Below are 69,113 nucleotides of genomic sequence, written 5' to 3'. Positions count from 1 at the left end.
TAATAGTATTCGTTGTGATTTAGATGATATTAGAAGACCGCTTCTCATTTTGTCTTTCATTAAACTGTTGTTGTGAGTGTTTTATCGACAAAAGAGCTGATAAGATATCTTTTTTTGAAAGCTCGTTTTGAAAATTTTAAAATGTGGTAGGAAATGGTGAGACATATATCCTGTAGCATAACAAAAAGTCAATAATATTCAACTCAAAAAAACTACTTTATGAAGTGTTATACTTAATTTTAAAAGATATTGTATAAAACTTTATTTTTTTTTCTTCATTATAATCCTTGAGAGGGTATAATCCTTTAACCCTTTCTTAAACTTTCAAATTGTAGGTTTTTTAGTCTTCATCAGGTTTTTTTTAGTCATATTTTTAGGTTTTTTTTTCTTTTTAAAAAAGTATAAAAATTAGCATTAAAAAATGGAAAAAAAAATGGTTATGTTGGTTTTCTAGGTAGGCAATGAATTATAATTTTTTTTAAATATGCAAACTTGCCATAATAGTACAAAGGAATAACTACTTTCGTGCTGCCACATCTGTTTTAATTTTATTATAAACATATAATATCTTCGTTTCATATTTAACTATCAAAATTGGATATATACGAAAACATTCAGCATATCATTTTCCGAACCCAATACTTAATTGCGGATGCAGTAGAACCTTGTTAGTGTAGAAAGCAATCAATTGTTTATTGATTCTTTTAAAAATCTATTGAACTTAAATGCGTGTTTGAAATAGATTTTCAAATAAAATCAATAAACATATTTCTTTTCAGATTCTGCACGATACTGATAAGAAAAGGTGCTAAGAAAGGAAAGAAAAATGGTGATATTCTTTTCCTACTTTGTAAGAAAAGTAAAAAAAAATAGTGATTCACTTTTTTTTGCACCATTTTGTAGGTAAGATGAATCACTATTTTTTTATTTTCTCGTATACATGGTACAGAGAAAGTATTGTAATCTTCAACGAATTCGATTTCGAGATTTTGACGAATCTCCACGTTTTAGATCTCCCTGAGTTCGTAAAACACATTTTTAAAAACTGCATGTATATCTGTGATAAAGACAACTCAAAATCGCTTTAAGCTAGATGGATGAAATTTGGCATTCGATCTTTACATTATATAATTTGTATATTTTAATCAAATTTTAAGTAAAATCCGTTCAGACGAAATCTCTCCATCCGACTGTTCGAGTATAAGCTATCTCGATGAGTACGATTGAATCTATAGTGTAGATATCTTTCAAATTTTGAGTCGAATCCATGCAGGTGGTTGACCATCTGTCGGTCTGTACTTCCAGAAACATGTGACGCGATCATTCATAAATGCAGTCACCTAAATTTATGAAATTTGACATGCGCTTTTGTGACTACAAGTATAGTTCTGCATCCATTTTGTTTCAATAAGATGGTAAAAAAAAATGCCTAGAATAGAAATTCGATTTTTGAATATTATTAGACGCATGTCAGGGATAAATCGCCAAAAAAATTCTTCAAGAATCACAAGATAGATTCAGTAAAAATGCCAAATTCATGCCAAAAATATTTCCTAACTATTACTATTATACGCCAATGCCATTCAAGGCATTCTCTTGGATTCATTTTTATTAAAGAGTATGCGAGAAAGTTTTGGGGAGACCAGTCCCGCTGATTTATTTTTAAATTTATATATAATGTTATTTTGGTTGCAACAGAAGGCAGGTTTAAAGACAAAGATGAGACTTAGTATTTTTAATTTCGTTTTATTCTCTTACGGGAGACAGGCAAGATTTAATTACAAGAAGGCAAAAGGGCAGAAACAAATGATCACTAGTCTTATATAACATGGCATTTCCGGCCACGCGCCAAAGGAATACATATGTTGACCTTTTACACCTTTTCAAGGGCACCGAAGGGTACACTTTCTCTTGAGACGTAGACTGATTGCGCAGTAATTTTTACACAACTTCATACATGGAATAATATCAGGAAATAAGAGAATATTTTACTATGGGCTAAATTAAGATAAAGATTTGGAAATTAATTTGGACTAAATTAAGAGTTTAAAATATCATTACACATATATATAAGATAGAAAAATTAAAATCTATTGTTGTGTAATTAAAGTTATCGGCTACTTATCAAACGAATCTGGAAATTCTATTAAGTTTAAATTTTAATTTAAAATGGATTGTCTAGTAAAACCGGATGGATGAAAATGGATTGAATAGTAAAAATCTTTTCAGATTCTACGCAATTCTGATAAGGAAGTATACAAATAATTTGAAGCAGAGTCATATCTGTATTTATCAGTCAAAGTCTCTACTGTTATCATACATTCATTGTGTTCCGAAAGTAGAAATTGGATAGATATTACAAATGTAGATCTACTTGAAAATGGGCGAAAGGTTCGATAATGCGAAGTGATCGGGCGTATGCGAATTTTAAAAAGTAACAACAATACTAGGGTGAAACATTTTATGTTGTCGGTATTACAGATGTAAAACCATTTCTAAATTATTTTTAAAGAAAACAAATCGTGCTTGCTCTACCGCAGAAATTTATTCTGAAAAAGATTCAGTTATTTTTATTTCTTGTGTTAAAAATGCTGTAATCGTCAAAGATTTTAAATTGTTCATTAATCTTCCCGTATTAGATCCCTAAGATTAAAAAAAAAGTTTTTTGGCATTACGTTTGTTGGCCTGCGAAAACGACAATCAATAAAAGAAACAAATAGATAGCTGAAACTTGATATTTGCTTTTATTAACCAGCGGTACTTGTCCCCCAAAAACTTTCTCGCTTACACTTTAGTAAACTTTTCATGTCCGAGAACACCTTACATGGCATTGGTCTATAATAGTTATAAAATATCATCTTTTGGCGTGAATTTAGCATTTTTTCAAATTTATCATCACATCCTTGGTGAATTATTTGGCGATTAATCCCTAGCATGCGGTTAATAGTAACCAAAAATCGAATTTGGGCTTTAAACACCTTTTTTCTCAACCGATTGAAACAAAAATTTGACACAAACTACACTTGTTATCACAAAATCCTTTACCAAATTTGATATATTTAAGTAATTACGTTTTTGAGTTATCTCAGTTACATGTATCTGTAAGTACAGATAGTCAGACGGTCAGCCCTTTGTTAGCTCAAAATATGACAGTTTTCTCGTTATAGATGTCCACTCTTTGTACCGAATTTTATCTATCTAGCTCTCTTCGCTTTGGAATTATCGTGTTAAATTATATCCGAATAGCTGGACAATCAAGCTTTCTCAGAACAGATTTTATTCAAAATTTGATAGAAATCTGCATATTTGGTGCAAAGACCGTATGCCAAATTTCAATCGTCTAGCTCAAAGCGGTTTTGAGTTACTTTTTTCACAGGCAGACAAATAGCAGACGGAAATTTTCCAAAAATGCGCTTTTCGAACTTAAGGAAGTCTAAAACATGGAGATTCGACCAAAATCTCGAGTTCGAATTTTTTGACGATTACTATAATTTATCTAGACTACGTATACAAGAAAATAAAAATGTTATAAACCTGTATCGAAATTGGAATCAAATCCACCTACCAGTTGTCTGCTGGTTTGTTTATTCATGTGTTAGTGAAAACTACAACATAAATATAACAAGGTATAGAAATAAAATTGTGTACATGATATTTGCAATGAATTTATTTGTTTTAAAATATGTGCCCATGTATTTAGTTTTAAATTAAATTCAATAAACTTTATTTTTCGTACGAGTTTATCACATGAAATCATGCTGGGAAGATAAATAAATTTTGCATGTGGGTTTGACCTGGTGAGATTTTTATCAATATCTTATTCATTTGTTAAGCAGAAACTAACATACACATTCGATGCTTTTTTCTATCAGTTGTAACTGAACACAAAATATGCTGTACTACGAAAATATATAAAAAATAAAATAAAAAACATTACCATTAGTTTTTAAAGATATTTATATAGATTTCAAACGAGTTGAAAACATTTCATAATATTTGAATTTATTCATTCAATTAATTCGTATTTTAGCACAGGAAATAATCGTTTGGTTGTTCTTTCATATTATCACTCGGTTTTGAATCAAGAAAAAATTGTGAAGAATATTTATCACAACACATGATTAAAGTGAATCATGCGTAAGAAATTCCAAGATTTTCCTTTCATTTTGGTACATATTGAATCATAAGATGGCATTTGTGAATTGGAAATTAAATCGTATTTTGTAAAATTATCCTTTATTTTAAATAGTCTGCTTACGATTTTCACATTAATCTATAGTTTTTCTATTCTAGAAAAGCATTTGGAACTTTCTTTAAAATAAATTTCGCTTTGACGATTTTTTATCTTCAATTACCTTTAAGAAATTTCAAAACTTGCATTTCAGAATTCACCGAATAAACTAAACTCACCCAGTCTCAAGGGGATAAAAATAGCTCTGAAAACAAATTTTGAAAATTTTTTCTCGCTTCTTATTTGCCTTGCTTTTAGACTTTATTCATTTTCCGATGCTAGAAAATTGTATTGTACTTTCTTGGGAAAAAAATGTAATCTTGACAGTTTTTCATTTTCAAAATGTCAATTTTCGTTGCTATTTAATTTCCTACTACTTCTTGATTTTTCCCTTCAAGTTCCAACACTTTGAAAATTGCCTTATTTGTAGAAAAGTTGCAATAATGTGTTATTAATTTCCTGTGCTTTCGTGAACATCAAATGAAGTTAAAAACTCATTTAAATAGGAACTCTTACCCATAAAATACTTTTTGTGAGAATAAAAAAAAAAGTCATTTTTTTAAAATCTATTTTGAAATTTTTCCAACTAGTTGTACGATGAATTATATTAACCAAAAATTGAATTGAATATTTTTAGCCAACTTGTAATTTTCTTTACCATTAATTGATTAAAATATTTATAATTTTTTAATAATTATTTTGAGACGAAAGTATAATGTTTGAAACTTGAAGATATCCAAAAAAATTCTATTGACAGGCATAAAAATATTTTCCAGGAATAATTGCAAGATTATTTCATAAATCCAGAAAATTACAATGGAATAAAATTCCATTATGGCTTCAAATAAATTAGAAAATTATTTTTTATATTTATGCATGCGTATGCAAAGAAAATATTTGCTGCTGAAATATATAGCTTCTGTTTTATTCGCAAACAATTAAATGATACTTCAGTATATCATTTCAAATATCAGTATATCATTTATTTGCCTTTTTGATTTATTATTTTAAATATCATTGTGAAATGAACGTTGCTTTTTTTGAAGAATGAGAATTTAAGTTCTAAAAATTGTTGAATTTATATTTTTCTTTAATAATATTTGATAATAAAATGAAATTTGAGAAATAGGATTACTTTTATTTAAATTCAGAGTTAATAATTGGAAACATTTTTTTAAGGAAGTTTGAACTTTTAATTCGAATGATCGTAATATAATAACGTTTTTTAAACTTCATTCGCCTATCTTTATTTTTTATTTTTTTAAGAATTTTCTCTTAATTATGAAATTGTGCTAAATTGTATATTACAAAAAATATATTTAATGTTGCTGTAATTCATATGAATATAAATTCAGGAATCAAACAATGAAAAAAATATTGTTATAAAATAAATTTAAAAAAAAAGCTTTAAAAGTTGTACAAAAAATATAATAAAATGCCCTTGGTATACTTACTTTGTTTATTTTTTGAAACACAGATTTCTATAGTGCTTAAAAACTTATTTTTTTAAATTTTGAAACAGTAAATATTTTTTTTGTTTCTGTTTTATTATCAAGTTACCGAAGGTTTATTGACGTTTAAAGGCAAACGTTTAAAATATCGATTTTTTTTAAAAAAATCTAATTAAAATTTCAAAAAATTTATTTTTTAAGTCACATACGACCCAAGAAATAAGCATATGTTATAATTGGTAACTCTAAATTCTGCATTGTAAAACCTTTTGAACAATTTTTTTCATGCAAGCCAAGACAGATGACAAACCTGTAAACTATGTTTTAAAAAACACTAGTTTCCTATTACATAATTACTCTTGGTTATTCACTTTCACTAATCTTTTCACTAATCTTAATTTTTCTGATGTTTATAAAGATGGATTTTGTAACTGATATTTAATTCGCTTCCTGATGTGCAAATATTCTGAGATTTAAACAATAATTTCAATTTCAGATCTTAAATATCAGTTAATCGATTTAACTTAATTAGATTTTGCTTACATGCTATTAATTTTAAGAAAAAAATTTGAATTTCATAATACAAAGAGTGTCATAAATTCGTGCACGTTTCAAAAATTCACAATAAAAGAAATAATTCTCGGTTTGAGAGAATATAACAAAGAGACGTATTTTTTTTTCATGTATGAAAAAGATGGATTCTAAAAGTTGATGAAAAATATTCGCTCATATGTTATAGCGAGATGACTTGATGCAAACCAGTCTAGCAATAAAGCACTTGTTTAGAAATGGATTCGTCAGTTGATGCCGACAATATGCTATTGTTACCAAATTGAATGTTTGCAATTAAACTCTTCAAAAATGGTCACTCCACAATTATTGCATTGTGAAAGGTTCGCACGGAGAAAGAACTGGAGGCGCAAGAAAGCATTATTGTAAAAATTGTCATGGAAGAATTGGTAGCCAAGAGCTCAAAGAAAAGGAGCAGTACTTGCTTGAATTCTAGATTCGACGCATACTGTATGGAATGTTGATCTGCATCATACAAGATACAGGCACTTCATCCGTCATTTCTGGCAGATACAGATAGTCAGTTTGACATATTTTGTAGATGATATATGATTTGTATCTGTACAAGATACAGTTGCGTTTCCAGTTATTACTGGCTCCAGAAGAAAAACTGAACTTTGCAACATGGCGTGGCACAAATATAGCATGATCTACTGCGGTTACTAAACGTTATCTGCACGGATGAAGCCCACTTTTCACTGAACGGTGGCGTCACCACGCAGAGGAGTCGTATTTACACGACGTCAAACTCTCTTAAGTGCTTCACTAAGCACTACATTCTTCTCATGCGACTGATCGATGTGGCTTCACCACGTCTTTCATTTTATGCCCTTCATTTTTTGAATGTATTTTCCTGTTGTATCGGTTGAGGAACCTGTTATTCACTACAAGAGGTTGTATCCCGCTTCTGCTTACAACACTGTACCTACAATGCAGAAAAGACGTGTTACCTATCATCACCTTCGTGCAGGATGGTTTTCTATCCCAGTCAAGACACTCGTGCTGCATATTGTCACTGAAAATCGTCTAGATTGTAAATCTAAGTGGCCCTCATGATCACTAGACTCGATACCGACAGTTGGGTTTGGTTGTATCTAAAGTCTCATGTGTAGCGAAGCGGCCCAGCCACTGGTGGAACTGAAAGATGTCATTGGATGGGCCGTTGGAGGCATCGATGCCGACATGTGACACTCAGCTGTAATAGGCATGGTGAAGCCCTCCATTTACGAAACACCTTGTGGTGGTAATCATGCTGAATATCTTTTATTTAAAAATAAATGCGCCGTTTTTCAGATATTGTGATATATTTAATGGTCTATTTGTGTTTGTCTGATTTACGTAAACGAGCACAGTATGCCGCGAGTGACCTCTTTCGGTTATTATTGGAATGTTTTTTATTCATGGGGGGATCCAATGTCCTTCTGATTTGCTAAGCATTTATTATAAATTTTTGGAGTTTAAGTGAATTTGTTAGCCACCCTGTCTTCATATGCTTGAAATACAAAATAATAATAAAAAAAACATTCCAAAAAAAATGAGAAATAGTAATTTTTTTTTAAAAAGGCATTTTTATTCATATGTTGAACTGTAAGGAGAAAAAGATCTTTTTTTAAACAACATAACAGTCAAAACCATATCGAGGAATAGTTAAATGATGAAATTAATTCTATAAAGAAATTCCTAATGATTTAAAATTTAATATTTTTACAAATGTAAATAATTTTCAATCTGTGTTTTTGTCCGTGGCTTTTTCGATTTGGTTATACTTTCATATTTTGGGATGTGAAAATATTTTCATCTTTTAGAACACTTATAACAGTACTACGTTTTTTGATTTTTTTAAATTTTGATTATCTTTATTTTTGTTTCGATTATCTTTATTATCTTTTGATCATCGTTATTTTGTTTTTAAATTCTAGCAACTTTTAACCATTCTAAGACTCTAAAAACAGCATTTTAATGTGCATAGACATCTACAGCAGAAATGAGACGTCGTGTTGGAAATTTGCATATGATGAGACTTGATACTAATGTGCAAATGGACACCGTTTGCACAGCCCTGTCCTTGAATTCATTACCTGTTGAATCAAATAACAACTTACACTGTTTCGTCGAAGGTTCTTTTACATTTCAAACGACCTTTAGTGTACCTTTTCTACGCTTGTGCAAAATTATAAGGAAGTTGAATTTTGAATATTATTTTAAGCAATAAGAATGCAAAAAATGGCAACTTTGTTGCTTAAAACGATATTCAAATAACGATACGTTTTTAGAAATCTGTATAACTAAAACTGAAATTTCATAAATAGTTTTTGTACTACAGAAAATCTGAACAACTCAACAGATTTTCATCAAATATTGCTCACAAATGCTATGAATTACAAGAAAAATTTTAATATAGATTCCGTGGCTATTTATTACATTCTTTTTTAATTAATAAAAAATTATATTCTCATATGAAGAAAAGAATATTTTAATCTTTAGTGTCACTATTCCAAATATATGAAAACGTTGCAGATATTTGAAATCATTTATTTTCCTCTATGTTGCCACTCCAAATGTTTAATTTCATATCATTCTTGAACATTTATTAATAACTTACAAAAAATCAGTATTCAAACGATTCCAAAAAAATATTTATTTTTATCGTCTGTAATATTTTGCGAAATTTATATTCTCGTTTAAATTAAATACAAAATTGCGTGCGGTTAGAAATACATTAAAAGGAATTTGTGCATTATTATATTATTTTAAATAAAAATATTTGTTGTATTAACTATGGGTATACGAGGGCTTAGGACACAATGCAGCTTTGAAAGAATGGTGTATGGAAAACAAAAGATCATTTATATATCTTCAGCTCCTATATAACATTTCTTTCAGATATTTCTTTTCAGTGAGCTATTACTATTTTATTACCTTTTAAATTATGTAAATTTTTTAATTTTTGTTTGTAAATGCAGTTTTAAAAAGAAGTTGTCAGGTTATATGAAAGTAACTCACTTTAATTCAGGTTTATAGAGATGAATATTTTGGTTATATCCGTAAAATATTAATGTTTATACTGAATTTAAATAAAAGTTGAAAAAAAAATAATTACGGAAAAATGATGAAAACTAATTCGATCAAAGGAAAGATTATTATTTTGTAGCAGTCAGGGTGATGTTCTTTTTTTTACAGTGATTCGTTTTATTATTTGATCATTCGTTTTTTTTTTTTTTTTTTTTTTTTTTTAATTTCTGTGTTTGAAAAGAATATAAATATCAGAGAAACTGTACATTTTCTGACCATTTTAAATTGTTCTAGATGTGTGTTTTAAATTGTTTAAATATCTATAACAATTTATCTTTAAAGAAATTTCTGTAGAAAGTGTTCTGGTAAATAAAAATAAGCTTAAATATTTTTTTTCCTGCATTCGAAATAAAAATTTTTATGAGTTCTAATAATAAGTGACATAAACATGCAAACTACATAAATAATGGATTGAATAAAAAATTTCTTTTTGAAATAAATAAAAGGTATCTGCTAATATCTTTTTTTTTTATAGTTTTTGTGGTAGTTAAAAGAAAAAAAATGTCGTTTGAGCGTTTCTTGTGATAATTATCTTTAAAATTAGATTAGATGAAAAATGTTAATGTTCCCTTTATTTACATTTTCAAAAAAATTACAATAAATGACAGTCTTTCACTGTATTTTTAAATAAATTTAGGAAGGAAGTTTGTAATAAAAAGATTTCTTTTTAATTCGGATGGCAGCTGTTCAAAAACATTCTTTCAATACACCGGAAGTCATTACGCTGTTGTTTCAAATATGTTCTTCTGGTTGGAATTACATTCTTTGTTATTAATTATTCAGAACAAATCGTTTTCTTTCACTTTTTATTTTAATGGGAAAAACCATAATTTCAAAAGACTTTTAAAATGATTATACAAACGAATCCAAGATATTCTTTTTTGCGCAATTTAGTTTATATTAATTTATGCAATTGTAGATGTAGAAATTTAAATTTTTCTAAAATTATTTGTGGTTAAGTAATGATATATAATATACTTGATTTGATTTCCTTCAGTATTTGAGTATTCTTGATAGAATATTTAATGATAGTTGTAGTCTAGTGATTTCTTCATTTTTTCGTTAGTAAAATATAATTTGAATTTTATAAAGAACAAGAGAAAATCAGTGCATTGAATAGAGAAAATAATAATAATAAAAAAAACTAAAGTTTTTGAAATTTCCAGGTGGCTTTTTCGATATCTATAAAATCACGGGTTTTTTCTAAAATAAAAAAAAAATCCAACTACAAAAAAAAAAAACATTTTTTTGTGTCTCCATTAAAAGATTAATTTTATTTCTATATTCATTAACTAAATAAAATAGTGCGATTTTACTAATAAAATAGCTTATTACCTCTATATCTTAATGGATCCTTATTCTGAGTTATTATTTCGATTTTTGTCTTCAATCATTCATTAGACAATATCATTGTCATTGAGAAAAATCAATTTTTTTTCATCAAGTAAGAACATGATGTTATTTTGGTTTAGGTTGAATTTCTGCCATGTACCCGATTCTGCTGTCAGGCCAATAAAGAGCAGGGTCGTAAGAAGTTATTGCTCTAAGAAGCACAGAGAGGAAAATGGTATGAACGCTGAACAGCGAGGAGATATATATATATTCATCTGGCTAATTATATATATATGTAAGCTTATTTTGGTTGAAACAGAATGCAGGTTCGAAGACATAAAAAACATTTTACATTTTTAAATTAATTTTAATATCCATTCTGGGAAAGCATAATTATTTACAAACAGAGACGCGGACAAGGCACGTCCGCCACAGCGCGAAACAAATGATCACTAGTCTTATATAACATGGGATTTCCGGCCACGTGTCAATTCAATACATGTGTTGACCGTTTCAAGGGCAACTGATGGTGCAGTAATTTTTACATAGCTTCAGTTGAATTAAAAGTGAAATGAGATCAGAAAATAAGAGAATATTTTAGACTTACTTTGACATGGGCTGAATTAGGCAAAAATTTAGGAAATTAATTTGGATTAAATTAGATATTATTACATATATATGGGCACGAGAAAAAAAATTTTTAGAACTCGTTTGTTTTGAGATGATCAAAAGCCATCGCTTTTCTAAAAGTTCACAATTGCGAAATATGAGAGATGTGAGAACATGTTTTTCTGCCGGATTGATACCACGTGACTTAACAAAAAATAATGTTCTCGCATGATAATTTGAAATTTACGATACCAAATTCCAAGTGTGTTTTTTTGTTTGTTTTTTACTTTGTTTAAATAATCTTATTTTATGTTATTGCAGATTTGATTTCTTTGGCATTCATCTTGCGATGGGCAATGCAGTGCGAGTTAAAATTATAATTGACAAAGACAAATAATGCAACCCACGAGTGAATGGCAAAGGTAAAAACTTTAATGACAAAATATACACGAGGTGAAGGTCATGTGGTAGGATAATATAAAATAAATAAGCTCTGGAAGCGGTGATGGCCATGGCGTGTTCTTCAGGGGATCAGGTAGTAGAAGATGGTGAGGGCGCAGGCGAAGACGACGGTGGTCAGGAACAATCCGGAATTCTGCAGGGTCGGCGTCTTCTTGAAGCGCGTCAGCAGAGCACCCTGGAACGGAAAGATCAAAGATAAGTGACACTCGGAAATTTAGAGTATTTTATAGTGAGAGAATGTCTTGACAGTCTTTGAAACGAAATTCTAAAATGAAGAATGGAACAATAAAGGTTAGTAAAAGGGATCCATGGTTCGAGAAGAGGCTGTGACAAGGATGAAACGCTCGAAGAAGTATAAAGCAACAAAAGTATGAGGTACTGATTATTTATTTCAGTTCATTTTGTTTAATAGTCTCTTAACTGTTATTGAGAAAGCTAAAGGGGCAACATAAGATATGAAAGTGTTAATTTTAACTAAGAAATAATTTAGCGTGTAGCGTGCATGTTAAGAAATATGTGGTTAATATCATCTGAATGCATGTATGGATAAATCTAGTCTCTAAAACGATTAAAAATATTGTTGCAAAATATATTAAAAAATATATTTTTTATTTTAATTAAAGAAAAAATTATATAAAAACTGATTTTATTAAAAATCTTTTTTTTTTTCGTTTAAACCAAAGTAAAAACGAGTTCTTTAATAGTATGCCTCGAAGCTAATGCTGGAAAAATATTAAAATTTTAATTAATTACCCTTCATAAATGAAATTAAAACTTTGAAAACCTCTTTCATACTGAGTACCTGATATTAATCAGTGGGAGTGTCTCTCCAAAATCCCCTCCCCCCCCCCGTTTTTTCCAGTAAAGGTCTTGCATCTCTTTCTCCACATAAAATTGTGAATTTTGAGTAACACCGTGAATTACTTGCTTGGCACTAGTGAACGATAGTTGCGAAACACAGATCTCTGGTGGGAATCTAGTAATTTTAAAGAATCTATTAAGAAAATAAGTATTTTATACGCCTTTTTTTATCGGCAATTGGACTATAAAATGTGATAAAAATAGAGGTGCAAACTCTAGATAGCATGTCGAATTTCATTAAGTCATTGCATTTATGAGTTATTGCATCTATATACATACGAAAGTACAGACCGACAAACGGTCAACCCTTGGACAGATTTAGTTCAAAATATTATAACATTTTACATTTTAGATGCTTAACTTGGGTACCAAATGTTATCTATCTAGCTCCTTGCATTTTGCAGTTATCGAGTTCACTTGTACTCGATTAGTCAGTCAGACAAATTTTCTGTGAATAGATTTTTTTATCAAAATTAGAGAAAAATCTACAAACCTGGTAGTAATTCCAAATACCAAATTTCATGCATCCAGCTAAAAGCGTTTTTAAAGCATCTTGTTTGCATATAGATAGAAATAATTCCAATCATGTGTTTTTCAGATTCTGGTAGGTTTTAAAATGTAGAGATTCTTCACAAACTCGAGTTCGAATATTTTTAACGACTACAATACTTCCACCAAACTTCGTATACGACAAAGTAAAAGGCAACTACCTGCCAAATTTCATAACTCTAAATTAAACAAATTCCCCTGTAGAATTTTTGTATGATTTTTAATCATGCAAGTTGCATCATACATGTGACAGCATACGAATAATATACCATTTTATAAATATCAGCATGTTAAAAAGTTTTATTTATATAATAAAAATTTTAAATTTTAATTAGATTCGATCCCTACTAAAGTAGATAGGGCCGCGGTGGCCTGGTGGTAAGGTCTCGGCTTCGGAACCGGAGGGTTTCAGGTTCGTGACCCGATTACACCGAAGAACCGTCGTGTAAGGAGGTCTGTTGCACGTTAAATCCGTCATGACCAAACCTCCTCCCGCTGGTGTGGAGAGGGGGATGTCAGTTCAGGTGTCGTCCTCGTCATCTGACCGTGGTTCAAAATGACGAGGTCCATCCCAAAATAGCCCTAGTGTTGCTTCAAACGGGACGTTAATATAACCAAACTAAACCCTACTAAAGTAGAGTGTCAAGATTCAATGTGCTATTAAGCGTACTTCGAGTGATTAAGATGATTTTATTTACTGGAATTGCTTTTATTGCTTTACTTTTATTTCACTTTGATTTATTAAGATGCCTTTTTTCTTCCGGTAATTAATCTGCTATTTGTATTTCATTTAAAAGGACTTTGTTGGTTATTAGATTTGCATTTTGATTAAATTGATTTTGTTCAATGCAAAATTCATTTAAGAAACCCATTTTTTTTAGGGGAAGAGACACAATCATTTGCTTCATAATCTAGTCGATGTCCCATTTTTAGCAGGAAATGAATGTCTTTCCATTTCCGCATCCAAAATGGACGAAATTTTACCGAATTTCATTATTTCGTGGTTTTTAAAAGAAGAGGGAAATGAGTGGAGAACTCCAAATCTCAAATGACCCAAAACCTGATGAAGAAAGATGCTGCTCTTCCCACAAAATTATTTTTAGTGTTCTCGCTCGGCAATTATTTTTGTGCTTTTGGAGTTCGAAAATAGATTAATAGAAGTCATTTCTGCCGCGAAAACCCATTAAAGAATGGCAATTTGTTTAAAAATGGGTAGACAGCTGGGGAGATTGGAGATTTTTCTTTTCCGTATTGGCATTTTCTTGTTATACTTGGTTAAGTGAATAAATCCCTCAAAACAAGATTCTTCGTGGCTGGTTATCTCTACTAATAATAAAGATGAATGTGCATCTATTTATTATTGTGTGTCTTGGCGTTTCTACAGGACTAATCGTCCGACGTTGTATTGCGAAATTTAATACAGATATTTTGAAAAATTTGGGTAGAACACTGCTTTAAAAAAAAGAAATTTGATGATAATTTTAATCACTTAAAGTTTAAACGAAATTTTGAACTTTTTATGTAATATTCTCGGAAATTTTATTGCACAAAACTAATTTTAAAACTATTTTAAAATTCGAAAATCGAATTAAGAATGCTGCAATCGAAATCGATTTTCAATCGAACTGCAATGCTGAATCGATTCGAAAATCAAAATTTAAAATCGAACGTAGATTATACAGACAGTTAAACTTTTAACTGTACTATGAAGTCACCGAATTTTGACTCTAATAGGAGGGTTCATCTTACACAATGAAAAGAGCAGGTTGAGACTATTAAATATATATCTTAATATCTTTGATACCTAACTTTGACTTTGATATCTAACACAATTTGATTATTAAATATATTTTCTTAGAGAATCATTATTATGTTACGCATAAGAGATTTAATAGAAAGTAAACACGATTAATATTCCTGGCGATCCAGCTGGTCGCCAAAGGCGGCTAATATGGTATACAAAATTAAGCTTCAGTGTATATCATTTTTACATCCTTTCTTCTACAACTGCTAATTGCATATCCATATCCTTACACAGAGATATTATTCCCAGAAAGCTAGAATTATGCAAAATAATATCAGATTGAAGCAAAATGATCATGCAATATCATCTAAAAGTGATTGCAGCATTCCTAGTGCCAAATCTTAAAATTTAATGATTGGTCTTGAAAAAGTGTCATGGCATTGCTAAAGCATACCAATCTAGTAAAATGTCATTAATGTAAAACTGACTTATATATACAGCGATAACTTAAAACCGCAATGACAATTATAAATGATATTTGATACAAAATTTTAAGATTTAAGTTATAAATTTTTAATGAAATTTTAAATCGGATTCATCAAAGGATGGGCGGTGTGTACGTTTGTGCATTCTTAATGCATGGCAATACTATAACTAAAAAAAACAACGTTTTAGATTAATAAAATTTGGTGTGTTTGTTGATATAATCTTCGTTCTGTGTCAAATTTTGGTATCGCTTGTTCGAAATTAAGGCATATTCGGTTTTGTGGCTCGAAAAGTTTTCGTTATTTGGGTTCAAATTGCACATTCAGTTTTTTTACTATAAGATGTAGCACAAAGCTATCATGTGCAGGACTTTGAAAATAAAAATATGAATATTCGTGCGTTTATCGCCTTGTCAAAGGTATGCAATTTCATGCGAGAGGATACTTTTATTAAGAGAAAAGTTCCGACGATACCATTTCTATACTTTCCCTCATAATATTGTTACAAAAAATTTTCTACAACAAATATCGCAAATTAATCGTAATAGCGCAGCACATTTAATTGCTATAGTTCAGCAGCTTGCTTGCTGTCTCATCCTCTAATTTCTCTTATTTGTCGGCGACTCCGACTCCTCTCTCACACACACAACTTCTGACCATCCACATAACTTCACTGCAGCTTCAGAGTGCCCGTTTTTTATAGTTCCGGGAGGCGGGGCTGGAATCTTCAGACCAATCAGGGCGTACCTCGGTGTATCTTGGTTATTGCTGGATGGATCGTGAAACTTCTCGAACTTTCCGGTATTATCCATTTAGTCGCCAAACTCGCCAAATGCATCGCCAAGTCGCCAAATGGTCGCCAAGATCAGCACGCACAGTACAGATCTTACAAAGGTTTTAACGGTTTTTCCAGGATAACACTATTCGTGCCGGATAGCAAAATTACAGATTTGTAACAATATAAAGCTGTTGTACGAATTCTTAGTGAAATGTTATTTTTATTTATTAATTTTTCATTTGTCTTAACATATTCTTTTTTATTCGTATTGTTTTTAATGGTAATTATATGTCATTTTTTATTTTACTTCATTTTTCCTATCATTTTTTTAAAAATGAGTGGTACATGGATTTCCGAATTTTGTGATGGATTTCCGAATTTTGAAATTTGGTGAAATAATGAGGGTGACACTTAGGGTAGACCAACCTGTTCGAAATTCTACGCCACCGCATCAGCAAAAGGGCATTTGTTTCTAGATAAAATTAATGCACCAATAATGTTCCTAACAAAAATAAAATCTTAATTTTTGAGAAAAAACAAATTTACCAAAAAAAATTATTTTAATGAAATAATGGTGGTAAAATTGTAGATATAACACATTACTCTAGGTAGTAGTCTCCCGAAAACTTTCTCGTTTACTATCTAATAAAGATGTTATCAAAGCGAACGTCTTGCCTGGCATTGGCGTACAATAGTTATGAAACATTAACCTTCGGTGAGATTTGAGCATTTTTGCGGAACCTATCTTGGCGAGTGTTTTGGGATACTGATCCCTGTATGGGTTAATAGCATCTAAAACTCAAATTTGCATTTTAGACACGTTTTTTCCAACCTTTTGAAGCAAAAATTTGGCACAAAACTGCATTTGTAGTCACAAAATACCATAAAAATCACTGCAATTTTGAATTATCGAGTTTACATGTTCCTGAAAGTATAGACGGACAGGCAATCAACCTGTTGTTGGATTTAACCGGATATGTGTTTACACAATAATTGTTAAATCTGTGTGCCGAATCTTATTTATCTAGCCCTCTTAGTTTCGTAGTTATCGTGTTAACTTATATTCGAACAGCCGGACAGACAGACTTCCTCAAAGCGGAATTTGCTGAGAATTTGATAGAAATCTACAAATTTGGTTTTAAGCCCGCATTCCAAATTTCATCTGTCTGACTCAAAGCGTTTCTGAATTATCTTTGTCGCAGATAATCAGACAGACAGACGGATATCCCAAAAATGTGTTTTTAAACTCAGGTAGGTCTAAATCGTGTAGATTCGTCAAAATCTTGAGTTCGAATTTTTTTGACGATTACAAAATTTTCTCTCTATTTTGTATACGAAAACGTAAAAATTTCCGTATTCGTGGGACATACTCGAAAAAGTGGTTTTAAAAACGCAAAATTAGAAATAAAACCTATTTAAAACAAGTGTTGGAAGAAGAATGGGGTAAAATATCTTCAGATACCACCAAAAATGGGTCGAATCGGTACCATGACGTTTAGAGGTCATTATAAGACCCAAAAGACATGCAAATTAATAATGATGCTTTGTTTCTATGCGTAATATTGCAACAATTTCATTGGTGTATTCTCAATTTTTTTGAGGCAAAATTATGCGTATGTTTATTTAAAATGCTTCTGAAACTTTTCAATTTAGAAGTGTTTCGTTGATTTTTCTTTATTTCTACTCTAAATTAAACCATTTGTTATGGGTAAAAATAAAAACATGTTTGCACTTCCCGGCAATGCGTTATTTACATTGAAAGCTGTATTTTTCAAGTAAAAGTAAGGTGTACTCTCAATTTTTTTGAGCCACTGTATATGTTCCTTTCTTTCAACATATCTAAAAAGTTTAGTTTGGTGTTGAATTAATTTTATTTTATTCTGGCATCAAAGAAATTATTCCCACGCGTGAAAAACTATTAAAAGTTCTCCAATGCTGAAACATCATTCTTACACAGAGAAAAGAAATTTCCCGCCTCATTCCTCTATGATGCGGAGGTCAGAAGAGTTAAACGATCAGGAAGTGACTTCGATATTTTCTTGTCCCAGGTTCTTAAGAGCATGATTTATTACAGTGTGAACGATTCATTCACGAGTCGGAAGATACAGATTTCGCAAATCAAGGCTTATTCAGTTCATTCGATTTAGCACGTTCTTGAGCCCGTATTGATTTTGATTTGTCAGGCGCAGCATCTTTTGTATGGAAGTAAAGTTTAGGTTTAAGTTAAAGAGGTTTAGTTTAATACTATTAATGCCCCATTTTGAAACAATGTGAGACTTCCTTAAGAAAAGATATCATCATTTTGTATCGTGATCAGATGACAAAGATGACACTTGGGCCGCTATGTTTTTTATTGAAATTTTTGAAATTTTTTTGTACATACAATTAATGTTTAACTTTAGAATGAAACAATGTTGAGAATTTTTTTAATTACTTCCTTTTTCACTTTCTCGCATGCGAAGTACCAACAAATATAATATCGAACTCGAGATTTTGACGAATCTCCACACTTTAGATTTTCCTGAGTTCAAAAAACACATTTTTGGAACATGTACATCCATCTGTTTGTGACAAAGAACACTCAAAAACGATTTGATCTAGACGGTTGAATTTTGGTACACGATCATCACACAAATTTGCGAATTTATATCAAATTTCGAGTAAAATCTGTTCAGAGAAAGTCCGACTGTTCGATAACTAAGAGAGCTAGATAGATAAGATTCGGTATATAGATTTATCATCTATTGTGTAGACACCTGTCAAATTTTGTGACAAATCCAACTACGGTTTGATTGTCTGTTGGTCTTAAGAATAATTAAACGCGATAATTCAAAAACGCATTGACTTAGTTAGATATATCACATTTGGTTGCGGACTTTTGACTGCAAGAGAAGTTCTTTGTCAATTTTTTTTTCAATGGGTTGAGGAAAAACATATCTAAAACACAAATTTGATTTTCGTACTATTAACCGTATGCCAGGGATTAATCGCCAAATAACTCGCCAAGATGATAGGATAGATTCAGTAAAAATGCTAAATTGAAACCAAAAGTTAATATTTCGTAACTATTGTACACCAAAGCCATGCAAGGCGTTCTCTGGCATGACAAGTTTATTAGAGAGTACACGAGAAGGTAGATAAAATTTCTTCCCTGTGGCTTAATCTCTTGTACACGAAGCATACAAAGACAATGCATTTTAATCGTTAAGAAATTCGAACTAGATTTCAACGAATCTCCATCATTCAGATTTTTCTATGGGGCCGCGGTGGCCTGGTGGTAAGGCCTCGGCTTTGGAACCGGAGGGTTTCAGGTTCGAGACCCGATTCCACCGAAGAACCGTGGTGTAAGAGGGTCTGTTGCACGTTAAATCCGTCATGACCAAACGTCCTCCCGCTGGTGTGGTGCGGTGTGGAGAGGGGGGTGCCAGCTCAGGTGTCGTCCTCGTCATCTGACCGTTGTTCAAAATGACGAGGTCCGTCCCAAAATAGCCCTGGTGTTACTTCAAACGGGACGTTAATATAACTAAACCAAATCAGGTCTTTCTATTTATCTTAAATAACTCACCAATGATAGATTCGTTTAAAATGCTAAATTCTAGCCAAAAGATGATATTTAGTAACATGTAAGGGGTTCTCTAGCATGACAAATTTCTTAGAGAATATGCGAGAAAGTGTTTTGGAGACCACTTCCGCTGCTTTGATTATTGCAATTCTTTTCTGTGATATAATTAAATATATAAAAATAACAGAAATTTAGGGAAATGAGTAGCAAATTGAACGGATTGGTATGATGCTTCTAAAACTGTTTTAGTCATATTCAAGATTAAAAAATGCGACCAATTCAAAATGGATATGCGGGTAGTATATGAGTCATATGTCAATTAAAATTTGAAATTTTAAAATATTTTGCAGAAGAAGCTATTAAAATCAAATTAAACAAAATACTTAATTGAAATTCTTAGTAGCCCGGCTAAAACGGGTCACCAAAGACAGCTAGTTTGAAATAAATCTGGCTTGCAAGTAGATTTGTCATATGAAAAATGGAGTTTTTCCGATATATTTATATAAATTGAAGAATAATTTGATCTATATTTCAGGAGCAACCAATCAAGTCAGTTAATTATTGAAATAAATTTTTATTACCAAAATTACTACACCAAATACAAGCAATCTACTACAATTGCTATGTCAAAATTTGATTAATGAAATAAACTTTTATTACCAAAATTTCTATACCAAATACAAGCAATCTACTACAATTGCTACACCAAAATTTGATTCTCTCTCAAAATATTTCTTCTAACACCAATAAATACGCAGCCCGCAAATCCCTTCAATAGATCTTTTTTAGAAAAATAACTCTCCTCGAAACCAATTAAACGGAGCTCTTCTCCAATGTTCCTCAAAGGTTTAATTTGTAGTTTTTAATTTAAATAACTAGTGCCCTCATCGAGTACATTCACCCTATTCATGTAGAGATACTATAATTACGAAGTATGAATGTGTAGAAACCTTAATGATTACTTTTGAGTGCAACTGATTGGAATTTTGTTTCCATGGCGACAGGGCATTCGAAGGATTTCATTTTTCGTTTTCGAGATACTAATCTATTTCAAAAGAAATTGAAAAATAAAAAAATCAATTTCTCAGAGCTTTCAGGCGAACACAGAAATTGCAAAACCGACAGAGCATGTCTATTTCCTAATGTTGTAATTTTATTTATTTATATTTTTTTTATTGAAAAGGACGATTTAGCTATGTAAAAAAATTATTTAAAAAGGCAATGATTCTTTTCGTTTAATAACTATGCAAAATAATTTTTTTTTAAATCTAGGGTTAAGAGATGTGAAAGATATTTTTAAAAAGCATTCGAACACATATCTGATATTTCGAATATTTTCCAACAAAGCTTTATGATCCAGATATAGCCAATAGTCTAAAGCAATCATTTAAAAAGTAATGTTTCTTTTCTTTTAATAACTATGCAAAAAAAAATCCTTTGGAATTAGGGGATTTGAAAGATATTCTCAAAAAACATTCGAACAAATATCTGGAATTTTGAACACTTTCCAACAAAGATTTAAGATCCAGAAATTGCCAAGAAAATTTTATTCTAAAATTATTTAACTTGAAATAAACTGGTTAATAAATGTTTATTTTTAATATTTCTCGATTTCATAAATCTACATTACACGAACAACTTATTTTTAATTGCTTGATTCTTTAAAATGACCAATTGCTTGAAATTACTAATTACCAATTATCTTTTCTACTAAAGAATAAGTGAAATTATTTGATAGGTTGGTTGTAAACTTAACTCACGTTTACATTAGTATAAGCATGTTCACATTCCTGTACTTTTTACATTCCAGTTATAATATCGCTACTAGTTTTAAGAATCTTGTATCCTGTTTTGAATTTAAGGAGTTGGAGTGGTCTCTCCGAAATTTTCTTGCATTGTCTGTTTTAAAGATGGTATTCCCTTCCCTTTCCCACCTAAACTGAAGACCCAGAGCAAGGTCAGGAATACCACCAGTACTCAGATTTTTATTTCTCGAGTCTCTACTTAAGAGTTTTGTGCTTTGTAATATAATATAATAAAATATAATATACATTTCGGATGTCTTTTTTAATCGACTGAAATCGAAATTTGACAGAGGGCTGAAATTTTAATAAAACGATCACATGTCGAATTTCATTTATTTAAATCTCTGTGTTTTTTTAGCAATCGCGTTGTATACGAAAGTGCAGACTGACAACCGACCAGTTCTTTGATAGATTTCATTCAAAATTTTGATTCGAATCTATAGTTTTGATGCTATAACTGTGGGCTAAATTTTATCAATTTCTCTCTTTGCATTCTCTATTCATCGTGTTCACTTGTTCATATCGTGTTAACAAATCTATAAATGTTTCGTATTCATTCTTTTACGTGTTGCCTTAATGCCAGGAATGTTAGTTGTATTTGTTTTCAGATAAATCGTTTAGGTATAAAATCATGTCCCTGATTCTGCAAATTTATTTCACATTAAAATCGAATTATTGGAATAGTCTTACTTTGTGTGTCGTGTAAATAAGCCTTTCTAATGCAGACTGCTATCCGAATGTTGTTAAAATTCGCGATACTGTAGCGTCACTTTTTTTATTTGTTTTGATAATGGATAAAAAAGATAATGGAAGAAAAAAATTACGGGATGGTTCATTTCATGAAACAATAAAAACAAAATCGAATTTCATTGCTACAATGTAATTTGTATTAAATCAGGCAAAAAAAAATATTTTTGAAAATTGCTAAAAATTAGCAAAAAATCACAATTAAATCGGTATTAAGAGAAAGATAATATTTCGAAAGTGAATCATGAGAAATCATTGGTATCAAGATAAAGATAACATTCGATAAATTCGAAACATTGTAAAACTTAATTTTAATAAAAGTTCAAAAATGTCATTCCGAGGTGCACATTTCCGACTTCCAAGATATACATATGCCTACAGGTCAAACGATTTTCCCTGTAAAGCTCCAACACACACACACACACACGCGCGCGCCCATACAAACACCGATTCATCTTTATTATGTGTAATATAAATCAATAAATCTTAAATATGAAGCTCGATGCTAATTATACTGCCTATTTGATTGCTTTATGGTACATTTATTACATTTAATATAAAGTACATAGTTTGTTTAATAAAAACTCGGTTTCTTGAAAAAAAATTGTGGAAGTTTTATATTTTAATTATTAGTATTCCCATTATTAATTTTTTTTATTTGGACATTATACGTTATTTGTTAAATCTGTTGAATATTAAAAATAATTTTTACCGCGGTGTTCAATTTAAAAATTATCACTTTTTCTTATAGTATAAGAACCTTCATTCATAATCGAAGTTTTTCTTAATATGAATTTTCACATAAATCGAAATATTTTTCCGATCCCTTAACGTTTCTACGTCCATTTGCGTTTTAAGATCCTGAGACCAGCATTTTTCGACGATTGTACTTCGCTAAGGGGTGATACGCAGAAAAATCAGCTGCTGTTACACCTTCTGATTCCGCGAATAATCGGAGTTAACCTTATTGAAAAACGTATACATTTCCTCCTTCCATCTTTCTTCTTGCTTTTTTTTCAATTCCTACTATTAGTTCACACTCTCCCTGTATATATTTATATATCTTGTTCAAATTTCTATCTTTAATAAAACACTTTTTATTCATCCACTCAAGTTCAAACACATTTTTTTAAACTTGTAGTGGATGACGCGATGTTAATGCAGTTTTTTTAAATATTAATTCATTAATTATTAAATTTAATTCATTTTTAATACTTTAAATAGAGTTTTGGCATGTTGCAATGAAGATTGAAATCAACAGGCAGTAGCTCAATCGGTAAAATGCAAGGATTTCAGTATTTTTCACGTGAAGGTGAAGAATGCGAGTTCAATTCTTGGGAAAGTGGGAATTAACTTAATTTTTTATATATATATAATACTTTTTTTGACGAAATAAACGTCTCCTGGCGCATGCTCAAAAATGCGGAAGATTTCCGAATACGAGAATTAATAATATATGTTTTCATTTTACAAATAAAATAAATAAGTTAATCATTATATCATCATATATAATACAATCTTAGCTACGCATTATAACTTCGGCAACAGTTCAATTGATTTTTACGCTCACAGTTTGTAGTTTCATCAACTACCAACAAACACAACATCTTCTTGAGATTTAATCTTTTAGTAGCTTGAAGATTTTTTTTTTTTTTTTTTTTTTTTGTATATATAGATTCGGATGTGTGAAGTTTCTCAAGATCCTTTCTTTTCGCTAGTGTCATGCCTTTCTTATTTTTCTTCCTTCTTATTTTCCCGCTCCTATTTCCGACACGAGTCTTTGACATCCGGGAAGCTTCTTTCTTCAAAAATAATGACAAAAATCACTCTAAGAAATCAGATTTATTCTTAAAGTGTGTCCTTCATCTCATACGTGATTCCTTATTTACATTCAAGAAAAGTAGATACCTTTTTCGAAAGAATTGCTTGCTTAACTATTTCTTAATAGTATTTTTACTTTCAATTAATTAATTAATTAAGTTTCTATTACTTTTAAATGATAGTGGGTTATTTTGAATTAAATAAGATGATTTGACGTCTTTTTTTATTGGGAAAATTTTAAACAAAGGGTATGAATTATCGGTTATCGTTTAACCGACGTTAACCATGGATTATCGGATAATGAAAATAATTCGTCCAAAGACCATCCTGATTAACCCCTTAACTGCCATGTCCGTACATCAAATGGACATTGAATTACAGCTTTTCAAATTTATAAACTGAAAATAAATTATTCAATGACGCAATAACGCGATAAAAAATTTAACAATAATGTACAAACAACTAATATTCTATAGATTTTTAATTAAATCAGTGGGACAGCACACTCTTAAAATGAAAGGTATCATTTAATAAATATTATAAAACACAAAACATCAAGAGTTAATCATCATCTAATGAATGGAGGTTATTTTTGGAGCTAAATTTGACCAATAAAGCCGAAAATTAAGCAATTACATAATTTCATATAACATTAATTTGCAAATCTCAACTCCCACTTGGTTTAAATAGAGAGATCGAGTTTTTATTCTTCCAGTTTTCTTTAAAATCCCCAATGCTATCAATTTTTTTTTCATTAAAAATAAAAAACACACACACAACAAAAATTTATAAAACAAAACTCAACTTTGTAACGTACAAAAGTGTCATACAGGAAATGAATAAAATTTCTTCCTAGAAATTATTCATGTACGAAAATCTAAACTTTTCATTTTTGATGTTGCCTTTAGTTTCGACTAAAAAGTGAGAACCTTGTTAATAAATTAACAAATACTTAATTAATTTATTACAACAATAATATTTACTTGAATTCTGTGATGTCTTATTATTTACGATGCCATGAAAATACTTGACACTTAACTCATTTTAAACCCATTTTATATTATAAGAAAAATTTCTATGTAGCTTCACAAAAATTAAGGAAGCATAAAGTCATGTTTTTTAAGCTTAAAAAAGATGAAATATGAACAAAGTGCGCTTTTCTAAGCAGTTATAAGATAATTTTTTTTCTTCTACGAAAGTGGATTCTAAAACTAACTTGATACAAGAAATTTGGCACTTATTATATGAATGCAAATGAACGCAACTGTTCATTGTCAATTACTTTAACTTCATTCCAATAAATTTAAGTCCAGAACAAACAATCCTATTATTTTGACAGATTTTAGAAGTTCTTGGATAAACTTTATAAAAATTTATCTGGATTTAGTATGTGGTATTTTTACGAAATAAAATGATGATTAAACAAACCAATTTATTACTTTAATTCTGCATTTAAAAAATTAATGAATCATATTAATATAATTACTTTTAAGATTTAGTGTATCATATAATACAATTCGCAAATCTTCCAGTATACGGAAAATTCACCAAATTAGTTATTTCTTTAAAAAGGAAACAGGTCTGTTTTCGACTACTGCAAAAAATATTTGTGAAAAATTTATACAATAAAATCGAACGATTTGCAAGAAATATTAGTTTATCCTTAGAAATACGAAAAAAAGATATCATAGAAAAAAAAGATAATAAATGTCATTTTCGTTACAATATTTTCCGTTTTAACACTTAGAGGATGGATAATATAATAGAAAATCGCAAGAAATCACTTAAATTCATAATCATTTAATCTAAAGGGATAAAGTAAAGAATGTTGTAAAAATTGCGAGAGCATTTCAGAATGGAAAATGTAAATCCCTAAGTAATATTTTATTTATTCATTTAAACAATTACTAATAAAAAAGATAAGTGTGTGTGTGTGTGTGTGTGTGTGTGTGTGTGTGTGTGTGTGTGTGTGTGTGTGTGTGTGTGTGTGTGTGTATGTGTGTGCGCGTGCGTGCGCGCGCGTGTGCGCATGCGCATTGGTATTCTGCACATCAGATCGTTTGACTTAGTTACCGCACTTGATACATATATAATTTGAAAGGTGGAAATGTGCACTTGGGAGCGAGCTTTCGGAAATCCTAAAATATTCATAATGAAGCAAAATTTTGACGTTTTTTTATCAGCTGGTACCCAAGGCGGCTAACAGCAAAATAAATTATAAATAATAGCGAATAATGTGTTGTTTTAAATAAAAATGTCCGGTTGAATAGATGGATAAGGTAAAAAAAATGTGTGTCCAATATGTATTGTTCTAGCAACTTTAAGCAAAATTGAAGGAAAAAAAATTCTCATGCTGGAAATTTTAAGAATCTCTTCTTCTTGTGGAATAAAAAGATGACGATAACTGATTTTTCTTATAAGATGCTTGTGTTTCAACTGGTGCAATTCTCACGCACACAATCCTGTCACACCCAGGAGTAATCCACCGCATTTTTCCTCGAAAAGAATGAATTTCTCCCCTACCATTCCGTGCGAAAGCCAGCGCCACGGCATGTGACTTGGCACGGAGGCTTACAGTTTAAGTGTTTGCAAACCACAAAATCGATTTTTCTCTTCCAGCGAAGATTACTTTTTCTTATTCTACGGGAGATGCGAAAGGGGGAAACGAGAGACGACTTGATAAATTTTAAATGGCTTTTCTTGCGAGCGGAGAGCAGTGCACTTAACTAAATAATGTCAAGGAAAAATGGCAATAAAAACCTGGTAATCTAGCGAAGCCGGCTTTATTATCAAATATTATCTTATGAATTCAATTACTACCTGAGCAGATGGCGAACCATTTAACTAATTAATCTCGTTTCAACTGCAATTAAACCTCTGTAGAAAGTCTTAATCAAGACAGAAAGGGTGGGTGTGTCGGGTGCGTAGGGGGAGAATTTGTTCTGATTATATGAACAAAATGAAAAACTTAATTGGAGCTACTTTCGCTTTAAAATGATAATCATAACTAAGTGGTTTTAACTCTTGTATCAAGGTTTGAATTAAAAGAGATCAGTTCAAGGCTTTGCTCTTTTTATATATCTATTGGGTTGGCAACTAAGTAATTGCGGATTTCACTCATAGATGGCTTCAGTTGAATTTTTAGGTTTGCAGACGTAGTACAAATGTAAAACACATTTTGTTATTTGATAGTTGGCAATTCAGCTGCCAATCAGTAAAAAAAGTTTTTTGATCGGTTGCGTAGTTTTCATTTGGCGTTCGTTGAAAAATGGAAAATCAAAAGGAACATTTTCGTCATATTTTGCTTTTTTATTTCCGCAAAGGGAAAAACGCATCGCAAGCTCATAAAAAGTTATGTGCTGTTTATGGTGACCAAGCCTTAAAAGAACGGCAGTGTCAAAATTGGTTTGCCAAATTTCGTTCTGGTGATTTTTCACTCAAAGATGAAAAACTCTCTGATCGTCCAGTTGAAGTTGACGACGACCTAATCAAAGCAATAATCGATTCGGATCGTCACAGTACAACACGTGAGATTGCAGAGAAGCTTCATGTATCACATACATGCATTGAAAAGCACTTAAAACAACTTGGCTATGTTCAAAAATTCGATACATGGGTTCCTCACGAACTGAAAGAAATGCATTTAACGTAACGCATTAACAGCTGCGATTTGCTAAAGAAACGTAATGAAAATTATCCATTTTAAAAACGACTGATAATTGGCGATGAAAAGTGGGGTTTTTACAACAATATCAAGCGGAAAAGATCATGGAGCAGGCCAGGTGAACCAACTCAAACATCAAAAGCTGATATTCATCAAAAGAAGGTTTTGTTATCAGTTTGGTGGGATTACAAAGGAATTGTCTACTTTGAACTCTTATCACCCAACCGAACGATCAATTCTGATGTCTACATTGAACAACTAACGAAATTAAACAATGCACTTGAAGAAAAGCGGCCCGAATCGACAAATCGAAAAGGTGTTATATTCCATCATGACAATGCAAGGCCACACACATCTTTGGTCAAAATTATTGGAGCTTGGTTGGGATGTTTTGCCACATCCACTATATAGTCCTGACCTTGCACCATCTGATTACTTTTTGTTTCGATCTTTACAAAACTCCTGGAATGGTAAAAATTTCAATAATGATGATGATGTCAAATCGTACCTGATTCAGTTTTTTGCTAATAAAAACCAGATGTTTTATGAACGTGGGATTATGATGCTGCCTGAAAGATGGCAAAAGGTCATTGATCAAAATGGGAAATGCATTTCAGAATAAAGTTATTTAGTTCCATGAAAAAATTGTCTTTGATTTTCTAAAAAAATCCGCAATTACTTAGTTGCCAACCCAATAAATTAAAATGATTAAATTTACAGGCTGACATACTACCTTAAATTGTCACACACATGATTAAAAATCGTGAAAACACCTTCTAGCACTTAATCTAAAGTTATCGAATTTGGTTGGTAATTACTTCTTGAATAGTAAATATTCACAAAGAAAAAAATTTTCAAAATTTTAATTAGATCTTTTATTAAAAATTATAAAATATTTTAACCCTTCAGCTGTGTATCCCGCGATTTCCGCAGGTTGACAATCAGTTCATTTTCTATTCCATCCCTTGTTTTTTGCAGTTTTGTGTGTCTATTTTTACGATTACAGGTTTTTATTATATTATATTATATTATTATCGTGTAACATATAGTATCGATTCACTTCGTTTGAAAAAATTTTGAATTCATTTGCAAACATCGCATCTAAATAGAGATTTTAAAAAATTACGCAGTCAGAGAATTAACTTTTTTCTTCAAAAATTTACGAAGCATAATATCGAAAAAAAATTATTTTGAAATTAAAAAAATAATTTAAAACATTTTTAACCTCGTACTGTGAATGTCAATTATGTCGAATTCTGCGGAAAGATTTCCGAAAGCTTGCGCGTGCACTTATTTTTATGCATGTGCGCAATTTGAAATGATGTTAACAATTTAATGATACAAGCTTTGCTTAAAATAATAATTATAATAAATTCAAATGTTAATGGTATTAAATGTGAACTTTACTCCGGACATAGGTAAATGAATCAATCTTTTAAACATTATTATTTTACATGTTTTGGATTAGGTTCGATTCTCCTTCAGTTATTATTGTTAATTCGAAAAGTTTTGATAGTCAATGATTTTTTTTAACTACACACTATTCTAATGATTTATATGCAAACTACTTTTATTAAATTGTATTGTAATCCAAGGGAATTTATTAGCTTGAGCTTTTGTGTACATCGTTTGTTCTTGTCTTTGTTGGGTGAGGTTAATGTCTTGTAGTGCCTAATGAAATTTCATCACCTTAGATTTAGTTATATTTTATTCATAAAATTGATGTAATCCTTTAACGGTGGGATCATAGAGCTGATATATAAATGGAGGGAGCTAGTCGCTTCTTTCTTATCGAAACAAATGTGCCCAACATGAGTCACGTGACGTAAGGAGAATTCAGAATAAGAATATCTTTTTTTGGCACCATATCGCAATTCTTGGCATATTCAAACTTGGCAAACTGTCGCGCAACCTTTTGCTTCCCGGCTTTGGGTCCGGTCGATTTTTATTTCCGGTTAATATTTCTTAAAAGGTTCTTTTTTCTTGTTTTTAGATTATCATTCTTTGAAAACTAAGCAAACTGGTTTCGAAAATATTGTTTTCTTTTTGATAACATCGGTAGTTGAGTTTGTTGATTTAAATCATGTTTAGTTATTTTACTTTTTTTTGCATTAATTAAAAGTGATTATTTTTCTTCAGTAAGTAAACATTTTATTTCTTTTATTTACCTAAAAACATCTTTTAATTTTACATTACATGTTCAAATACTTTCTATCATTATATCAAACAGATAAAAAAAAACTTTTACAAAAACAGATCATAAAAGTGGCCTAAGTCTTTTTTTTTTTTCTTCTGAATAATTAAAAAAAATGCATTTGTAGTTATATTTTTTTTTCTAAAAATTAAATTATAATCCAAGAATTAGGAAACTAAATATTTATTTTTGCATAAAAAATGAAAAAGATATTAAATAAAACCGTTAAATTATTTTGAAATAAATTAGAAAGAGCTCATTACTAGCACAGGACCGAACCAAAGTCTCATGAATGCTATGCCAAAACCTTAACAGTTATACTATTCGAGCGCTCGCTTACGGTGACACATTATTAGTATATAAGCTATGTTAAAAGTTTCAGGGCTATTTCCTCGAAATTGGCTGGCTATTGAGCCTTAATATTTTCATGAATGAACATTCTAAATATATATTACTATTATATAAAATCTCTTCCCGAACTCAATTTTCACCCTCTTGCAAGAGTTAACTAACCCTTGTTAGTTATCAGTTTAAAAAATTACACTTCTTGTTTATAATTTTGCCTGTAACTTTGCTTCTAACTACCGCAGAAACAAAAGTAAATCATTTTTGGAATCGTAAGCGTGTTGACTTTAATACAAAATAATAAAGAAATTCGAAATTTTTACGAAAACGGTGATTTTAGGGTATTTACCTACCACAAGTTGTTAATAAATGTTGACATTCAGACAAAATTAAATCTGTAAAGATAGCATTTTTTTCTTTAATAGTTTCTTATTTTTAGAATAGCCTCTAGTTTCTTTTTAGATTTTAATTAAAATTTATAAATGTATGCAATTATTACTTGGACGTTTATGAAATTTTACTATATAACATTTTGAATAAAACATACGTTTTACTTTCACTATTTCATTCATAATTATGATTTAATATCGTTCACGGTATAATACAATTCGAATATTTATGGTAAAAAAGGAATAACATATTGGAAATAATAAGAAACTTTATTTGCATTAAAATAAATACCCAATTATTAATCGGCCAATAATGCTTATATATAGACTTGTATTGACAAGAAAAAAATCATACCAAGCGCGTGCAACACATTCGAGATTAAAATAAAGCAAGTAGAAAAATATAATGCAGTTATATCAGTTTAAATGAAGCTTAATAATAAGTTAACTGAATTAAATACAATAACTAAACCAAACTATGAAGTACTATTCAGTTATAACATCAAAATCACTGAGTGATCCAAGTTAGGAAATTTTAAATTGACTTAACATGGATATAAATAGAATATGTTTATTGTACATCGCTGTGAAATGATACAGGACTATCCTTAGAAGCTTTTTCTTTGCATCCAATTGCACAGCAAAAGTTAACCATGGCTTAAATAAGCTTTAAAATTTAACAGTTAAAAGCGAGAAATAATCTGCCATTGAAATATAATGGAGAATGCGGTTAGAGCGAATGCAAATTCTCGCCCGAAGTCACGTGATTTTATCTTGTCCAAAATAAGGTTGCACTCCCTCTATCAGTATTTCAACTCTATGGTTGGAACAATAGCAAAAAGGGAGATACAAGCATGCGTTTCGATTACAAACTGATAGAAATTTCTTATTTTTCCATCAGTATTATTTTCCCAATTAAAATTTATTTTACTACATTTATAAAAAAAAGTAAGAAGTGCGTCTTTTTTTTACCGCTAAGTATATTATTTATGTATACGATAGAAATCATTTATGAATATCTATATATTTAAATTGATAAGAGAAACCAAAGAACCAATCACTTTAACCTTAATAACCAATTATCTCAATATATATCATCAATAATCTAACCCTTATCAGTCTCCATTTCCGAGGGAAATTTCAAAAATACAATTTCATTGGCGAAGAGCCTTATCGTAGAGATCAATTATTGCCTCCTCCCACACTGCCTCGCATTCTCTGAAAAAAATCTATAAAATCCTACTTCATTATGTTTTGCCTATAGGAAAAGAAGCAGCCCTGACAAAGTTTTCTTGTCAAACCATTGTACCCATTTCGACAATTTTTATTTCAAATAAAATAAGGATATCCTCCCAAATATGTCATTTATAAAACTAATAACTCGCCTTCCTGAAATTTCGAGAGATATCGCAAAATAAAATCTTTGATTGAGACTCCAGCCTTAACATGAATAGAGAGAAAATATCTTTCTGTATTTAGCAACATCACAACTGTTTAATAGGTAGGTATGGTGAGGTTTATTGGCACAAGGTCCAATTTAGGACAAGCTGCGCCATCCACAAGGATATTTAAACAGTTCCATTATAAAAGTGTAAAAGTTGTAAATAAAACAAGAATACATTGTAAAACGTCAAAGGTTTTGAAAGTCTGGCAAAGTTTTGGCACAAGAATAAAAATAAATCTCAAATTTTAAATGCTATGAAAGAAACCAATGGCTTTTAAAAAGTCAAAAAGTTTTAAGTGAAATTTCTCACCCACCAGGTCCTGTAAATTTAAAATGGGCGAATGAAAGTGAGTTAAACGATTTGAAGTAAAATTAGGACATTGAGTAAGAATATGTGCAATGGAATTGATCCCTCCACAGTTCGTACAATGAGGGGCTCGTTCACCAAACAGCAAATGTCTATGTGTATATCTTGTGTGTCCGATTCGTAGACGAATTAATTTTACATCTGCGCATCGGTTTGGTAAAACTGGCCACATATTTATTTTTGGTTGAATAGCATGTAGTTTGTTATCAGATAGCCTGTCCCGAACTTCTTGCTACTTTTCATAGATATACCGTTTGATATAACTCGATACATCACAAAAGGGAACACGGAAATTGAAAGTTTCTGAAGCTAATTTTGCAGCTTGATCTGCAAGCTCATTGCCATGGATTCCAACATGACTCGGTACCCAACAGAAAATTACGTCGAAATCTCTGTTGACCAGCATTGATAGTTGTTCCATGATTTGTGCAACAATCGGATGACAAGGGTAATCAAAATTTTGTAATTGTTGCAAAACACTCATGTTGTCGGTGTGCATACAAAATTTAAGAGTGTCAAATGAAGAAATACTTTGTAGAGCATATAAAATAAAATAAACAGATGAATAGTATTCAGTTTTCATATTGCATTAAAACACAGCATTTTTTAAAATCGAGGATACTTCTGTAAACTTGGAAATCTATCCTAAAACTTTTTCAGTTTCCTTATACAATTCCATATTAAACTGTTTTTGACTAGTCATGGAAAGAGTACAACATTTTGCGCTACGAATTTATTCAATGATAATTATTATATTTATATAATAATTGTTTAATTATTGTATTTATAATTTTTTATTATATTTATATAATATATATGTTTATAACAATTTAGATACGCATTTTCCGAAGAGTTCGAACAATTAATTGATTAATCCTATTATTAATTATTTAGTTACGAGTTTATTTTGAATATATCCGTCATTTCCAATTTTCCACTAAGATCGGTTTATGCCATTAATATAGCCATCTAACCATTGGACAAATCAGTAACATCATTCGGTAATTTGATAAATTTTTATTTGAAATTACATTTAAATAAAAACAGTTAATTGGATTATTCGCTCTAACATGCTAAAAACATAAACTGCCATAACCCTATTTCCATCTGCTTAATGCCCACTTTTTTTTCTTCTCGTCGGAATTAAATTGGAAGCGTTCCAACTGCTACTTCTACTGATTATCATCTATTCCGCAGCAAAATTCTACTCGCAGGAATCAACACCACTCGGCTTGCTTTATCGTCAAAAATTGATCAGTCTCTCCAGCTGCATTTTATTTGCTGTTGAATAAATTTTGTTTCTCCCGCTCATTCAATGCAAATGGAAACGATTCAATTTCTTTATGGTAATTTCCATCCTATCTTTTAGGGGGAAAAAATCAATCCGATCAGCATTTGCTAGCTAAGCGTGATCCATTTCTCAGATTCTCTAGATGGATTTTGCTTTATTAGTAATGGCTTAGCGACCATTTATATATCTTCACAAATCTTTAATAATCTATCTACTAACAATCAAAGTACTTCACAATAAAAATATAAACATTACCATCAGAGCAATATTTGTCAACCTACCATCTCCTTTCCTTAACTCATGCTTTGTCAGCTACAAGACTTAATACATCAAACATAATAATACTGTGAATATTAGATTTATTTTTTTAAAACAACTAGTGGAAGTGATCTCCCCTAAACTTTCTCGCACATTCTCTGATAAAGGTGTTATCCCAGCGAATGCTTCCATGATATATCTCAGAGAATGATTCTATGATATCCCAGAGAATGATTCCATGATATATCCCAGAGAATGATTCTATGATACCCCAGAGAATGCTTCCATGATATATCCCAGAGAATGATTCTATGATATCCCAGAGAATGATTCCATGATATATCCCAGAGAATGATTCTATGATACCCCAGAGAATGCTTCCATGATTTATCCCAGAGAATGATTCTATGATACCCCAGAGAATGATTCTATGATACCCCAGAGAATGATTCTATGATACCCCAGAGAATGATTCTATGATACCCCAGAGAATGCTTCCATGATATATCCCAGAGAATGATTCCATGATATATCCCAGAGAATGATTCCATGATATATCCCAGAGAATGATTCTATGATACCCCAGAGAATGCTTCCATGATATATCCCAGAGAATGCTTCCATGATATATCCCAGAGAATGCTTCCATGATATATCCCAGAGAATTATTCTATGATATCCCAGAGAATGCTTCCATGATTCCAGAGGAATATATCATCATGCTTCCATGATGATATATTCCTCTGAGATCATGATATGCTTCCATGATCTCAGAGATACTTCCATATTATTCAACAGTTACGAAATATTAACCAATGACGTGGATTTAACATTTTTACTGAATCTATCGTGTGATCCTAGGCAAACATTTTGGCGATTAATCCTTGGCATGCGGTTAATGGTATCGAATATCGAATTTGTGTTTTAGGCGCGTTTTTCCCAGCCGATTAGAACAAAACTTGACACTTGTAGACACAAAATCGCATATCAGAATTGAACACATATCAAATTTTGAACCAAATCCAACGAGAGATTGATCGTCTGTCCATCTCTACTTTAAAAACCATGTTGTTGTTGTTTCTAATGGCACTTGTCATAGACAAACCCACTGACTTTAGAAGTCAGTGATTTTATATATACATTTCATAATATATAAATATTTCAAGTCATTGCGTTTTTGAGTTTGAAAGTAGAGATCGACAGACGATCAATCTGCTGTTGGATTTGGTTCAAAATTTGATATATGTCTACGCTCTTGATGTGAAATCTGTTTATCGAATTTTATTTATATGGTTCTCTTCATTTTGTAATTATAGTATTAACTTATACTCGAATAGCAGGACAGACAGATTTCCTCCGAATGAATTTTATTCAAAATTTGATAGAAATGTACAAAATTGGTTCAAGAACTGTATACCAAATTCCGCCCATATAGCTCAGAGGCTTTCGAGTTATCTTTGTCATAGACATTTCCAAAAATGTGTTTTTCGAACTCAAGGAGGTGTGAAACGTGGGGATTCTTCAAAATCTTGATTTTGGATTTTTTTTTTTTTTTTTTGTACTGTACTTTCTGTATTACTTTGTATATTACTGTACTTTCTCTGTACTGTGTATACGAAAAAGTAAAAAAGAAAAAAGAGAGGAAAAACTAAATTTATTATATCTGAAGTTGTTTAATTAATAAGACAAGAAAAAAAAAAGGTAGAGAGCGTTAAATCAATATAAAGTTCCAAGACATCCTAATTTTATGAACACATAGATGAGCTGATAAAAGTTTATCTTATATCAGTGCCTTTTCTGGAATATTGACTGTGTTTTACGTTGAATGTATGTAATCCAATATTAGCAGAAGTCTTCGAGTGTATTCGCGTAAGCGAACTGAACTTCAGATTTTTAAAAATCCCACTCACATCTTTATACTTTCGCATCACCTTATGCCTTTTCACTTCCTTATGCTCTTTAACGTATGTTAATCACAGATCTTTCATGCAAAAACTGAAATGATGTAAAATCTAGTAGAAATATACTCAAAAGGGATTAGAAAAATGTGAATCAGACGTTTTTCATAATTTAGATATAATCTCAAAAATTGTATTTACAAATGAAATAAAAATAAATGAGCGTCAATTCAAATTTAAAATAAAAAGTAGAAAGAGAAATGAGAATCATAATCATGTGATAGAAAAACAATTTGTGACAGAAAGATTGCGAAAATATACATGCAAAAAAATTTGATAAAAGAATGAAATTGTTTTGAATTTCATAACCATAATAAAAGGCATTGTTGCGAATTGCATGGAAGCGTTACGAAAATTAATAACTTTAAAAAAAACTTCGGATGGAAATTAAATTTGCCATTGAGAAACTAATTTTTAAAAATTTAAAAATTATGGTAAAGTAGTTTTTGTACGATAACGTGCTTTAAATTATTATTAAAATTTTAATTATTTGAGAATCGATTAAAATTCCAATTAACATCTCAAAAAATTCCTTTTTAGAGACATCTATTGGTCAAGATATCATACCCTATAAAATTTCAAACTTCTGACTTGAGAAATTTCGTGATGAGTCGATCAATCGATTGTACTTTTCCTTTAATGTATTTTAAGAAAAAATATTTATATTTTCTTAAAAATATTATATTTATATTTATCATTCAAAAAATATTTATATTCAGCATTCATTATTATAAAGATTATAAGATCATGAGAGTAATTTTTTTTTCAAATTCGCCACAAGATGGTGCCACGTGCATAGAATCAACATTTAGTTTAAATAAATCAGTTATAATTAAATTACGAAAATATTAAATTAGTGTATTTTCATCAGCAAGAACATACAAGAGTGCAAAATTTCAAAAATCTAAGATATCAGGAAGTTGATAAAAATATTATTTTATCAAATTTTAAAACAAAAAAAAATTGACCAAGTTAATTATACCTATAAGTATAAAATTTAAAAAAAAAAAGAATATTTAAACTTCGTGAATTTTTTGCCTACAATATAAACATTAAACCTAACTGAAGACACTGTAAAAAAAATATAACTCAAGAAGTTAATAACTAAATGGTAAGATAAACAATTTCTGGCAATGCAATGAAAAAAAAAAAATACATTCATAAGTTTTGCCTTTTTAGTTGAAGATTATTTAAAAAGAACTATCTTGATTATTGTCATTAAAATTTCATTCATCTAGAAAACTAAACAAATTTATACGTTTTCCAAATGATAAAAAAGCAAACTGCAACGTTCGAATGTTTTTGTACTTAAGACCATTTTCTGTACTCTATTTCTACACAAAAGAAAATTGGAAATGCGCCAATTCTTGTTTTTACTAAATATTATTCTACTTATATTAAAAATGATTCTTATTGGAAGTGCAATATTTGACGTAAGTTGCCATCAGAATTTGATCAGTCACTTGGATAAATTTTATTTATAAAAGAATAAATTTTACTTCTCTGATCTAAATATAGATGGAAAGATTTCAGTTTGTGTTCGATATTTTTAATTCCATTCTTAAAAATGATCGTCATTCGATATGGCAATGTTTCTTCAGATAATAGACACTGGAAAGCTAGACATTTGGTTCCTGACACTATGTTAGAGAAGCAACAAAATTAAGAAAAAAAATTCTGCGAAAACAAAAGAATTATTTTTATTTGATTATATCTTGTAATCATCCGATGATGTATCAACAGATGTAGGCAAGGAAACCTAAACTTTAAAAAAAATCCGTTTAACCTAACGGTTAAATCTGAGAATTGCTAAAAATAACAATTTCTCAGAAAATATGATCAGATGAACTGTTTTTTACTTTCTCGTATACGTAACATAGAGAAAGTAATCATCAAGAATTCGAAATCGAGATTTTGAAGCGTTTTAGACCGCCATGAGTTCGAAAAACACATTTTTGGAAAATGTCCGTCTATCTGTCTGTGACAAAGATAAGTAAAAAATGCTTTGATATCGACGGATGAAATTTGATACACCGAATTTGCCACTTCCTATCAAAATTTCAGCAAATTCCGGTTGAAGAAAGTCTGTAGGTCCAGCCGTTCGAATATAATTTAGGAGGAGGATTACAAAACGAAGAAAGCCAGATCGATAAAGTTCGATGCACCAAATCAAAATTCATAGTCTAAGCACCTATCAAATTTTGAATTAAATCCAACAAAGGATTGACTGTCTGTCGATCTCTACTTCTAGAAGCATGTAAAAGCGATAATTCCAAAACGCAATGCACTTAACTATATCAAATTTGGCATGAGATTTTGTGAATACAAGTTAAATTTTGAGTCAAATTTTTATATCAATCAATTAAGAAAAATGTGTTTAACATAAATTCGATTCGGGAACAATTAAACGCATGCCAGAGATTAACCGCCAAATACCTCGCCAAGAATGACACGATAGATTCGGAAAAAGTGCTAAATTCACGCCAAAGGGTATTAATTCATAACTATTGTAAGTCAGTGTTATACAAGCGTACAATAGTTATGAATTAATAATCTTCTTTTCCTTTATAAGATAACATCTTTATTAGATTGTATGTCAGAAAGTTTTGGAAAGACCACTCTTGCTGGTTCACTAAGTTTTATTCTCTATTCCCGCGGATGAAAATACTATAACTCAGAATCAAAACAACTTAAATAAATGAAATTTAATATAAGAGTTTTTTACTAAAATTGCAGCTCTGCGTCAGATTTTGTTGTCAACGTTCTATATAAGAGTATAAATTACATACTCAGTTTCTTCTCAACAATACGAAAACCACAACTCTTATATATAAGGCACTGAAAATAAAAATATGTTTATATACGTTTTATGCTGCTGATGGCCATGCCCGAGGTCTACAATTTTTAGGCGAGAGAAAGGAGGATAATTACATTAGGGATTGTCATGAATGTTTCAAAGACATCACTCCCACTCATTTAAACAGTTTTTGCTCAAAAGTAAATTGGAAATATACCAGTTATATTTTTACTTTATGATACTATTATTTCTTATAGCAATATTAACAATAAGCTCTTATCGCAATATTTATAATAATAAGATTGTTATCAAAATCAAATAAGGTCTTTCGATTGCAATTACGAAATGGGATTGTTTCTTTTTCTTAGACAGAAGTATGGCAGTATTCTAGTACTGCGATTGGTTGTATCATATCATATTCATGTTTGTAAACTTATTTTTAATTCATCTATTTGCTGTCTGACTGCAAGGGATGCTGCAGATTGTGAACCATGTTCTTTTGTATCCCTTTAAAGGGCCATTTTTTTCTAGTCATATTATATTAAAATATTTTTAGGCTTGAAACTAGAATAAGAAAATGGATTCATTTAGCTTATCAGATAAATTTAATTTGATTAATTAATTAATTTGGATAATTAATAATTAAGTATCAAATAAAGACCCATCATTTTGTGTAAAATAAAGAACTAAAGCATCTAAGTTTCTGTCTTTCTAAAAAAATTTGTCGGAACTTATACCAACCTACATAAATTCATACAAGGATTGAAAATTTGGTGGGAAGCATACTTCCCACGGCCCTAGAAAGGGTTAAAGTGTTTTAATTGTCGTGTTTAAATGACGCCAAATGAAAGTCGCAGTATTCCAAATATAGATTAAACAAAATTTTGATTGTTATTTTCTTTTTCTCCATATCTACTTCCTTTTTAGTTATAGTGAAAAGATAAACTAGAGGCAGAAAAAATATAATAGAGCCAGTACATAAAATCGTTAAAGCGTCAAAAACAACGCCGCTCCAATATCCATATGCTAATTTTCACCCCGTTCTTTTAAAAAGCGTCATCCGATCAGGCAATTGATCTCCACCTAATAAAAAAAGGGGGCGGCAAAACCAATCAATCCCTGACAAGGCGTCAGGCGGAAGCTATTAACTGAAAGGTGAGGCGTCACCCTCTGCGCTGGGAAATAATCCCTCATAACAAGTCAAACAACTAACGCTGGGAGATAACGGAAGCTGGGAAACATGGATCTCGCATCCGCCATTGAGGATGCCCGAGAGCGCAGGAGGATGAGTTACCATGGCAACCCATCTATGTGTTCCCAGCTCTGTGTACGGAGAGCAATGAAAGGAAGGAGGAATTCTTTGATCTCGGTTTTCTGGAAGTCGGAGATGCGGTTTGCTGCTATGGATGGCACACTCCGAATGAAAAGAGCGTGCATCATCTGAACCCAATGAGCAGAAACCATTAGGAGAAAGAGCGATTGGGCTTTCGCGCGGAAACACATTTTGCGATCGAACACACACCCACACCCACACAAAAGCGTCGACATTTTACCAGTTTCCATATAAGATATTTTTGAATTCGTTACAGATAATATATGAAAAGGCATTTAGAGTAATTAACAATACATTTTCGTGTGTTATTTGGCAGAAAATTATCATATTTAGAAGAATCAAACTGAAAATAAAATGTTAAAATGTAACAAAACATTTTATATAAATCGAGATTCATAATATTGCCACACAAATCGGAACAACTAGCAATCGCCGTGGATCAATCGGCAGAGCATCTCATTTCTAATTCGTTGGTCCACGGGCCGAATCCCAGACACGATGTTTTATTCAAAGACTGGAATCCTTTATTTTAAATTGTTATCTATTGTTTATCCAAGATCTGGAAGGTTCTAGATCTTTCTAAATAATCCAAATGGATTGTTCCCGAATATTCTATATGTGTATAAAAGCTGAGTCCCATCAGTGATAGGTAAGTTCTCAGTCTCGTGCTGTTGCGAGTTGCTTCGTTCCAATAAATCTAGTTGGTTGTTTAAACTAACGGCGTTGTTCTTTACATATTCGTGACAATATTAAAATCCCATGTATTTAGATAACTTCATTTTTTATGCCAACATTGCCAACTTTCATATTCATTCCTATTCTTCAATTAATCTTTTTATTTTTCATTACTCCTCGTCCCCCCCAACCATCCCTTAATTTTAATACACTTGTATTAATCCCTTAATTGTCGCGTCCGTGTGTCGTACGGGATATTAAGTACGGGTGTGTTCAAAAACATTATATATCGATGCAAAAATTACACATAACCCATAAACACCTCATTCTATTTATTCTTAATTAAATTCCTGAATTGAAAGGTGTCGTCAAATTAGACATTAATGAAACAAAAACAATTAACAGGTTAATAATATTAAAAAACGATGTTAGCCCATGAGTCAAACTCATATTGACTTAACATATAAAGAATTTATATTTGATTTTACGTTTTACTCTCCATTTTTATAATAGTTTTAATTTTACCGTAACAAACTTAAATAACAATGGAATAATTTTCATTAATTTATAATAAAGATTACCAAATACTCATGAGATATACAATTGGCAACCTTAATGAAAGTTACCAATTACTCATCGTGGAAGTCAACTGGAAACCAATGGAATGAAAAAAAAAACTGACCTTCTTCCAATGAAATTTATTAAAAATGCAATTCTTGAGTTTGTTTAATTAATAACATAACAATATATATAGAATTTATTTTATATTTTACTTTTTATTCTTTTTTTATAATATATTTCCAAGTTCTTACAAATGAAAACAATATTGAAATAATATCGCATTAATTAATCGATTATTCATCTTAATAATTCGATTAATCGAATGGAAGTCAATATCAATGCAATCCTCGAGATTGTTTAATTATTAATATTAATTACTAAACGACATAATGGATTTTTTTAATGTTAACCTTTTATTCCTTTTTATAATAATTTTAATCGCACATCTTTGAAAAGGAAAACAACGTTGAAATAATTTCCGTCTTAACGCATGATGAAAACTACAAATTACCCATCGTGATAATCATCCAGTCAAATTGAAAATAATATAAACGCAATTGTTGAATTATTTTCGTGATTCTTTGTTCTTACAAATGATGACAATTCTTAAATTAAGTTCTTACAAATGATGACAATTTTTAAATTAAGTTCTTACAAATGATGACAATTCTTAAATTAAGTTCTTACAAATGATGACAATTCTTAAGTTCTTACAAATGATGACAATTCTTAAGTTCTTACAAATGATGACAATTCTTAAGTTCTTACAAATGATGACAATTCTTAAATTAAGTTCTTACAAATGATGACAATTCTTATGTTAATTTCTTACAAATGATGACAAATATAATCTCAAGGCTGGAGCTGAATCAAGCTAAATACTATTTAATTATTAATATTTTTATTAATAATACTATTATTATTAATATTTTTATTAATAATACTATTATTAATATTTTTATTAATAATACTATTTAATTATTAATATTTTTATTAATGAGAGCATTAAACTTATATTCTTTTCACGTTTGTTTGTTTTTGAATGAAAAAATGTATTTAGTAAATCTTCAAATTGTAAAAAATTCAATAAGGTTTCAAAATAATTACGTTTTATTTTGTAAAACACATTTGAAATGACTCACATTATTCAAATAATCGTGACGTAAGTTGAAAATCAAACTTTCTCAGAAAAAAAAATAATCATTCCTGAAATATGTATCATACGTAACAGGAAAATGTGGCGAAATACATTTGCATTTTGGGACACAGAAATCACTAACTGCTGAACAAATACACTTTCTAACAACGCAAATGTGACGATAAACATGACAAATACACGGCAGAAAACGAAAACAACAAAAACAGAATTCTAATCTGCTGTTGTTGAAATATGTTGTTGAAATTGCATTGAATAAATATGTTGCATCGAATAAATCTTTGAAGCATTTTTCTATCAAGCAAACTAATATTAATATTTTTATTTAACTATTAATATTATTTAAAATGTTTTCTAGAAGATAACTTAATAAATATTTTAGATTTACAAAGTGCTTTAATTTCAAAATAGTAGCGTTTAATTTATATATATAATAATATAATAAGACAAAAATAGCGTTATTAAACAATTACTACTCATAATGCAAAATCTTTAAAAAGAACTCTTTATTAATGATTGTTATGTTGAAAAAAGTCATAATAATTCCTTAACATTAAGTTGGCTAAATAATAATTTATTTTGCTATTTTAATCTATACATATTGTATTTTATCTGGTACTTTAATAATTAACAAATGTACATTAATTTACATTATTTAACTGTAGTGTATAATTAACTGATTCGTATGTAAAATTTTATGAATTTATTGAAGAATCATTTTTTTTTTTTTTGCAGTACAAACAGCCTTAACGTTGTTGACAACCACTTTGCACTTTGCCTTTCAAATAATAAAAGTAGAAAATGAATAATTTATTCATTGAAAAATATTACATTAATAATAAAAGTACTTCAATTCATTAAATTTAAAATAAATACTTATTTTAAAAATAGTAATAAAGTATTATAAGAAAAGCGTTTGAAAGATTTGATTTGTAAATATATTATACATTTTATAATTAATAAATTTGTAGCTATTTTAAATTTATAATGTCCATAGAAAAAGCAACAAAAACATGATGAATTTATAACATTGAAACATCTCTTCTAAATTTGTTTACAATATCATATAGAATGCATTTATTTGTAAATATATTGGAATCGAAATACATTACAATAGAAGCAAGCTATTTAATACCATTGTAAAATAGATGTAAGTTTATATGAAATTTTTTTTAATTTATCTTAATTTGTTGCTAAGAATCTAGAACAACAAATAAAAACTATAACGAACAATAAATGACGAAAAGAAAGAATTATAACATGAATAAATTAGTATATCACTAACTTAATAAAATAATTATAACATTAGTCAAATTAGTCAACATCATTATATAACATTAGTCAAATTAGTCAACATCATTATATAACATTAGTCAAATTAGTCAACATCATTATATAACATTAGTCAAATTAGTCAACATCATTATATAACAGTAGTCAAATTAGTCAACATCATTATATAACAGTAGTCAAATTAGTCAACATCATTATATAACATTAGTCAAATCAGTATAATATTACATTATCAGTTAATATAACATTAGTCAAATCAGTATATCTAATGTTATAAAATAATTATAACATTAGAATGGTAACATATTGTTGTATTCTTAAAAATGAGCAAGATATCAATTTCAAATCGGTTTCGTAGCTGTTCTTAACCCTTATCCTGACAAGATTGCTTTTTGACGGTTATTTTTCACAACTGATTTAAAATTATGACAGATAAACTACTATTTTTATTTTTGAAGTATAAATAAACACCTAGAAATGTCATGTGTTTAATAAAGCTAAGTTAAAAATTATTTTATAGTGGCAGTATGTTTTTATAAAGTTGTATGTATGGTATACTATACAAAATGAACATAAAGGTTAAAAAAACTATTAAGTATTACAATGAACAAAATATCAATTTCGAATCAGTTTCATAACTGAATTCTTTTTTTTTTAAAAATCGAGAAATTTTAAACTTAGAACGAAAATTTATCGAGAACTATTTGAAACATTGGCTTACCCATCCTCCTTGCTGTATAATCCAAGATCCCAGGTCCCTTTCGACGCAGTTACCAACCACCTGTACAAGTCCCAGCACAAATTCAGGATGACCCAGCTTCACACAGTCCACTGCCAAGGCTCCGGCCATGGCATAGAGAGCAACAATCCGTCCCCAGGTGATTTGACCTTCACGAAAGAGCTCTGCAGCAAGGGCATGGAGCAGGTTCTGCACCCCAGATTCTGAGGGAAGAGAATAGAGGCCAACGTTTTCAATGACGCTCTGGTAAAGCTCTGGGTGCGTTCTTTCCATTTCCAAACCAAGTTCTCGAAGCTCCATGGCCACCTCTGAGCATGACCATGGAGTTGAAGAAGGTAGATGGCTCACACTTTTCAAGCGTTGGAGACCCAGTTTCTTGTGAAGAAGAGCGCAGCTTCTTAGTTTAGCCCTGGAAGAAACAAGATTTTGTACAATTAAAGAAAAGTAAAACAATTTGTTTAACTAATCTGCATCAAATCATTAAAATACTTTAATCCAAGCGATCCTAAACTCGAAAAACCGAATCTAACTAAATCAACTTCCTCTCCAAAAGCATTGATTATTTTACAAAAACGAACAACGCGAGCTCTTTCCGAAAGAGGTTTATGGACCCAAAAGAAATTTGATGAAGAAATTAATCTTTATTATTAAATATAATAAATGTTTGTACAAATGATAACGAGCCGAATATACAATGAACTGCTTCGAAATAAATGCATACACAAATGAACTGAACCATCATAGTAAAATAGCTCAGATTAACTGGACATTATCTGAGGCATCACATGGAACCGTAAGTGAAATCGCAGACTTGGAGTAGTGCTTTTTAGATGCGTCATCCGGCGTTGAAAAGGCAATAATTTTGTCTTTTCATTTTCTGCTATTCGACACCAGTCTCTTGTTTGAGTATTGTGCTTTGTTTTACCGTTTTAATATCATGTGGCTTAATGAACATTTTGAGCCCATATGACATTGTTGCAAATTGTGGAAAAATATATATACAATCAAGATCTTGTCTCAGCCGACAGTTTGGGAATCAATGTTTTAAGCAATGATAAAATTTCATGCAAATAATCATTTGTATGAATAGTTGGTATTGTAAATAAATAAAAGATGATGTCCAACAAAGCATTAAATATAACTGTTTAATAATTTCTTTGGTATTCATAGGTTTGAGGTCCCTTAAGTATTCAGAGGCGTGAATACACGCACACACTGTAAGCCATGTTTTACATTTTAGAAGCTTATACATATATTCAGCTTAAATCAAATTATTCTTTGATAATAAACTTGAATATATGAATTTAGATTTCATTATAAAAAATTCATAGACTTGAACACACGCATTTAAAATTATGCATTATATTTGGAAAGCTTTAATAATATAATAAATTTAAATTTCAATCTTCACAGACAATGAACTAGAATGTATGAAAAATGTCTTTAAGTATGCTAAAATTTCAATATGAAAGTTAATCTACTGTCATTGTTAAACAACAAAATATTTATAATTAATCGCATCAGGTGACTACTTGGATACTGGTTATATTTAATTTCAGTTCAATCGGTTCTAGATATAACTTCATGATTATGATACTGTCAAATTGCCAGACTTTGAAATTGTGCCCTTTTAAATGTCTTACATAAGTTCTGTTTATCGTATACATGAATCTTTCTAATGGAAAAAACAGTCCCACAACATCGTAGCTCTGTTAAAAACGTAAATATTCGATTCATTTCTCTTCTAAATTTTGCGATATTGTAATTTCACATTTTTTATTTGTCTTGTAAACTACAGAATTTTCCTGAAATCTTTCTCGTTTAGCTTCCAACAAAGTAAGAAAATTTGACAATTGAATATTTGATGAAATAATGAAAACGATTTGAATTTCAGGGCAACAATGTATAGTTGGAAATCAGGCAAAATTTTTTTAAAAAAAATTGCCAATATTCAGCAAACATTTACGAGATTATTCAGATCATTTCATTATAAAGAGGATAAAACGGAGTAAAATTTTTGTGCAATAATATTTTCAGAAACTATCGTGTAAAAGGCCAAAATTCGGTTTTATTTTTAAATAAAATTTCAAGAAAAACGTTCCGAGCTGCACATTTCTACATTCCAAGGTATGTATATTCCAAATTTGGGAACTGCAAGCCAAAAGGTCTGGCCTGTGAAGCGCCAATACACATACACACAATCTTATATATTCATCTTTACTATTAGTATAGTTGTATTGCTTATTTTCAGAAAAAGGTTGTATTAAAATGTCTGCTGTAACATTTTTGTGAACATATCTATAACTCAAAATGTGTATTTGAGTACAGCATCCAGTTATTACTTTAAAGATCAAATATTAATAATTATATCAACGTTGACCGTATCAAACTATCAGTAAGGAATTGAAACAAAGCTGTAACAAAAAATATTTTGTAACATATGCATGACTAGCTTCCTTAATTCTTCTATATTAGTCTGATATAAAAAATATGCAAAGTTTCCTTCTTAATTCAGCAATCGAAAAAATCAAGGCTATGACACAAAGTATCGTCTGTTTATCTTGAAAATTGCAAAAAAAAAAAAAAAAAAAAAAAAATTAGAACATTGGATATAAATGAAAAAAAGTTAAGACAATACTTTTTCATAAAATATAAATATCTGTATTAAGCCTAACATAACCTTATCAATAAGACTACATAAAATGTCCATATATAGTCCCCTCCAACGTAATAAATGTAAACGAAATCAACGATAGAAGAATGCGAAATCATTAGCTTATTCCGGAGAAAATTACATAAAGAAGAAATAAAAACCCGAAGAAGTAAATATAAATTAAATGCGAGAGTAACGCCATGGGAGGAATCTCAGTAGTCAATTTCAAAGTAAACATCACCTGAATGTTTTGATATCAGTAAACGAGATTTGAGCAGTTGACCTCACCCTTATCAGTTTAGGCAAGAGTTGTTCCAATCTAGTACACGGAAGAAGATAAGCTGTAGTTAGCTAGTTTAATGGTTTCTCGAGATGAAGCAGATGATAAATAGTGCATGTTACTCAATGTTTGGGATTTTGACGACGACATTTTGAAAGATGGCTTCTGTTTACCCAACGCTTTACCCATCGATTAAGATCTCAAAGAAAATATTTTTTTTCTTGGCGAAACGATAACAAATATACATAGTCTTTTACCATAAACTCAAAATTCAGTTCTGCTTTCTTGTGTATGAAGTATACAAAGAAAAACATTATAATAAAAAAAATGATCTCGAGATTTTGATGACTTTCTCCGTTTCAGTTCTAGCTGAGTTCGAAAAACACATTTTTATATTTTTTGTCTGTCCGTCTGTGAACTCGATAACTTCAAATGCTTTGAATTAAATGCTAAATGAACATAACACCAAATTTATAGAACTATATCAAAATCTGAATAAACTCATTGAATGTAAATCTGTTATTCGTCCAAGTGAGTACATGTACAAGTGAACATGATAGCTAAAAAACGCAAAGAGCTTGATAGATAAAATTTGGTGCACAGTTTTAGAATTAAAAATACACATTTTTATCAAATTTGTACTAAATTTTGTACAATGAAATAACTGTCTTTTAGTTTGTACTTTCGAATGTATACAAATACAATAACTTAAAAAATGCAATGTCTTTAATTAGTGAAATTCAAGTTATGACGTTACTAAAATTATAGTTCTGTACCAATTGGTAAAAAAGCGTTCAAGGTACTCATTCGATTTTTCGGTAATTGTATATTAATCGCGTGTCAATGATTAAACACCCAGAAAAAAAATAGCCAATGAGCCAACGATCGCATGTTAGGTTCACGCCACAAATAGATATTCCGTAACTGTTTTTCGCCAATGCCATTCCATTGATATACAATCTTTACTATAATACGAAGCACACAACGCTCATGTCTGGAACTCTGAGAGTAAAATTCTAAGCTTTAGTGGTGCTCACAGCTTTACATAAGTCCATAATTTTATTCATAGAGAAAGCGGGAATATTAACTTTATTAGAGAGTGTGCGAGAAAGTTTTGGAGAGACAACTCCTATTTGTTTAATTTATATTAAAATTTTCTAAATTTGCCAGCAAATAAATGGAAAATCGCGACCATTTTTCTCCGGACTTCTCGCTTTACCACATATTTAACGTTTCTCGTATATTTCCACATTAAAATATCACTGACAACGTGTGGTCAGAAATTACTGTTCTTTATGCGTTACTTAGCATTTTCTCCGTTGGAATAGTAAAAAGTATTCTAAAAATTTAAGAAATTGACTTTTCTACTAATGAAATGATATGTTACTTTTTGATTTCTTTTTTCTGATTGTTTTCTGGTCATTATTTTAAAAATTCAAACTTGTTTTTGTACCTTTTCAAAATTTAAACCCTTATCTGTTCGATGATGACAGTTTGTTGAGTTATTTTGTTTCTGATCTGCATGTGTTTTTTTTTTTTCAATACTTAATTTTTGTTACTATGAACTCATAAACAATTTTTGTTTTTCAAAAACCATGTGGTGGAGTAATGGCCAATTTTCAACTAGGCAGATTAGATGGTTCGTCGGCTAAATTCTGTTTGAATTAATTACGAAATAAGTATGAGAAAAAATGCAAATTCAATGGATGATAAAATATTAGGATAATACTATCACTTTACCAAGTAATTGACTAGGTAATTATATATTTCATTACGTCCACTTAATTATTATAATATTTATAAACAATGAAGCATTATTCAAAAAATATTGTGTATAGACTTAGACATCTGATAGTTTGAAGTCATGTGAACCACATACTAACATAAGTACATATTCACAAAATTAAAAAACATTAACCTAAAATAAATCATTAACTCATTAAAAACGTGCTGAAATATGAAAGTAAATCGGCTATCTTACTATCAGAACTTTGATTAATTTTTTAACTAAAAATCTAATTAAAATTTTGGAAAACTCTCTCATAAGATCACCTACTAGTAAGAAGTAACTACACGCCAAATTTTATTCCTTAAATACAATTATCTATTTTGTGAAGATTTTTAAAAGGATTTTTTTTAATCAGAAATGTCGCAAGGCGCAATTCACAAATTGTATTTCAGCTTATAAATATTGTCATAATAAAAACATCTTGCAAATAATTTGACATAAGCTATAAAAAAAAGTTATAAACATCCTAAATTCAAAACAAATTATGTATCAATTTATTTTATTCTTATATCCACTAAATAATAACAAAAAAGTATTCGGCTTGTTTCTTGATTAAAGAATTTTTCGCAATTAATATCTGATGAATCCTCATTAATCAGTCATTTCGTATTAAAATAAAAACAAAACCGCGTTTCTCCATATTTTTTCATCGGCTTCTTTTTCGGCGCTGGATGATCGGAGGAAACATAAGAGCTTTTAGAATCTACCAAAAAAAAAGAACTTACGAATCCTGATCTAAGAATAGAAATGGTTTGTTTTAGTTAACGCCGTTGTCAAATTCAGATATCTATACACATCAACAAATTGCAGTTTGTTGCAAGGGAAAGTAAACATAGTGATGGATATAATCCATGAACAGAAGAAAGATGGCTAATATACATTCTGCATTTGCATGCGAAGGAGAGAAAATGAAATTTAAGGAATTACTGATTTAATATAAATGAAAAATATTCTCAAAAGACAAAAATACGCACACAATAATCTAAATTTTTAATTAATACTGTAATAAACGTTTATTGAAAGTAATGTTAAAGAATTTCTGTATTTAAATTAAGATACAACTTGCATTAATTTCTAAATTCTTATTTTCTCTAATACTTTTTACTATAAGCTACGAAGCTTTCTTTCCTCAAGATTTTACGTCAATGCTTTCAGTTAGTCACTTCACTTGACATCTAATTTCAGAGATATTTAATCCAAATCGTCTGACTTTGACTGTACGATAACCGCATCTGATATGTAAATCTACTGAATGTTAGAAGAGCATATAGTGTGCTGGTCTTTATTATGTGTCTCTGATGCTGGGCATGCAATCGCTAATCTAGTTAATTTTGCAAAACCAGGAAATTCGTATTATGAAACCCTTTTGATAGGATGGTCAGTGTAATTTTATAATTTAACTGATTTTTAACATACTAATGATGTATTTTAATATTTTTTGTATTCATTAATTTTGCACATATGTATTTATTTTTATTTATCTATTACGATTTCAAATTATCCGACATCTACTTTTAGAATTATCCTAAAATGCCATCATTCATAGAATTTATATTTTTTACAAAATTATTTATTTGCCAGTTAAGAAAATAATGTTTTTTAATCGACCTGCTTGTGACCCCCACTCAGCCCGACGGTCTGGTTAGACATCTATCACTACGTGTATGATACTGTGAATTTGGATGTTACCATTACTGTTGGGGTAGTAGGAAAGGGTTGAAATGTTTAAATGTAGATAAATTCTGAAAGTGCCATTCCTCTAATAAATATATTTCTAATAAGGTATCCTGTAAATGTAATAATGTTTGCAATTATTGTTCCTATAAATGTAATAATGTTTGCAATTAATGATTTTGTAAATGTAATAATGTATTTTTTGTCATCTTTGATGTAACTGGATCGCTTCATCCTTTGTTAAAATTCCACCCAAGGGTCAGGAAATTTCAGCCTATAATCCAATAGAGGCTCTTTTATAAGCAAAACTCAAAGTCAATCTGATTGTTTTTAATAAGGATAATGGTCCTATTGGATCGAAAAAGAATAAATCCAACAAATCATCGGCCAACTCGCTTCCTGTACCTAACATAAGCTTATTGTTTTTATTATAAGGGTAAAGGCCTTATTGGATCGAAAGAGAATAAATCTGACAAATCATCTGCCAACTCGCTTCCTGTACCTAACATAAGCTTATTGTTTTGAATATAAGGGTAAAGGCCTAATTGGATCGAAAGAGAATAAATCCAAAAAATCATCGGCCAACTCGCTTCCTGTACCTAACATGAGCTTATTGTTTTTAATATAAGGGTAAAGGCCTTATTGGATCGAAAGAGAATAAATCTGACAAATCATCTGCCAACTCGCTTCCTGTACCTAACTTAATGCAAAGCAGGAACAAATTGAAACCATCAAAGAATACTTCGATTGTAAATCTGAAGCAATACATTAAAAGTATGTGTTAAAGCAAATGCAAACAAAAGATATAAGATACTGAATGTTTATAATGGCATTTAGTAAATTACAATAATAAAACAGGACAAGGCAGGAAGTAAAATCATTGGCTGTTGAAGTTTGATAGTATATTAATAAGAGAGCGATCATGACATCAGTAAACGATATAATGTATGATTTATAAAAAGTTAAACATCTAGTTAAAAATTTGATTTTAAACACAGAGTGTTAAAGGGATTCATATTTTTTCAAACTAAATTCAAAATTACAATTTTTTTTAGTTACTTTTAATTGCATTAGAAATTTTTAGAATCGAATTATGGTACATGCTGTTTTCCTGTATTGTCAATTTTATATTTACTGTAATAATTTATTTTTTCCTGAATTTCACAAATTTGATAAAATATCATTTTTTAAATCAAATTTTCGGTTTTATGTTCTTTGATCATATTGGGATAACTCAATAGTTCTTCGAAATTGGTCAATTATCATCTAAGGCCACAAATTCTAAATCTAGAATTTAGATCAGAATCAGATCAACAGTAGGTATTCTAAGTATAATGTTGTGCCTGTAGATGTTTCTACAGGCATATTATTTACACACCACAGCATCTACATCAACCACAGCAGGTCGATGTTTTCAATAAGTGATTTTTTTTTATTTAGTTTTATCCCAAAAATTATATAGCTTGGTCCTAAGTAGCGAGGGGGGGGGGGCTAACCTTCGACTTTAAATAGACGAATGCAATTTTTGAGAGAGAAAAGTGTGAAACGGGAAGCGGTTCATGGGGGAAATAATAGGGTTCTAATTAAAACAAGAATATTTAATTCGATTCATTTCTTATCCTATTTCTCATTACTCAGTCATGTGATATGATGATATGAGTTAAGGGCACTCAGACAAATCTGGCAATATTTGATTCATTTCTGCCTCCCAATTTATCGAAATATACTTGTTTGATATCACAAAATTCAGACAAGACGTTTTATCCAGCAACTGATCAGATCCAGGTTATATAAAAATTTCAGTGTATGCAAGTATGAGATGTGAGCTGGTGATCATGTAATTCTTTTATTTGTAATTATAATTTTTGTGGCATTATTCATATGCTAAATTGGCTAATGAATATTGTTAATAGATGGCGCTGCATGTACTCGCTAAACTGTATAGTTTGAGAGTGACTGGAGAGCATTTGTTTTTTACTCACTTCCATGTCTGTTCTGTGTTTAAACTGGTACAATCAGTCACAGCTCTCTCTTTGTTAGTGACAATGCTGAATGTGAAATGTTATGAATTATCCTAAATGTTTTGGGATGTTTGTCCATGTTTTCTGTGAATTTGCGATGTCGAAGTGCAAAAATAAATACACAAAAGGCAACCAAGAATTGTTTATTGGATAAAAAAATACCAGCCACTGAACTACAGCAGGGAAATGTCTGAAATAATTTTAGATTCTTCAAAATGAATTTGTATTTATATCAAATACACAATTATTGAAGTTCCAAGAACATTTAGAAAATGTATCCAATTCAGAAAATCTTAAATTGCGGGTTGCTTCTCCAAATGATTTAGGTGTTCAAAATTAATATCGTTGTTTCCAAATTATGGGCATCTTATTCCATGTTAAATAAAGGTGTTAAATAAAACATTATTTTTATATCTTCACATTGTATTTACGTTTTGATAAACTTCTATTGTTAAATTCTAAAAGTTTGGTTGATTGGAATTTTCGATTCCAATGTTGTAAACATAAACGGCCATCTAACCATATGTTGTGTTGAGTTTTGCAGCTTTTAGCATGCTTGAAATAGTATGCTTTAGTATGTATTTTAAATCGAAAAATAATTTTTGGAGCGAAAACGGGTCGATAAAATTTTTAGTAGTCGAAAAATGGTTATTAATAGAAAATTCATGAAACTTTGATCAAAGCAAGTTATTTTTTAAATGATCATCATCTTAAATATTTAGCACAAATATTTCTATTTTAAGATATGTTTCTTATTCTACCAATTTTTCTTTCAGTAAAAATACAAAAATAAGAGTTAATGAAGCATTAATAGTTTCATATTTTAAGTTCATTTTCACATTATCTAACTCAAGACTTCTTAAACTATAAGGTCAAAATTCAAATACTGAAGAATACAATTATATCGTTAAAATATTCACACAAAGTGTCCCTTTATACTGTTTAATATTAGAAAGTAAAATTGGATAATAAAACCAAATCAACAATATTTTTAATATGCTCTCATGGCCTATCTCTCAAAATGGACCATGAGGACATATTCTAGAATTAAATAAATTATTTTCTTTTAAACCTGGATTCTTAATTTTTTTTTTATTCGCTATCTTTTTTTTTCTTTTTTTTTTTGCATAAAAAATATGATTCCTTTTTATAGACCAGTAAGTTTGTTCGCGACTCCCAAATGTATCTATAACTACAAAATTAAAACGGCCATCAAAACATTGGTTAATAAAGAAATAATAAGTAAAACATTTTTTTTTTTTTTTTTTTTTTTTTTTTGCTAGAATGCTTTTGCATTCTTCTTTTTGGAGGTCGAAACTCATATTTTAAGAAGACGTGTTTTAACGAAAATGTCATCTCTAGAACTACAACACCGTCTTCAAAATCCATTAATAATTTCTTCTGATATTTTCCAAATGATGTTTTACCAAATTTTACAAACAGTTTTCCCAAATAATTTATTGCACAGATATATCTTTATTTAAATATATTGACAGCTAATGAATTACATTTTAACCTCCAACTCATTAATCACTTACAGTGGCGGATTTTCGATTAAGCAGCTGAGGAGCGGGAGAGGCGTTGACAGGTCAATTAAAAAGCTATTAATAGTCTAAAGATGTAGTATTTTTCATCAAATAAATAAACATTTCAAAATGGAAATTTTATGACTTATAAAACTTTGCGTTTATATAAATATTTTATCTAATATGGTCCACTTATTTGTTTCAGCATTTTCATTTATTTATTCAAATATTTGTTAACTCCGAGAGCCTGCTGAGATAATATAATGTACAAATATGGATGCCGTGGAGACATGGGTCATAATTTATACTAATAATAAAGTTGTGTGTGTGTGTGTGTGTGTGTGTGTGTGTGTGTGTGTGTGTGTGTGTGTGTGTGTGTGTGTGTGTGTGTGTGTGTGTGTGTGTGTGTGTGTGTGTGTGTGTGTGTGTGTGTGTGTGTGTGTGTGTGTGTGTGTGTGTGTGAGAGAGAGAGAGAGAGAGAGAGAGAGAGAGTGCGTGTGCGTTTTTCCTGCTGTACCATCCCGACAGTTTGCCACCTATAGTTACCAAATTTGACGCATACATGTAACCTCAATGTAATTTCTTTTAATTTTTAATTAGAAAAAAACTGAATTCAATTAAATATAAGCTGAATTTCAGCGTTTTTCCTCTAAAACTTCTGAAAATATTATTGCACAAAGAAAAATTTTACAACGTTTCAAAATCTAAAAAAATATTTTTTTAATGATATGAATTTAATAATCGTGTGAATTTTTACTAAATTTTAGCAATTTTTTTTATAAAAAAAATATTGCTTTACCTAATTTTTGATAATAAACTACATTTTTGCCCCGAAATTCAACCTTTTTCACTGTTTCATCAAATGTCGCGTCATTTTCTCCCATTGTTGAAAGCTATAGGATAAGGATTCTGTTTAATATCTGTGCAATATACAGAACAAATTAAAAAGTTACAACACTGCCAAATTTAGAAGATAGATGAATTTTATATTTACATTTTCAACAGCGTTATGGAATTGCCACCATTAGAAAATTTCATGAGCATAATACACAGAGTAAGACAGTTTAAATCAAACAATTTGTCAAAGTTCCGGACATTAAGTTATATCTAAATAATTTATTTATCTGGAAGAATATATAACCAATATTCCTGCCCGTGACTCATCAACAAATAAATAAAAACACATTTTAAAGAATTTTCTCAAATAAACAATATAATAAAATAAATAATTAACATATCAATTAAGTTGAGAATGTGAAAATTAAATCTACTGTTGTATTAAAAAAAATGAGCATTTCGCTGCTTAGCGTCCCAAACTGCCTAAATCTGCCAAAAGATAAAATGTCGGGTTCCGCTTTATTATTACGATGTTTATAAACACGGAGCATCTGCTTAAATGATAATACAAAACGTCAACGCAATACAAGTACAACGGAACTGAGTACAATGCAATCAAGGACCGTGATATATAATAACAAATACATACAAATATAATTACTAAAATGAAAATGAATCAAAAATATATCATTCGCATGTTGGCAAAATTTAAAATGTATTAAAAAGTGAAACTCATTTAACCGGTTTATTAAAAAAGGAGTTTGGTATTGTCAACTGCCTAAGGTCGCAAAATATCAAATGTTTTTATCTAATGGATAATTATATTTTTGTCTCACCTTAGATACTTCCCACAGAGACTCTTGGCCTGCTCCACCACCAGCTGCTGCGTCTGCGAGCTCCTCCATCCGATGAGCCTGTTGGCGACGGCCTGGCTTAGCTTCCTGCGTCGCAGAGCGGCTTGGTTGTCGGCCACGGCCGCGTACCCGGACAGCGAGAGGCTGGCGCACATCGCGGGAGTCGCGCACCAAATGCCAGAGAACCGTGCTCCGCGACAACAGGTGGCTGCGCTGCGCGCGCGGAAGATGGAGCAGTGATCAATCAATGGGTCTAACCTGTAGAATTGAGATCCGATCACTCCATTTCCAGCTCTGCAATAAATAACAGATGCTCCTTTTTTTCGAGAATGAGACATCCGAGAGAGAGACATCAATTGTTTTTCAATTTAAACAGTGGATTATTTTCGACTAGGTCATTAGATTGAAGAGGGGGGGGGGCAAGCAGATTGATTAAAAAATATTATTAACCTAGCTGTCAAATTGATAAATTACCAATAAATACAAATTTTTTGAACTATAAAATATTGACGGTAACATGTGTACAGACTATATTGGGGATACCAACTGTTTTTCAATTTTAACAGTGTAGGTTTTCGATTAGGTAGCTGCCTAAAGTCGATATATTGAAGAAGAGGGAGAGAAGGGGAGCAAGCAAATTGATTAAAAAATATTATTAACCTGGCTGTCAAATTGATAAATTTCCAAGAAATACAAATTTTTAGAACTATAAAATATTGACTGTAACATGTGTACATATTAAATCGAGACAATAATTGTTTTCCAGTTTTAAAAGTGGAGGAATTTCAACTAGGTAGCTGCCTGGGGTCATTGAATGGAAGGAAGAAGAGACAGATTGATTAACAAAATTTTATTAGCATAGCTATAAAATAGATAAATTTCTAAGAAATGCAAATTCTTTGAACTGTAAAATAATGACTGTAACATGCATACATACTAGATTGAGACAGGAATTTTAACAGTGGAGGATTTTCGACTAGGTAGCTGCCTAAGATGATTGGATTAAAAGAGGAAGGGAGAAATTGATTTTAATTAAAATATTGATTTTAATTAAAATATTTACTGTAAAATATTGCCTATAACATATGTACATAATAGATTGGGACATCAATTGTTTTCCAGTTTTAATAGTGGAGTATTTTCTGCTAGATAGCTATCTAGGGTCATTGGATTGAAGGAAGATGGGGTAGATTTATTAAAAACAGATTGATGAAAAAAAATTATTAGCCTAGCTGTCAAATAGATAAATTTCCAATAAATACAAATTTTTGAACTATAAAATATTGAGTATAACATGCATGTATCACATAGATATATAACATGTATCACATAGATAAATTTCCAATAAAAGAAATTTTTTGAACTATAAAATATTGACTATAATATGTGTACATACTATCATTTTTATTTTATCAATCATTATATCATCATACTATTATATACATAATTTTTTTTTTCTATTTTAACATTGGGGAATTTTCGACTAGGTGGCTATCTGGCATCATTGAATTGAAGGAGTAAGGGGGAAATTGGTTAAAAACAGATTGATCAAAAAAAAAATGTTTTTTTTTTTTTTTTTTTGCCTAGTTGTCAAACAGGTAAATTTCTAAAAATTACAAAATTTTTAAACGCTAAAATATTGACTAAAATGTGTGTGCATTTTTAATTATTAATATCATTGCTCTATAATGACATGTCTGATAGGTGCGTAGAATTATTCCTTTATTTAGTGTTTAAATTTGAAATTAAATGAAAGTAATATGTCATTTAAAACCCAAAATTACTTGGTAAATCTTCAAATCTCAAGTGTCCTTTATATTACTACAGGAATTGAATAGCAATTAATATCCTAAATAGAACATGTCATCGAATTAAGAGGTTAAATAAATGGGTAGGTGAAGAGGTTACAATCATTAAATACAGTAAAATTAATTAATTTTTTTAAAAACATATCAAAATATTCATTATTTATAATTTCGGTATGTTATTTTCAACTAGAGAGAATAAAATAATATTTTTTAATGCCGTATCGGTTTGAAATTAATTGTTTTTTTTATAATCTTAATACTTATATTCATAAATAAGATAATCGTTAATTTATAATCATAATTATTTATTTCAAAAATTGTATCGATTTTTTTTCAAGATACTCGTAGTAAAAAATAATTTAAACCCAGTATATTTGCACAGTTACTAAAATAAAAAATCAAAACAAAATAGATTATGAACATGTCGTTTGAACTAAAAAGGTGAAACTAAATGAAACAGTTATTAAAAAAGAGGCCTCATAACATCGATTGCCTTGGGGCTGATTAAATTCTTAACTGGATTTTAGTCTGTTTTCAATTGATTTTAGAATGGCATAATATATTTTTATTTATGTAATTATTGTGAGACATTTATTTTCGTAAAGTCATAAAACTGCCATCTTCATATCTGTTTATTTTTTGCAAAATAATAATTCTTAGTTTTGAATGGTAAGCAGTGGCTTAGCGAATATAACCGAGGTCGGATTAAGTCCTTAAGGGGTTCCCAAACAATGCAATTTTGGAGGACCTGCTTTCCTTCCCAAATTTCCAAACCAAGAAATTTCTTTAATTTTGGTATAAGCAGTTTTTAAGTAGCAAATATTGTGACAAACTGAAATATTAAATTACTTAATTGGGAGATATCTTAAAGAGAGTTGATCTCAATATCTCATATACGAAAGAATTTAAAATTTAAATTTCAAAGTTATTTTGAACAAAGGAGTAAAAAGATTTACTTAACTTTTTGACACACTTCATGTACTGTGATGTGAAATTCCCAAAAATTATCGATTCGTGAATCGGTCTGTCAACTACAACAATAAAACTAAGTCACACCAGTCAGCAAACAAATTGTAAGGCCAATGTTAAAAAATTAAGAATAAAATTCTGAAGTTTAAATTATTCTTTATTCTTAATTGAATGAGTTAAAGAACATATTCCTTTGAAATCAAATGAAAACAAAATATTTACTATGTTGAAAATATCTTGAAAAAAATCACAGAAAATAGCTTGAAGCCCTCTAAAGTCACTTAACTTCGTCCCGTTTCGTACTTTATCCATTTAATAATCCTAAGGGCGGATTTACAAATTTTGAGACACTGGGCAATGTTTATTATGTAGCCCCTCTTTTAATAAGATTATCAACTATAATATTTCATCTCATTTTAGCATGCTAATGATTTACTTTATGTTGATATTTTTTATTTTATTAATTTAAGAATATATATTTGTTTTTATTTACATAGAAGATATGTTCATCCAAACGTACTGTTTTCCTGTTGATAATATCTCGAATATGATTGTTACAGATTAACCAACTAAAGACGTAATAGAAAATTACAGGCGCATTTTTTAAAAAATAAAAATTTTGTAATATACCATAGATTTAAAGATGTAAGATCTTTGCAGTGAGTGGTGTTTATATATATATATATATATATATATATATATATATATATATATATATATATATATATATATAATGCTAACGAACACTCAAATCAAAACTAGTCAATAAAATCTGATTAAAACAGATAATTATCCATCAATAGAAAAAAGTTAGATGCCAAATATAAATTTAAAATAACGCTAAAAGAAAATATTAGCAATAACTTCCAATATATCAGCATAAATACAAAATAATAAAAATCGGAGACCTCCGTTCATTGGCCTTTGCTACAATCCAGCATGAAAAATGTAAATAAAGTATGATCTTATAACTGATTTTTATTCTTGGTTACATTTATTTCTACACCGATAAATCAGTCAATTTAAACATTCAAAAAAATATGTTTGAGTTGCTTGAACAAGACAAGGATTGGAATTTGTGCATTCGATAATGACGCAGACCAAAGGGGTGGAGATATTTTTAACTCCGTCCAATGTTATAGATGTCATCGGCATTTTCTATTATAGACTGCAAACGTTTTTGAGTTATGTTCCCAGACAGACAAACGTAATTTTCATATGTTTAGACTCAGGGAGATCTGGAACGTAGAAATTCGTCAAAAACTTGAAAAACAGTAACGATTACAGCACTTTCACTTAGTATGTGTTGTGTACGAGAAAGTAAAAAGAGGGAGACGTACATTAATATTTTGACTCCGTGACATTGGCCTATTATTCAAGACTTTTTTTAGGCCCTTGCGGCATTCCACTGACCGTGGTTTTTCGAACTTGACGTGGAAAATGTTTCTTCTTATTATTGATACCAATTTAATTGGCGTTCAAATTCATCCTGAATTTTAGTCTTTTTAAAAAAAAAGAAATTGGAAAATTTCAACAATAGAGTTTATTTTTTCACTGAATTTCAAACCGTTTTCATTGTCTCATTAACTATCTGTTTGCGTGAGTTTTTATGCGTGATTGCAAACGCATGAATATAAGAATTTGTTTAGAACCTTTGTAGTTTACTTGAGCAATAAAAAGTTTAGGCAGAATACCTGGAAAAATTAAAAGATAGAATTTTCCAGACAGTTGCGTTTTCAATATCCCTATGATTTCATGGTACTTGAGCTATTAGAATTTACATGCACAATAAACAGAACAGATTAAAGTTAAAAAATAACGACTTGGATGTTTCTTACTGTTTGAAGCATTCAATTTTTTTAGGGAATCATAAACATTAATTTATTCAGATATTAATGAAAATAAATTCAATCAGTATTCCCAGTGAACCAGTTGGTCTCCAAAAGCGGCTAGTATAATTACAGATAGTGCGTAATTTTAAATAATATAGTTAAAAAGTGCACCTCGAATTAGGAGTGAATCGCATAGCGGATAAAACGAGTTCAAAAAGTGACTGCGAACGATGTTTCGCAGAACGAATGGCGAGAAGACACCATGATGTCACATTCTGAACTAAAGGCTGTATCAGTATGTATTGAGCGTTTGTTTGAAAAAAACACTTATATCTATATGGAAGAAGCCTTGACCATATAGATAGAACACGGCTCCGAAAGATTTGAGAAAGTGCCTGTGAAGCCTTATTCGACGAAAATCTGTCTCTAGCTAAGATTATGGCGGTAGATGTTGACAGCAACAATATCGGTGAACTGGTGGAAGAACATAACCATAACTACGGAAGAGCTTGAGAAGAAGCACTCTGCATCATTGGATAAAACTGAAGAAAATAAAAGACTCAACAGAGCAACAGCTTTGAATGAAATAAGGAAGAAGCTGCGTATTGCTCTCTAAAATTTCTGAACACTATTGTTCACATTGAATATATCAGTTTATCATAAAATTATAAAAACATTTTATTCCATGAAAAAATTTTATACCTTAATTTATACAAGAATGGTGGCACGTGCGGCTCAACTATAAGCTGTTGCCAGCTTTTTACAACTTAATATAGTTCTGATTACAATTATATTAAGCCGATATGTCACATAACCCCTTTTACATATGTTATATACAGTCCAGTTTAAAAATCATTTAAATATGCAGGATGTTTACATAGACGTCCATATAAGTTCTGGTCCACTCATATGGGCGTCGATTCGAATTCCACTTCTGGCACCATGTATTGCTTTCTAAAATTGCTAAACACAACAGTTCACATTGAATACAAAAGTTTAGCATAAAAATATAAAACATTTTATTCCATAAAAAGTGCATATGCATTAACTTATACAAGAATGGTGGCACGTTCGACTCAACTATAAGCTGTTGCCAGCTTTTTATAACTTAATATAGTTCTGATTACAATTATATTAAATCGATATGTCACAAATTGAAAGCATGAGAAATTATTGAATCGTATATTTAGAAAAATCATCCTGATAAAGCAGTAACTATGGCCGCTACAAATTCATTTAACGATATTGCTATGTCTCATTTTTCGTCAAATTTTGAAGCGTAGCGAAAAACAAACGTCTTTAGACAATTTTCTTGTGAAAAAAGAGCATGAATTCTAAATAATAAATTACATCATTATGAATTTGTTTGAGATTTTTTGTTTTGTTTTTCGGAATGAAACGCATTGTTCTATTTTATATGGATTCCTATGGAAAAGACTGTTTCGTTTAATGAATGTTTCACATTGTAAATAAGATTGGGGAAGAATTATTTCCGTTAAGCGAGGTTCCACAGTAGGCGATATAAAAATAACAAGTCACTCTCTGACGTTCGAAGCTCTGGAGCCGAGTGCCAGCAGTGCCTATTTACATATCAGCAGATAACTTTTGATCTCAGGAACCTGAACCCTGACGATCCTTAAACAGATGGGTGGTTATCGAATAAAAGAGACAAGTAGAACCTTAAAAAGGGCCCCAGCAAAAACAGGCAAATCGCTACGAAATCTTCTTAATAGTTCCGAAACTGGTTTTAGTTCTAGTACATCTACCAGCGTAGGAAGATAGGATTTCCAAAAATGCATAGTATGGAAAGGAGAATAATAGATGAAGAATTGCAATCAGAGTGCAATTTTTTTAAAATACATATACTTCGTAATAAAAGTACACTATTAAATGCATAACATATAGTATAGAAGAAGTAAGTAAAAAATTAAGTTTCATTTTAAATAATTTATTAGTAAATATAAATGTGATTAATATACGTTAAGTTCAAGTGATTAATTATCCTTAATAATCGTAGTCATTGTCAGTAATAGCTGATAATTATAAATAATAGCCTGTCAATATGGAAAAATGAATGAATCCTTTTTACCTGTTAATAATGTAATAGACCAGTTTAATAATAACCAATGATGGATGTAAGTATTTTGAAATTCTAGACAGTGCACATTATGATGTCCGTCTTTTCATAATTTTCAAATATAGTTTCATATCACAACGTATTTTTTGAATGTTACTAATTTATTTTAAGTTAATATTTTTTTTATTTTCTTAACTTCATGAATATTTATTTGTTTTTATATATTTTGTTGTTCTAAACTATGCCGTATCCATTTTTGTATGCAGCGTTATTGAAACAAATGTTCAGCTTTATAAATATCCTAATAACTAAGTGAATGTAGTGAAAAGATAGGAAGCTGTCCAATTTCACTTCATAAAGTTTTAACGTTATCCTAATATTTTATCAATCATAAAATTTGTATTTTTTTACAATCTTACTTATTTGCAGGGCCGGCTATCTGGGTGCAGCGGCGGATGCTATGTACCGGAGCTCCGCGATTAGAGATGCATAATCCACGATTTTTTGAATAACAAATAATATTGCTATTGTTATTTTTAAATATGCGTTCCAAATATCTGTTATTTCAATCATATTATTAATTAAAAAGTATTACTTAATATTAAATATAAAATTTATTAATTGTAATTAACACTTAATTTACTCATTTAAGTAACGTGTGATTGAATTAATTTATCTGTTTCAGCTTACTTCTTAAATTTTATTTTTTTTCTCAAAACTATTTATTTAATTTATTTATTAGAGTGAACCATTTTCTGGAAAAGATGAGTTAAAAATATATGTCATTTCTTTAAAATGTTTACTTTAGTCCTATATTCTACCAATAGATGGCGCCAGCAGTAAAACGAGTACATGTAATCAAAGTCAATCATGTCACGAGCAATTAAAAATGATCTGTATGGAATAGTGCATCATCAAATACGAATATCGGTCACTCCCGTAAAGTGGGGCGGTGACTTCGCACTTTCCAGTGAAGCCTGGCATTTTCCGGTGAAATCACCGCTCCGATAAATTTCAGTGATATGCAATTCAATGATACGATACGATAATTCCAATAACCGGTCCGTTCACTTTTCAATCCAATCACAGATTTCTTTCGAGAGCTTCCATTGGACAGATCGTATCGATTGTTACTTTCCAGTGAAGTCACCGCTCCGGCAAATTTTAGTGATATCGTATCGATTGTTACTTTCTATCGTGATCCAAAACCTGTAATAGAAATATCACCAGTAAGATGGTATCAAGGATTTGAATCACACCCCTCTTTGAAAAGTATTGATCACTTGTATTTGTGACTTTTTGATATTGGTTACGTAATAACCGCTCTAAAAATATTCGTCATCCCATATCCGCGATTGAGGGGGCCCCAAAATGATCAAGAACTAAAATAAGTTTCTGAACGGTAATAGTGGGATGAAAAGAAGAGAGGAAGAAATTGAACTGGAACAATCGATCAGCTTTGAAATATGCGAAATTTACAAACTTAATACAGTTTAGTACAAGTATGCAACATATTGTAAACATAAAGTAGAATGATCAATTACCTCACCAACTGGGTTAAATTGCATATATTACTTTGAAAATCCATACTATAAAATAGTTAATATTGTTAGATCTAATCGTGTCCATGCCAAGGAAGTATCTCTCTGAGTGTCAAGACTCTTCTTTTAAAAAAAGAAAACTAGAAGAAAAGAAAAAAGAAGAAAAACTAAATTTCAAAAAGTCATAAATATTTTTTTTTCCTTGTTGAAGTAAATCTGACAACGAAATTGCTTCGACTTCAGAAGTTACAATTCGAGCTTCAACTGGCGAAGAAAGTTCTGCAAAAACTACACAATCTTGTAGTGACACAGTAGAAAATGTGAACATCTTTAAAGAACCACATATTTATACAAATATAATTGAATCAGAAAATAACAATGAAAATGAAAACAACCAATGTGAGAAAGGGCATATAAATAATTTAGATTTATGATCAAACATTATAACTGAAAAAAAAGGTTTTGTTTTAAAAACAGACCTGTACAACAGAAAGGCTTTTTGCTAAGAAAGCTGAAAGTAGAACATTTTCCACTACTTACTACTTTTTTTAAAAAATGCCAAATGGTGAGAAGCAGCTTCGCAGCTGGTTTATTTAATTAAACAACGCAAGACTTGGTATTTTATTTTTGCTGTACATTATTTTCAAGAGAAAAATGAAAAATCTACACATTTATAGGTGTCTATAATAATTGGAGAAAGTTATCAATTGTAATTCAAGATTATGAGCTTTCTATTTGTCATTTAATTCATTTATTGCTTGGAAAGAATTACTGAAACGACTAAATTTATGTTCAATTATTGATAAAGCAAATTAAATTAATACTTATAAGGAAAGGCACGACTTAAATTACTAATTCAAAGAATTGTAGATATGATTCTATTTTTAATCTGTAATAATCTCCCACTTCGAGAAAACCATAAAATAATAGGTACGCCTAATAATGGAAATTTTTTGAGTTTAATCGAATTATTAAGTAAATACGAACCTGTGCTTATGTATAATATAAACAGAATAAAAAAAATCGAAAAACAGAATCGTACATGGTTTAGTACGTACATCACAAGAACAAATTATTCCTGCATTAGGAAATGAAATTCTTAACAAAATGAAAGACGATACAAAAGTAGCCACGTATAACAGTATCCAAACGGATTCTTCTGATATTTCCCATCAAAAACAAACTTAAGTCTTTATTAGGTATGTAAATTTTGAAGAGAAAATGTTAAATATAAATGAGCCATTTATAGGGTTTTGTGAAGTAACTGATATGACTGGAGAAGGATTAGCAAACGCTCTATAGGAAATATTATGTGATCTTGATTTGGATACTAAGGATTGTATTGGACAGGCATACGACAATGATAACAACATGAAAGGGAAACATAAAGGTGTACAATCTAGAATAATTGCTCTAAATCCTCATGCAATTTATATGCCTTGTCTCTGATACTCTTTTAATTTATTAATTTGTGATACCGTTTCCAGCATTATGTATTGTAATTTTTTTTTGATATTATAATGTTCATATTACTTATTTTCTGCATCTACAAAAGCATTTAAACATTTTACAATACTCATTAGGAAACCAAACTAGATACGGTTAAAGCAGTGTATATACACTTTTTGAACAAACTTGTAATGCCCTAGAAGAATCTATTGGTGCAAATAACAATATTACAGCGGTATCCACAGCTAAAAATGCATTGTATTAGATATAAGAAATGACATCTATTTTATGCTTAATAGTATGTTTTACCATATTGTCCAAAACTAACATTATCAATAAGCCATTTCAATTAAAAACAATTGTTTTTGACTGGGCTTTTAATTTAGTCAATAAAATTAAAACGGAAATCCAAAATTTAAGAAACAATTTAACTCATTTTTAAACGAAACAAAATCAATAGAACGTAATTTGAATCTTTCAGAACATTTTCCTGAAAAACGAATTCGAAAAGGAGAAAAATCATATTTCGAAACAGCAGAAGATGAAAATATAGAAAAACCGGTTGAGGAATTTAGATGTCATTTTTCAACTCTGTAACTGATACTGGTATTGTACAGATAGAACATAGGTTTGAAAGTATTTCAAATGAATCATTGATATAAAATTTTTAGATAAACATAAATTAGAAAAATGTTCAAAAACATTGTAAAGTTTTATAACACAGATGTAGATGAAAACCTAATCCTAATACTTGTTTTGCTACGGGATTTAATTTTGAATGAAAGGGATGTATACGACTCTCAACACATACTGCAATATGTACTAGTTAATAATTATAATGACTTATTTCTAAATGTCTTAACTGTGTCAAAACTTTAATAGTTACTATAATAAATGCTGAGCGCTCTTTCAACAAATTAAAATTAATAAAGAATTGTCTTTGGTCAAGCATGTGTGCATAATGCTTAAATGCACTTGCTATGCTAAGCAACGAAAAAGAAATTGCAAAAAATTGTAATTTTCCTGGAGTAATTAACAGCCAAAACAAAACCACGCATTAAAAAGACAGGAAATAGTAATATTTGTACATATTCGTACTTTTTTTACTTTTCAAAAAATTTAGGGCCACAAATGATTTTTTGCACCCTAGTCCCTTCATAGAGAAGGCCGGCTCTGCTTATTTGGCAACTAGTTAAAATAAAGTTTTTTAATCAACTTCCGTGTGGCCCTAGGCAGCTACCTATCTACTCTTCCTATTTGGAAATCTGCCACTGAAAATAACAGATTTAAAACATTAGCCGTAATATATATAAAGACTGCCTTTCACAGAAGGTCAATACCCTAACTAATAAAAGTATCTCATTTAGAAACCTTTATTTAGGTAATCGATCTTTAGATGAGTACCGATATGTGATAGCAAATATTTGATCCTAGCTCAAGCGAATGTATCGTGTGACTTAAATAAAGAAATAGGATCCTCGTCTCGCCCTATTTCTCCGCCCTTTATTAAATTACGAAAACTGATGAAAGATTACTGCTATAAAATACTTCAAGAAAATACAAACAAGGTTTTGATTGCTATTTTTATTTATTTTAATGAGGAATTGTTTCCTTTTATTTTTCATACTTTATTTCAAACAGTGATGATACTTTCGGAATGAATTTTTTAAAAAATGTTATAAAATATAGTAGTTTTTGAATTTTTGCTTAAAATAAATTGCAAAAATACATTAGTTAAAAGTCAAAAAGGTTCTGAAAATAGGAATTGATGGACTCAACTTTAAGGGTATGTAAAAAACGTATAAAGAAGCATTTTTTGTGTAGCAATGTGGGGTCGAAAAGGAAAGATTTCGGCGAAAAAAGAAATGCTTAGGAAATGAAGAAAAAGCGCTTTACTTACATAAAATTTCAATAAGTGCACAAACCACCAGCATCGATACAAGCCTAATAGCAAATAACGTATACTCTTTCAAAGATGCCAGGAGTTCCATGAATAGTTACAGCGGCGCTGAACCATATTTTTATACATAAAACCATATTGCACAGATACCATATTGATGTACAAAAAAAAAAAAAGGCTTCTTTACATGTATTTTATCTAATCTTTAATATATATATATATATATATATATATATATATATATATATATATATATATATATATATATATTGTTACGAATCTGTGATGCTGCTTCCCAGCATAGCTGGTTCCATCATCAGAAAGACAGTTTTACAGTCATCTGTATTGGACGGAGTCCGGGTGTCGCGTCGGAGATCTCAGAGTTTGGCTAAAATTTGGCGACTTTGGCGCCAAAATAGATTATACTCGAAACATTGAGAATTTTCCCGATCCGTCCAGTAGGAACCGAGATACACCTCGAAAGTTCCTGATTGGTTGAGAGGCTTCTAGCCCCGCCTCCTGCGACCTATAAAGGGAGGCAGTCTGCAGCTGCCAGAGGAGAGTAGTCGAAATCGACGGTGAAGAACGAGTCTTCCAGAGATTTGCAGAGCAGCGACGGAGTCAAGCTAGTGCTGAACTAAGCTGTGCGCTACTGTCTGCAGTAGAGTCTTGTTGTGTGCACGTCTCTCGGCTGAAGATAATTGTGTGCTGTGTATAGTTGTCGTCTTTGTGCTGTCCTGTGTATCTTCGTGTAAATAAACGTCGTTGTTTTATTTTCTACTGCGGATTAAGCGTTCTCCACACCATATAACTTCCACTATCCAAACGAACCCGGAAATTTCGTAGCAATATATAATTTTGCAAATGCCCGGGGAGCGGCATTATTTTTGTACAAGAAAGCAGCAACGAAATAAGTACATCTGATCATATCGCGATACAAAAAAAAGTGACCGAAATGTTTCCCTTCAGTGATTTTACTATGAAATTCTGAGAAGGATTTCTTTGCCATGAGTCGATTTCGAAAGGGAATCCTTAGTATTTTTAAAAAGTATGTGTGAGTTTTAGGGACATTTATTCCTTCGTTTATTCGTCGGGAACGACGCAGGTAGCAATTTTTTAAAGCTCGCGTTAGAAATAATCAAATAAAACAGTGGCAGCAGGATAAAAAAAAATAAGAAAATATTTTAGAATGAAATTAACATTGGCTAATTTAAGATAAAAATTAGGAAATTAATTGGGATTTGAATTAGATTAAGAAATATATATATATATATATATATATATATATATATATATATATATATATATATATATATATATATATATAACTCTAATTTATTTCCAAAGCGTTATTTTAATT

General features: G+C 30.1%; 1 protein-coding gene across 1 annotated transcript; it reads right to left on the bottom strand.

The window, feature by feature from the left end:
• Positions 1 to 11,675: 11,675 nt before the first annotated feature.
• Positions 11,676 to 56,384, bottom strand: LOC129965396 (bcl-2-related ovarian killer protein-like). The gene is made up of 3 exons (XM_056079241.1): positions 56,160 to 56,384; positions 44,526 to 44,952; positions 11,676 to 11,902 (listed from the first exon to the last, which is right to left on the bottom strand). The coding sequence occupies exons 1-3, from the start codon at positions 56,330 to 56,332 to the stop codon at positions 11,789 to 11,791; spliced, it is 714 nt and encodes a 237-aa protein (XP_055935216.1). The 5' UTR covers positions 56,333 to 56,384; the 3' UTR covers positions 11,676 to 11,788.
• Positions 56,385 to 69,113: the final 12,729 nt, after the last annotated feature.

Source organism: Argiope bruennichi, chromosome 4 (assembly GCF_947563725.1).
Source record: "Argiope bruennichi chromosome 4, qqArgBrue1.1, whole genome shotgun sequence".
In the NCBI taxonomy this organism is placed as follows: domain Eukaryota; kingdom Metazoa; phylum Arthropoda; class Arachnida; order Araneae; family Araneidae; genus Argiope; species Argiope bruennichi.
Note: the sequence above shows the minus strand (reverse complement) of the source record. Positions and strands in the feature narration are given on the sequence as shown.

Bases quoted from the DNA above. Each gene is read 5' to 3' on its own strand.
- LOC129965396 (XM_056079241.1), bottom strand. From the start codon at position 56,332: ATGTGCGCCAGCCTCTCGCTGTCCGGGTACGCGGCCGTGGCCGACAAC. The intron at 44,953-56,159 runs GTGAGACAAAAA...TGTTTCTTCCAG, and splicing joins CTCTGTGGGAAGTATCTAAG to GGCTAAACTAAGAAGCTGCG. The intron at 11,903-44,525 runs GTAAGCCAATGT...TTTCCGTTCCAG, and splicing joins TTATACAGCAAGGAGGATGG to GGTGCTCTGCTGACGCGCTT.